At 36.2% G+C, this 72,089-nt stretch overlaps 3 protein-coding genes across 3 annotated transcripts in view; all 3 read left to right on the forward strand.

Annotated features, from left to right (window-relative positions):
• The first annotated feature begins 7,000 nt into the window (after positions 1 to 7,000).
• Positions 7,001 to 16,361, forward strand: LOC134841808 (uncharacterized). Its single transcript, XM_063857845.1, has 5 exons — positions 7,001 to 7,572; positions 10,444 to 10,617; positions 14,083 to 14,336; positions 14,923 to 15,117; positions 15,505 to 16,361. Exons 1-5 carry the CDS (start codon positions 7,014 to 7,016, stop codon positions 16,099 to 16,101), a joined length of 1,779 nt encoding a protein of 592 aa, XP_063713915.1. The 5' UTR covers positions 7,001 to 7,013; the 3' UTR covers positions 16,102 to 16,361.
• Positions 16,362 to 21,587: 5,226 nt separating this feature from the next.
• Positions 21,588 to 53,570, forward strand: LOC134841344 (uncharacterized). The gene is made up of 13 exons (XM_063857267.1): positions 21,588 to 23,179; positions 23,685 to 23,893; positions 29,183 to 29,343; positions 30,614 to 30,759; positions 35,485 to 35,651; positions 36,503 to 36,584; positions 41,460 to 41,630; positions 43,412 to 43,712; positions 44,742 to 45,018; positions 45,591 to 45,795; positions 50,106 to 50,218; positions 52,033 to 52,191; positions 52,791 to 53,570. The coding sequence occupies exons 1-13, from the start codon at positions 21,589 to 21,591 to the stop codon at positions 52,923 to 52,925; spliced, it is 3,717 nt and encodes a 1,238-aa protein (XP_063713337.1). The 5' UTR covers position 21,588; the 3' UTR covers positions 52,926 to 53,570.
• A 15,691-nt stretch (positions 53,571 to 69,261) lies between these two features.
• Positions 69,262 to 72,089, forward strand: part of LOC134841797 (uncharacterized) — a 105,494-nt gene continuing 102,666 nt past the window's right edge. Inside the window, exon 1 of the mRNA XM_063857834.1 lies at positions 69,262 to 69,566. The gene's annotated coding sequence lies outside the window, so the exon portion shown is untranslated. The remainder of the gene's footprint in view (positions 69,567 to 72,089) is intronic.

Genomic DNA, 72,089 nt, shown 5'->3' on the forward strand with positions numbered 1-72,089 from the left:
AGTTGTCTCGTTCATTATTTTGCACACAAGTATTACAAAGCAACATGACATTCGGCCCTAGTTCTTTTATTCCATTTATGGCCACTAGAGACAACCCAACACAAATTGGTTCCAAATGCATTTGAGCGTTGCATGCGACACAAGTGTATGTTTTCTCGTTGCCGGCAAAGCCTCTTTTACATGTTTTGCAGTTTTTGCCCCCTTTTTGCTTATACTATGGATAGAAAAACAGTTAAACCTGGTGGTTCCCGAAAAGGGGAGGCCTGTGGCTCACTCAGGGGAAAAAGAAGAAATAGACAAACCTGGTGGTTCCCGAAAAGGGGAGGCCTGCGGTTCACTATTTCTACTTACGCTAATAGGGGCACTGACAGTTCTTGAAACGACACTCGTAATATACCAGATGTCCTTCTGTATTGCAGATGTTCGAATGTTTATCGTATAAGATTTTATTCTTGAGAATACTTTTAATGCCCTTCAGACCTTCTTCACTGAGGTGCACTTCGTCAGTTTTCAAATGATATGAGCTGTGGATTTTTTCACTCACTCCTCTAAACTTCCAAGTTCCTTTTATCTTTCTTAGGAATTCGTTTATTTTTGCAGATCGAGCTCGGTTCTCACTACGATGAGGGATTCCGATGACGAAAACTTTTTTGGCTCGTTCACACAGCTCCTCGGCTAGCTTCGACAGTTCTTCAGCAATGTCGCCTGCAGGTATACTGGAGGGGTCTTTGCCGTTGAAGGCGTCGTTTCCGCCGATGAGCAGAGCGATGATGTTGAATTTGCCTTTCTCGGGTAAGAAGTTTTGGACCGCACCAATTCGGGCCCCAGGTAGGGACAAGATATTGAAATTTGGAAAATCAAGATGGCGTGCTTGAGAATCCGCAATCAGGAGATTTTTTGAAGATGATGTCTTGAGCAAGTGATATCTTCTGTCGGACATTTTATCGCGGGGCAACCATTGCTACCCCGGTAAACATTTCAAGTATCTGAAGCCAGTTGTGAAAATGTTAGAAAGCAGTGCAATGTAGTACGATGCCACTTATGACAGACACGCAGTGAGTTGAGGTGACAAGGATAAAGTTTCATTTTCTAATGCTATTTGTAAATTGATTATATAAAACTGGATCCCCACTTGAAGATAACACGAAGTTATGCATTCACTGGGGACATTGAAGGGGACTGTCTCGGGATTATGTCGATTCTGCCGGATTGTCACAGTCGGGCCCTCCGACGAGAATAAAACACACGTTAATGACGTTAGGGACAAATTTGTGAGGAAAAGGAGGGTATGAAAATTCTGGAAATTTAAAGTTTTAAAATCTCGAATTGCGACAGAAATTTTCCCGGTAATTTAGAAAAACGGCCATATTTGGTAAGAAAAGAGAAAAAACAGACAACCGGATTAGCGAGACGAGATTAAATCGATAAACCAAGAAAACCAGAAGTGCCTTATCGTTACAATCACGCACGATAAGACGCGTAACTGGAGCCGACAAAAAGAAAGGAGGCTTCAGTGGGATATCCGGAGCGGACAAGTACCGCCCGTGTCGCGAGATTGAGGAGATAAGAGTGCTATCTCAGAGGGAGAGTAGAATTGGAGACCGGTGTTCAAGGACTTAGCGGACTGTAAAACTTAACTTTTAGGTGCTGTGATGCCCTGAGTAGTTGAATTAACTCCAATTTCATTTTGTATTTCAGAGCATAAGTAGCTAAAAAGAGGACAATTCAAGCCAATCCCAATAGATTTAGTATATGATTGTCACTAAAAACATAGTAAATAATGGTTTCCAAGCCGTGTTTTCAAAAGTAATCGCCTAGTCTGGGGATCCGAGACCCAGTTACGAGATTATTTTTGCATGTAAACGAAAGCTGATCAAAAGTCGCTTGACTGTTGGCCTAAAAATGGTAACTTTTTACGTAGCCCTAAACAGACCAGAAAACTAACTGGCTAGGTCGAGACGGTGAAAACGAGTAAGATTAAGGTAATTGATGCCTGCCAGTTGTCAATAGGTGCTTTTTCTACGCTCCGTCACTGTCGTATTTGGGTCAAGAATTTTTCGAGCAGCCAGATGGACGTATGATGGTTAATTTAGGCATTTGAGGAGACAGGAAACGTAAAATTGCGCAGTTAGAAGAAAACCATTATTTGGTAAGCTGAACAAACGTGCAATTCACTGAAAATCAGGAACACGCAATTAAAAATGAGAAAAATAGCCAAGTAAGCTTGGATTGTTTGGGCGAGTTAAATAAGTATACGTTTGAGTGCAATTAAGGCAAACGAAAAAGATTGAAAACAGTTTCATCTGTACGGTTGGAAAAAATGAAATACACTGTAGTCTGTGGGATGGTGATAAAACTACGTAGATTTTAAGGAACCGACAAAATTTTGCAGTCGGGGAGTTTGGCTTTTTTTCAACCTTTTTATTTGAAATTAAAACTGTGGTACGACAAAACGTTAAGATATAAATGGTTTTAACACCAAAAACCACATTGTGGTTCCATTGGAACGCTTGAAATTATCAAGTTTTTTAAATCCGCCGCCACTATCTTTCGAAGAATTGCAAAAATCTTCAAGATCACATAAAGGATGCCGAAAGATACCTTGATATCACGAGACGCTCGGAGCAAGAAGCGTAAAACTCGGGGACACTCGAAAATGTCTGCAGATGACACCGGTCAACTGTTGAAAAAAGGAAGGAGGAGTGCTTGACTGTTTATAGTAGTGAAATAAAAAAACTCTTTTTATTGATGCGTTAAAACGATGTTTTGAATTTAGAAAAATGGAAATGGCTCCAGAAAACGAAATTTAAAAAATATATATACTGAGACATTTTTGTTAGCAATGTTGCAGACTTGATTTTAAAGCTCGAACTAATCGACATAAAGCTTCAACGCATTCTGATATAGATTTGGTTGAACATGCTATAATGTAAGGCTAAAACTATCAAAGCCAACTACTCGAAATTGCGATAGGAGTTCGATTAGACTTTGAAATTTGCGAACTTTGAAATTCGGAATAGACGTTACCGAAGTTGGTTTGAAAGCGAAATAGACGTTACCGAAGTTGGTTGGCATGCCTTTTCTGGCACCAAAACTGCCTCAAGATTTTCTAGGCAATCAAATCGCAAAGCCCTCCTCAGGCAGAGCTTTTCTTCTGCTCAGATTTCTTCTGTTTGAGAGCCACGACGACTCTACTGAACCAATCAGAAGCGACTAGGCGGTCTGACGCTCGTTCCATGGGCTGCCGGTAAGCAGCTTTGTAGGACGTAATGATAGCAGGCTCCCTAGCCTCTAGTAGGGTTATTACGTTGTCGGTTTGTACCTCTGGTTGGGGTAGAAAAGTACGAGAGATAGTATCTCTGCTGGCCCTTGAGCCAATGATTATAGAGTGGGTCATTCTTCACCTCAGGTGTGACGCAAGTGAATGAATGTTAGAAAGCAAGTAGAAATAGGTGAAGTTGTTGGAATCCATTTTCCCTTTCGTGGAGCGGCAAACCGATGCAAGCTTGAACATAACAGCAGAAAATCGTTTACAAAGGTTAGAAAACTTGTCCAAGAGATAAGATATACCGCTTGGTGGGAGTAATGATACATCAGTTAAGGTTCTCGATTACATTGAATTGCCGGGATGGGTATATCAAATGTTGATAATGGGTCCGAAGCACCCAATTAGAGACACGTTTTCATTTTTCACAGTAAAAGAATGCAGATCGCTCGCAAAGTTCAATTTATCGACACCTCTATAACCGCTATTGTAGAGGAAAGACAGCTAAGACAAATTAACATTAGGACGATGCATATATTGCTGTTATATGACTTCATTGATACAACGATACAGCTTGCTGAGAGATAAGCTTTTTTATAACACTGAGTTCACCTTTATAGAGGCAATAAAAGACGCACTACTAACGCAACATATCAAAGAGCCTACAAGGCTAACTGGTAGAGACAAGGCATCACTGTTTGATGTTGTGATGTCAGATATAGTCTTAAAAGATCTAGACATCACGTTAGAGGCGCCAATCGGAAAAAAGACCACGTCCTTGTCAAGATAGATGTGCCAGTAAACAGGATTAAATCGAAATGTAAAAACCGCAGAAACTATGAAAAGGGAGACTACCACGGGATGAGAAACCATCTAGCTGACCCAAACGTTCAGTTAAACACATGGGAAAAACTGAAAAACTGCATGAAAGAGTTAGTCGAAAAATTCGTGCCTTTAATTAAGATACGCAACAGTGGCAACCAAATGCGGCTAGCAAGGGCGGTGCGCATGAAGATAAAAGAAAAGAATAAAGACTGGAAAACTTTCAAAAATTATCAAACAGCCGACAATTTAACCAAATGTAAAACCAAACGAAATGAAGTTAGATCTGCCACGCGATCGGAGGCACTCACACGTGAAAAAGAAATATCATCAGAAGTTAAAACTAATCCGAAAAAGTTCTGGAGTTACGCGCGCCAAAAAACTACCACAAGAGAAGCAATCCCCGCTTTAATAAAACCAAATGGTATGCTAACTGACACAGACGACGAAAAGGCAGAACTGCTCTCAAATTTCTTTGCATCGGTTTTCACTGACGAACCCCCGGGTAACTGGGAGATTAGCCCTCCACCAACCGCCAGCATTGATGACAACCTGGAGCTAAATATGAATGACATCCGAGAAGAACTCAATCGGTTAGACACTTCAAAGTCGCCTGGACCAGATGGAGTTCATCCTAGGGTCACATTTGAAGTACGGGAAATCATCTTAAAACCACTTTTGATTATTTTCGAAACCTCTTGGGAGACAAACAAATTACCCGGAGACTGGAAGTTGGCTTACATTTCTGCAATATTTAAAAAAAGTAAAAAAATCGATGGCAGATAACTACAGACCAATCAGTTAAACAATGTTGCAAGTTATTCGAAAAATTTGTTCGAAAGCATTTAATGGATCATTTCATTGAAAAAGGGCTAATAACAAATGCACAATACGGTTTTCGATCTGGACGTTCACTGAACTAACAACTCCTGAAAGTAATTGATGACTCCACCAGGGCAATGGACAAACATGAAAATGTCGACGTGATATACTTGGACTTCAAAAAAGCCAAGACTAATCGGAGTTCTTAGGCAGTATGGAGTAACTAGAAGAACCTTGAACTGGATAACAGACTTTCTTTCGGGACGACAACAGAGAGTGGTAATCAACGATTCAAGATCCTCATGGCAGCCAGTAAAAAGTGGGATACCCCAGGGTTCAGTACTCGGCCCAGTACTGTTTTTGATATACATCAACACAATGCCGGACAAAATAGTGTCAAATCTATTTCTGTTTGCTGACGATGCGGAATTATACCATCAAATTGAAGACAAATCGGATGTAACACGCATACATGAAGATTTACAATCACTAGAAACTTGGTCCGGCCAAAGTCTTTTCTTCTTTAATATCGACAAATGTGTTCACATGACAATAGGAAACAAGAAATTGGATATGGAGAGGATTTATAAAATCAATGGCGAAAACGTTAAAGTGCAACTCGAAAAAGACCTGGGTATCTGGCTTGACAACAAACTGACATTCGAACCACCCATCACTAAAAAAGCCAATAAGGCAAACGGTATGATAGCAGTAGTTAAGAAAAGCTTCACTAAAGTCACGAAACAAGTATTTTTAAACATCTACAAATGCTTGATACGGCCACACCTTGAATTTGCGAACTTAATCTGGCACCCAAGACTGATCAAGCATCAAAATATCTTAGAAAACGTACAAAGAAGAGCGACGCGTCTAGTTAGTGGTATGAAAAATCTATCCTATTACGAACGCCTTAAAGAACTGAATCTATCATCGCTGGAATACAGAAGGAAAAGAGGGACAATGATAGAAATGTATAAAATCTGCTATGGTTTGTATGATAGGAATGCCACTGCGGGACTATTCGAGCGGAATGATAGGGATTCTAGAGGTAACGGATGTAAAGTAGTAGCAGGCATTTCGGGTTCGGGTTTTCGGGAATTGGGTCGGGTTTTCGGGTTTTGAGACAAATTTCGGGTTTCGGGTCGGGTTTCGGGTTCAACAAATTTTCGGGTTCGGGTATTCAATTATGTCGGATTTCTAAAACCCGACTTTTGTTTGCTTTTTTCGGTTTCACCGAGGAATGCGTTTAATACGTACTTGTACGTTCCCATTTCATAATAATACAGCTTTATATTTCCGTTGAACTTTTTTGTTTTCTATATACATTCCCATTTTAATACACATTTATTGCATAATTATTGTTTTTACAGCTATTTTTATTGTTCACTGTAAGAGAAAGTTACACTCTAAAAACGCATCAAATTTATTGCGTCAACGTTCATACCATTTAATCTACCTGAAAATCGGGCATGTCGGGTATCGGGTCGGGTAATCGGGTTTTGAGATCTTTTTCGGGTTTCGGGCCGGGTTTCGGGTTTGAAATGAATGTCGGGTTCGGGTTTGAAGAAACCGTCGGGTTCGGGTTCGGGTTTTAGCTTATCGGGTAATCGGGTTTCGGGTTTGAAAAATGTCGGGTCCCGAAATGCCTGAGTAGTAGTACGTAAAGCAAATCTAGAAATGCGAAAAAATTTCTTCACAATTAGAGCACCTCTCGACTGGAACAATCTGCCACAGGAAACAGTGCAAAGCAAGACCATCGACGAATTCAAGTGGAAACTGGACAAACATTGGAAAGCGATTGGAATTGACATGTACGAATTCGAACGGAGATAGGAAAAAAACATTTGAAATGACCACAAGAGGCACTGCCTAATGGTCATAAGAACTTGACTTGACTTGACTTGGTATGGCTCTATCCAGCTTGTGCACTGACCGTAACAAAACGAAAGGGCCCCTTTTGTAACCTCTAAAAAAATAGACAAGCTTACGTTGGCGAAACATTGAAATTTAGACGTAAAAAGGTTTTGATAGATAATTTTGTAAGTTGACTGCCTAAGTTTTTATCTTCATTGATCAATTTTAGTTAAGTTATTTTTCAGGACGCATGAAACATGTTGGGAATGAGAATTCGTTTTCAGTATTCAGATCTGTAATAATTACAACTCAAGAAGTGACAACGGACGAAAATGCTTTTAGTCAGACTTACAACGAATTTGTGACTGTAAATGTAGTAATCAAGACGTTCAAACCATCTGTTTGCCCAACCAGCAAACGGAGTTTTTGGGAGGACGTTCTTCAAACTTTCTGTCGTCTGTGCCACGATGATCTAGCCAAGTTGGTTCTCAAATATGTCATTTTAAACCAAACGGCTATTGACAATCTGTCTGAAATACCGATTTTGTTTGACCTCACAGTCCGCGATGAAGTCGAAATAGTCGGCATATTAAAAGAATTAAAACTTGTTTGCTCCACTAAATTACTAAAGTATTCTAGAAATTCCGCCTTGTTAGATACGAAAAAATTAGAAACAATCTTTTGGGATCCCACTGATCTTACCAAGTCAATCAATAATCTGCCGAATCCAGGCAAGTGGTGTCAGAGAACGTCAACTAGTGTTATTCATGTCGTAGGAGCTTGTGCATCCTGGATTAATGCTCCTGAGGGTTAGTAGATGTTATAGACTTTCTGATATTGAATATACTTTTAATTAGGGTGCACTTTAAACAAAAATTGTAGGTTACACGACATTGTGCTCCAGCATAATTTTTCCCTGACTTTTTATCGTACACTTTAGAAGCTATAAGTTTTAACAATTGATAACTTTCAAGAGGAACTATATCTCCATGAGTGTGCACTTGGTGAGTGGAAGATACTGTACTTGAACTGAAAAAAAAAGATCGAGCAGAAGGATTGGTATTTAGACTAGACTGGCTTCAGTCTTCAGAAAAGCGAATGCCAGAAACGGAAACACGGAGAACACGTTTTCCATTACCTGTTTTCATGAATAAAAACGAACATTTTCTATAATCGATTTATTTCTTGTTTCTAAATTAGTTTTTTATTACAGCATGTTGGCAACAAAGCATGTTTTAAATTATCAGATAATTTGTTCCACTGCAGACTCAATTTAAATCAATTTCAAACGCATGGTAATTTTTCCATAATTTATTCATTTCCTTCACCCGCAATTTATAGCAACTAAATCATCCTTAATTCAATTTTCATATGATACAGTGGCTTTGCAGCTATCGCAAAGTATTCGTTCTGGTCCGCCTCATAACCTAAGGAAGCTAAGTACACTTACTGAGCCGACTACAGAAATCAAACACCAGCAGCTATAGAGAAGCTTAAACGAGCTAACAGAAGTTGTCTGCGAGTTTTTTAATTCCAAGTTTCTCAAGTCAGCTACCTTTGTGCTAGCCTCAATCGCAACCAAGACGGGTTGAGCGATGAAACAGCCCAGCTTGAGCATTGCTTGGCTCAATCCTCAATTGCTGATCACGAGCAGCTTGACGCTATTACCGTTGATGCAAAATGCGACAAACTATTTGATCAATATCCGGAAACACAGAAAGCCGCTCGCCAAACTCTTTCAGCCGCAAAGAGAATGAAAGCTGCTTTCAGTCAGCCTATCAACCACCTTGCATCTACACATATCGAATCTAAAAAGATCACACCAAGATTGCTGCAGCTGATTCTGCCTAACTTCAATGGAAATTTCACTACCTGGCTAAGCATCATTGATCAATTTCAACCAACCGTCCATGACATTGAGAAGCTGTCAGAAATTGATGTATCTCACGAGACATGCTTTTAAACTCACCACGAAGTTGGAGACGACAGAAATCAATTACGAGGTAGCGCGTCAGTGCTAGAGCAGAGTTTAAAAATGATCGAGTCATCCATCGCAAGCTCCTGTCAAGGGCTCAGGGTTTTACTGCAGTATGAACGGATAACAAATCGCAGCTGCGTCAGCTACACTCAGTCCTCAATGAGGCTTTGCAATCAATTAAGGCACTTAAACGATCAGTCGAAAATGATTTGTGGCATTTTTTTTTTCAAAAGTTTTGATCATGAATCTGAAGGCATGGATAACTACTAATGATAGGACTGACGCTCTTGACTTCGATCGACTCAGGTCTTCAGAGGTTGTTGAAAGATCTCATTCTCGACCTCAGAAATTGGAGCTTAAGCTGCAGATGTTTTGAAAGAAACGAACCGATCTCATAAGAATGGATTCTCTTTACCACAGTGTAAAGTTCAAATCTGCCAAGACAGACATCAATTTGGCAGTGTGAGACATACAGATCGTTGACGCAATCAGAACGAAAGAACTTTGTAGTGACCAGCAATAGGATGTGCTCCAATTGTTTGTGTGCCCTTAAACATCACTGTGCGACATGTCAAATACAAATCTTCATGGCAGCTCTAGCCAACCTAATCCTCATCTCACGGTGACCATAGATGCTCTTCAAATCAACCGAACTGGAACCATTGCAGTTCTTCAAACTTCGATCTCAGAACGATCGATTTCATCACTTGGGAGGGCTCGCTGACAATTTCGCTCAGAAGAACGTCATCGCCCTTTAGGCCTTGGTATCGAACCAATAGAAGATCCAGATGGCATAATTGGAGTGAACCAGAATGCGCTATGTCTTCTCATGGTCTAATGAATCTCACAGTTCTGCAAAGTCTGATAACAATTTCGAAGCTTCTTGTGCGGTTTTGGGAAACATCACGGATCACGAGAAGTCAATTACACAAATCACAGCCACAGCGCTACAAACTATCAGCAAGTACAACTGAGCCAAACCAGCTTGCGACCAGCCTAATAAAATTGATCTCCTGCTTTGCCAATCCGTCTACACATTGTGAAGTCACGGAATGTCATGAAGGAACTATACTGTTAACTGACACGGTGCTTGGTTGGAGAGTCTCAGTTTTTGCTGATATCGACCACGAAGTCCTAACACGAAAACACTGGCCACTGTATGAAATCAACTTTCTTGATGGTCAGTCCTTTAAATTTGAGAGAATCTGGAAAATTGAAGATATTCCTTCATCTCCAGAATCTCAACACTCATGAAACAAGCTTGAGTGTATCCGACATTTGGATCGGACTACTACATATTGCTCAGATAGACGAGCTATGGTTAGATTGCCTATCAGGAAATCACAGGGGATCTACGAAATCACCCATGAATGGCTGCCCGATATTAGTCATTCAGCACCCAAAGCTTTCCTGCAATTCATTTCCAATGAAAAGAAGCTACGAGAGAATCGTGAAGCCAGTAATCAATATAACGATTTTTTCCAAGAGTCTATTTTGTTAAATTCATGTCTAAGTTTTCACATTTATTTTTCGCTTTTTTAATAATGATTTTGTCGGTTTTATTAGCTTGCTGACCTACCTATTTACTAAATTGTATGTTTGCTGCCATGTGTATGTAAGCAGGATTCCTAAATGAAACGATTGAAATGTTTCCTTGGGTTTTTAAAGTTGCTGCTTTATAAACTGGAATTAGCTGTTTCAGGCTACGAAATCCACCGGCCTGAGCGTGTGCCGCGAGAAGAGGGGCACAAGGGGACAACGACTGATGCCTCTGCAGATGGAGGGGGAGGGGGCTTCAAAGTGATCTACTATTCAGACTCTTTCTTCGAGAGTAATTTCTTTCCCAGCCACGGGGACATCATCCTTTTGTACCCAGGTAGCAACAATAACCACTGTGATATATTTCTTAAAATAAAAATAATTAAAATAGGAATACAAACAAGTGGTAATGGTTTCTGTGAACTGGGTGCTCTGCGCCCATAACCACTAGAAGCTTTCATAAATAAAGCTTACGTGTCAGTGAACCAAGAGAAGACACTTATTAGGGTCGTGTGAGGTGTTTTCAGGAAAGAATTCTAAAAGTAGTTCGAGCTCTTTTTTCATAATTGACTTCTGACCTCTTTCGCTTTGGATTAGCAAGTGCTATCAAATAGGAACACACTTGTTTCCATGTAATCAACTTGTCTTACCGAGTTATTGAATCATTTTCCGAAATCTGTTTTTGGTCAATCAACCGACAGTTTTTTACCATGTCTGCATTTTAAATACCCGTTCTCCTCGAATTTTGTTTTTATTTTTGTTTAATTTTACGAGCTTCGATTTGGTATAATTTCAGTTTTTTTGTTTTTCTTTATTTATTGTACTTGAAAGGCACTTTTGAATTGTTTTTGTGGTCTCATATTGCGTCGCTTCATCGGCAAGTTTTGTTTTGACGCTTGTATGTGTTTTGATGGGGTACATGAATTTTTTGGAAATTTTTTTATTTTGACTCAACGGTTGTCTGCTGTAGCATTGTCTCCATTGTTGCCGCTCCGTAAGTTTTGCGCCGAAACCAACTCAACCTTCAGTTTTTATATTTGAGTATGTTTTGAAATTATTTTTGTTATAAAGTTAAGTCGAGATAAACAAATATTTAATATATATATAGTTTTTTCCGACATTGAAAGTTTTTCCGCTATTGAGACTTCCTTCTTATTTGTTTTAGCCGATAGTGTACCATGCTGTTTGTGTTTGTAACTTTTCCGAAGCTCCGCATTGCCTCTGTTTAGAAAAGTCAAGCTAGAAGAAAAGTCAAGCTCTCCAATAACAAAAATATAAATGACCTTATTTTTTTAACAAGCTTTGAGGACTTTGTTACCGCTCGGTAATATTTGTTTGAATGATTATTAAATCCCTATATTTGTGTTTCTCGAATAGAACTTCATCGCATACAATTGTTCTGGACCGTTGGTAGTGTTTTTTTTTCTAATTAGATAATTTTTTTTATCGTTTTTGTTGCTTTTGTCTTATTTGCCGTTGGCTTGATTCCAATTATTTGTTTCCGTTATATCGCAAATAATGAGAAGCAGCTCCTCTTTGCCTCTGTATAGTTTCCAGGTTTTCCAATTGATTAAAGAACATTTTTTATTTAGTTTTCCTTATTAGTCTAAGATCTTAAAAATTCAAATCTCAAGGCCGCATATTTTTTGGAAAGGCTTCAAAAAAGTGAGTCTTTTTTACAACTCTGTTGTATATGTATAATGCAAAGCTACATTGAAGACATCCGATACATTTTCAGTTGTCTCGTTTTAAAGTTGTTGCCTGTCGCTAGCAAATCTACACTAAGGCCTTAGTTTTCCATTTTTTTCGACAGTAGAACGTGTGACTGAAATTGCTGCTTTATAGTTTTCGAAAAATAAATGAGCTTTTTTTGGTGCTGTTTGTTTGTTTCTCATTCTCTTCAAAGTTTGAAAGTTTCAAAAATGTAATTTTTCTTGACCAACTTCTGGTTTTTTATTCACGATGTATGATGCTCAATGCGTAGACAACTTCTTTCACTGCAAAAAATTTATGCATGTTCAATGAATATTTCCAAATTGAATCGAGGCGAGCTAATGTGTGCAGTGTCATATTGAAGCACTTCCATGTGTGATTTGGATTCAAAAAAATAGCTCAAAAGTATGCCGGTGTCGAGAAAAGTATGCCTGTGGTCTGAGATTTTCTGGTTTTCAGACTAATTGAATTTAAGAGTTTTAGTGACACTAACAATTCATTTTTTATGACGCTCAATTTTATTATACCGCAATTTCAACGTATTTTCGGCAGTATTTACTTCTCATCTTGCATTTTCTACCTAGTTTCATCGTCCATTACAGAAAAAATGCAACAACAAAACTATTTGATTTTTTTTTCTGTTATTTGTGGATTTCTTTACTAAATGGTAGGCAGAATTTTGCGCTACTTGCTCAGAATTTGGTTATCCCTTCCATATTGCTACGACCATTGAAAATGGTTAGGAACTTTGTATTAAGGTGTGTTTACACAAGCAAAGCTTGCGTGATCGTATGAACTCTTTTTTTCCAACTTAAGCCGCAAATATTAGTGTGATTTTGAAAGTGTTCATTTTGATCAATAACCAACTGTTAAATACAGCCACTAACGATATTAACACAGACTATTATGTTACAAATAGCACGTAAGCTTCAAGGTGTCTTGAATCGGTAGCGTAGTGGTAGGAAAGGAGACCTCAACAAAATTAGAGGGTTTGAACCTGTGCAGGGTTGGATGTCAAATATCATATTAAAGCCGTTTCAGTCGTGATTCGAGTCAGTTTAAACAGTTTGCAAAAAAATTCCCAGTGTCGAGAAAAACCGGTTTGAAGTTTTCAGATTTTGTCTAATTTTGAGCGAGTAAAGTGAGCGAGCAGGCTTCTTTATGCTTAATTTAAGCCGTTTACAATAACTTATTCAATTTTAGTATAAGCTCAATTTTATTTTCACTCGAGTAAATCTACCCTAGTTTTTCAAATCTTATCTAATCATTTTTCTTCAAAATTTGTTGTCCGGTTTGTCTATTTCACTATGACTGTCGAACGTGCCTTTTCGAGTTTTTTTGTTCAGATCCTTTTAGCACACCACCCAGAAATAACGACACTAATTTAACTCAAAAAAATAAATTGAGTTGCATATTTAATTGAGTTTTATTTGAAGGATTGAATATGTTTTTTTTTAGTTTTGTTTTCTTGTCGTATTTAGGGCTACCATTTGCCGTTTTTAGTATTGTCGTTTTATAGATTGAGACTAGAAAAATACAATTCTAATTTTTTTCTTAACAGAACAGTTTGTAAAAGCTTTTTGCTCTGTTTCCAAGCATGCATTGCCTCGTATCAAAGTCGTAGCAAAAAAGTGCCAAAAACGTTTGTGGCCCTATCACTTTGATCAAGAACAGCGCTAAAATTTTATGTTTTTCCGTTAAGTTTTAGAAATCGACCCATCCCTTAGTGGTGAAATTTTTAAGGAATTTTCAGCAGCCGCTCCATAGTCTTGGGTCAATTCGGTGCTAGCGTTTTTTTATATTTGTGCTAATCATTAGTTGTGCTAACCATTATTTGATACTTGTGCTAACCATTACCTGTGCGGATCTTAATAACTATCCCCCCCGCTATTGCAAAAGGGGGGGATAATTAACAAGGTACAAAATTCGTGCATGCTTAAATGTGCGATTCTTTCTTAAATGTGGATTCATTCGTTACGAAGTACCAGGGGGGGGGGGGGCGGGATAGCTAACAAGATCCTCTGTGCTAACCATTATTTAGTTCAGCATTGCAGAACTAAACTACAGCTTATAGGTAATATTTGTTTAGGGAACTATTACTGTGGCTGGCAAGTGCGCTCTATTTTCGTAGTCCCAAGTGTAGAGCTTTACGGAGTGAATAATGGCATCCACGAACTAGATGTTGTCGGCACCTCTCGCTACTCGGAGCTGTGTTCGACAGATGGAGGTCTCTTGGACGTGGGATCCTCTTTCTACCAACCATTTCCAATATATAATATTTTCGCAAACCTGACTGTCAGATCTCGCCAAGACGGCCGACCAATCTCTGTGCGAGGAGCGGAGGTACTTCTATAGTTAATACCGAATTGTTGGCATATTTTTTCGGTGAGGATGTGAACGAAGTTAGCTTACCTAAAACTGCTCATTTCGACGTCGGATTTCTTCTTATTAAAAGTAATGAACGTAGTGTAGTGAAGACTCTTATATAGGTCTTGCTAATTTTTCGTTTTTTTTCAGGCAAAAGTTAAAAAGTGTTCATGCTCAGTTTTGATTTTTTTTGTTCTGTTCATTTCGTTGGTTAAAAGGAAGGCAAACTCCACTATCGAACAGCAAAATTGTAAAGATGACGACAAACGTGATCGACTTCTTGTTTTGAAAATGGAGTTTAATTATCAGATTTCCCAGCGAAAAATAAAAAAAAATACCTATTGATTCAATTTTCTTTTAGTGGGTTAATTTCATCAAAAAAATTTTCTAAAAATTGAAAGAGCTTAAAAGCCATCTGTTTTTTTTTCATCGAATTTCGAATGTTGAGATTTAAGAAAAACAAGTTAGTTTTATTTGGTTTCCTTGAGGTCATTACACCTTTCCAACTGTCAGTTGGCTGTTTTTTTTTCTTCATTTTTTGTGATCGAATGGTTGTTGTCAGGTGCACCTGTTGCTGTTCAACTGTTGTCTGAAAACTGCCCACTTCCCTGCCATTCTATTCTCTCCATCATCTGTTGGGACCCTGCTAATGAGGAGGTGTTTCGTGTCTGGGGCCATGGACAGCTGCCTGGTGCTAGGCAAGGCCTCCGACATATCTGCCGTGCAACACATTGATATCTCTCTGAAAGACTGCAAGGTACAATCGCTCAGTCGACCTGAGAGACTTTTTGATTGAGTCGCTGTAAATACTTTGATCTCTGCGGCTCAGAAGATATTTATCAGTTTTTATGATGTTTTGAGAAGGCACGGAAAATCAGTTTGGCCGACCTTCTTTTTTTTTGAAAATCCGCCTTCTAGAGAAATGCTAGATCCACCCCTGCCTTAATGAAGATCCACCCCTGCCTTAATACTAGATCCACCCCCTGCCATAATGAAATGGGTAGCGAATGGTAACATGTTTCCGTGTTATCCCGTTCCTTAATTGTAAAGGTTTACAGATATTTGCTTTCACAGATTCCTTAATCTAAAAGACAGAAGCCTGCTTGGGAAATCATTTAATAGTATTCATTCTGATCATGTTCAGATCACGAAATCTGGGCGTGGCTACCTGACTAAACGAGGCCACTCCCCTGCAATATCTATTCTCACAGTTTCCTCACTGGAGATAGAAGGGTGTGTTGTGAGAGACAATGTCGGCCATGCCTTCCAGATGAGAGCCCCGAAGCACCGCAGACCCAACAAGCTCACACTAAAGGGCAATGTGCTGAAAAGGAACCAGGCATGCGACTCACTTTCATTAGCCTTGACCCGTACAACCAAGTCCACACATGGACATGACGATAGTGGATCGAAATATGATATGAAAAAACAGGCTAATGAGTGTTGTAAATATAGGCCGGCATCGCCAAACGCGACTGCGACGTCATTTAGTTCAACGAGTGTAGCCGGAGGTAGTAGTGGAGTTCCAGGACACCACCAGCAGCCGGAGAGTAAAGAGGACGGATCTCTGGTAGTGAGAGGCAGATATTGTTTCCAGTGCGGGCAGCCGGCACAGAAGATATGTGGTCACTGCCGCAATGCGTTCTATTGCAATGTACAGTGTCAGTTACAACACTGGGGATCCCAGTCTGGTGAAACAGGGGGGTGTGTTGGGGGACACAGGAGATATTGTGTCAAGTAGAGAGAGGGAGAGAGATTGTTTGTCATAGAAAATCAACCAGGGGAAGGAGGGATGAAGAGTATGGCAGACTGTGAAAATAAATGCATCAATAAGTTTGACATTTTTTTTGATTTAGAGGAATAGATCTTGCTTCTGAATTTAGTTTTCTTCTAATTCTTTTCATTCAAATAACATGACTGTATAACTGATGTAATTTTTAACTATGTGAAATATGTGGTTCGTTATCATTAATGACAAGAAAAAATGGCGCAATAAATCAATTTTATTTTCGGCTTCAAGCACTGATTTAGTTGACATCATTGGCGAAGTATAAATTTGTGACAGGCGGTCCATTTTTATACCAAATTTTTATACCAAAGTCTAAATGAACGAAGTGATATCGGTCGAGATTTTTTCGTTCTTTTCAGGGGACATTCGAAATGTTAAAAAGTTTAAGTCCAGCTTTTTCGGTTTCTTTTTTTTCACCTTTTTGCTGCCGCCTGTTGGCTATGTGTGTTTATACAAAAGGAGCGTAAGTGTATCATTGTGTTATATTAACACTTGGAAAAGCAAGATCTTGCAAATGGGTGCTAGACTTTTTTCCCGCGAACAACTTCGTTATTAGGAGCCATCTCTTTCGGCCTGGCTCTGGTTAACTTACGACAGATTATTGACTGCCATCAGACCTGTTGATTTGAAGCATGATTGCATTTAAGTAACCGTTCAATTCAAAATTTGTTTATTAAGTTTGGTTGTACAATTGCTAACTCGATTTTGTATACTCGATTTTTTTTTCCGACCATGAAAACTAAAAACAGTTTTCAAAAAGTTTCTCAGTTATCAGAAAAAAAAAACAAATAAATTCGATCGAAGGAAGCGAGCAAGAAGGCTTACAATAGCTTATTTATGCTTAATTTAAGCCGTTAAATCTTAGTTTTACTTGAGTCAAATTCGTTTTTGGAGGTTTTAGGGCCATTTTGGGAATCAAAAATTTCAGAAGTTCAAAAAATTCTGCACAATGTTTTGTTTTATAGTCATTTTCTGTAAAAACTGATGTCCATTTTGCCTATTTTACCAGACTGAAGAATATGCCTGAAATCGAGTTTTTTGTTGAAATCCTTTTATTACACCTCAAATAAAAACGACACAAATTTGAAAGCACTTTTGTACTTTTAAAGAGTATGGTCGGAAAATACTTTGCTACTTGCTCAGTAATCGTCATCCGTGTGCCAATTAAAAATTATCTCTTTTATTTAAAAAGTTAATTCGACCTAAAGGTTTTCGGTGAATGTTATATCGAGTTGATAACCTGATAACCTCATGTATAAATAATTGGGCGTCTAATATGTTATGCGTATATTTTTTGGCAAAAAGTTGTACGCTGCGGGTGATTTCAAGTTAGATTTTCAAATTTTCACTTAGTTTTTCGTCGCAAAGGTTGCCTACACAAGTGTTTTTGGTTTAATTATCGCTTTCTTAGTTAATGAGTTTGGCATAATAGTAATTGGCATGCGTCACTTAAAAAACTTTGTAGACTCAAAGTTTTACTCATCCGGTTTTTCCCAGTAGCGTTATCTGTAATATTTTTGTTTGTGTATGCGAAGTGCAACTTCGCCTCTGTGTAAATTTTTTGTACCTTCCAGCTCATTTTTTGTCAGCTAGCTTGCTATGCTATGTTTGTATTGTATCAGAAGTAGCGCCAACCTTCGCTTCGCATCTGCTAGAAATCTCTTGTACTGTTAAATTTGTAGTATGCTACGAGTTCCTTTTTTTCAACCTAAGTCACACATTTTTGCGTTCAATTTTAGTCTTTTTTAATTGCTGTCTATCCATGAATGAGCCCTTAATCGAATTTAATGCTGAGGAGGAAGTAAAAACACGTTGTGGTAATTTTCCGGTTTTGAAGAACGTTACGAATTATTTGTGCTGGGGCTGACTGATTGTCTACTGGGCTATTTAACGTGACGTCGCTTTAGATTTTTTCTGCCCCTTGAAAGATACTAATGCTTTGAGCTGAAACTTTGATAAACATTTTGAATGAGATCGTTTGAAAAAGCTAATAGCTCTTCGGAAATAGCCTTTTTGGCCTATTAGAGATAATTTACTTTCGATATGTGTCGCTCTAATGCGTACTTTGTATAAAGCTTGTGAGAGTCTGAAAAAACGAAGGATTTTTCGGCTTTCGACTAATCTCTCATTTTAGTTTGTTAATTGTGTATAAAACTTTGATTTCATTACATATATGGCTTTCATGGATACTATTTAGGCACTAACTACATGTATTTTTTCCAATAAGATTTTGCCGAACAATTTGTTGATTTTCAGTTAATTGGCTGTCGGCTTTAGTTCTGTCGGCTCAATTACCTAATATTTTGTTTCCTACAGGTTTCCGATATTGTCCATAAAACTTCAAAGTTTTTGCCCCAAAATTAAATTTTTGAATGCTCAACTTCAATGCCATTTGAACTCTTTAAAAAGTTTTTAATGCATTTAAACTTCAGAAAATTTGATGTTCATTTTTTTTTCTAGTTGTTTCTTCAATGATAGCAATGTTCGAAGTCTTCTTTAATAGTTCTTAAATGTTTTGCTGCTTTAATCATATACTTTGTGTATCGCAAGTGGTGCGAAGCGCAGCTTCGTCTCTGTGTCTGTTGTAGACTTATATCTTGACTCAACTTCTGTTGTAAAAATGAAAGGAATATTGAAAAGTTAATATTTACAAGTGTACAAAATAAAACGCAATAAACTACCTAAAATTCTGTTTTCAAGGACAGGTCAAAACTTACTCCGAATTTAAACTAAATTTTTTCATACAAAAAGAGAGTTACCAGAGCTACCCTCAACAAAATTGGAAAAAGGTGGTTTCAATTTCGTACCAGTTTTTTCCGTGTGAAAATGCCAGTTTTTACCACCTGAACAAAGGTTTGCAAGCCGAATGAAATCGTAAAAAACAGCTGAATATAGTTATTTTTTTCACATTGAACAACATATTTTTGCATCGCATTAATCTATTATAATTTTAAATGCGGGCTTCAATATGTCGCCATGTTTAAGCTTGTTCAACGTATTATTTTTGCATGTTTAAGAAAAGAATTTTTTCACGTTTAAAATATATCGTATATGGCAATGGTAAGATTTTTTTTTCCAGTTTGAATTCAGTGTTTATTTCAACAAGTTTGAAATTAGCAACCCAATATTGGGATGCTGTCAGGGCTTTCCCAGGTGTTGCGATGTTGGCCTCCATATATGAATAACCAAATCCTTTTAGTACGAGATACGGCAATTTTCGAGATTTTTTAAAAATCTCTAGAAACCTTCAGTTTTGAAAATTTTACAAAATTTAAAATTCTCATCACTGTAATTGGGTGTTGTCAGGGTACTCTGCGAATCTTGCCTCCAAATCTCTGTTCTCAAATCTCTGTAGTTTTCGAGATATGACGTTTTTAATGATTTTTTAAAAAAAGTTTCGAAAAACTTAGATTTAAAAAAGTTCAACAATTTTTTGAAAATCTCGATCTTGTAGTTGAGGGTAATCACATCGGTTGCTAATTTTGCCTCTGAATATGACTACTCACATCCTTGTAGTTATCGAGATATGACGTTTTTTAGAATTTTTTCAAAATTTTCCAAAAACTTAGGTTTAGAAAACTAAAAAAGTTTGAAGATCTCAATCCTATAGTGTGAAACTGTGAGGGCACCCTGAGGGATTGCGAAAATTGCCTCCAAATATGACTGCTCAAGTTTATGTAGTTTTCGAGATATGACGTTTTTTGTGACTTTTTCAAAAAAACTTCCACAAAAATTAAATATAATTTTTTAACTAAATTTGAAATTCTCATCTTTGTAGTGGGGGCTGTTAGAGTACTCTCTGAGAGTATTCTCATATATTGAGAATCTTGCCTCCTAATATGACTGCTCAAATCCTAGTTTTCGAGTTGACGTGTTTTATTTTTTCAGAAAACTTAGATTTTAAAAACTTTAAAAATTTAATATAAATATAAATAATTTTTGAAAAGTATTGAAGTTCTCAACCTTGTAGTTGGGTACTGTTAGGGTATTCTCAGGAGCTTCATGTTGCAAGTTTAGTATCCGATTGCGACTGCTGAAATGCTTTTAGTTTCCGAGATGTGACGTTTGTAATGTCTTTTTTTTAATGTTCAAAGAACTTAGATATAAAAATTTTAAGTTCCTATCTCTATATTGAGGCTTTGTCAGGGCACTCCTTTCGAATTTGTCCTGCAACTATGAGTGCTTGAATCTTGTTAGTTTTTGAGATATGACGTTTTTTGTGTTTCAAAAAAGTTTTCAGAAAGCTCAAATTTAGTTTTTTTTCTTCAAAGTTTGGAATTCCTAATCTGATGTTAGGGGCTGTCAGAGTACTCTCATTGGTGGCAATTTTTGCCTCCAAATATGAGTGCTCAAGTTTTTAATTCTGGAGATATTTCACTTTAAAAAAAAAGAGAATTTCAATTTGAAGTTCTTCAAAATATGAAGTTCCCAACCCTGTAGTTGGGTGCTGTCAGTACTCTCAGAAGCTGCAAATCTTGGGTCCAAATGCGACTGCTCCATTGCTTTTAGTTTCCGAGAAATGGCGTTTTTTTGTCATTTTAGAAATTTTCTACGAACTTAGATATAAAAAAAACAAATTCACAAAATTGTATGGTTTTTCAAAATTTGAATTAAAAAAACTTGAATAACTTAACAAAATTTGAATTCAGCCCTGTACTTGGGTGCTGTCAGGGTACATTCAAAGAATGCAAATATTTTTTCTAATATCTGCGGTTTTGTGAGTTGTCATAAATTCGAAGCACCGAAGGTGCGTTACACGCTAGTTACACACTTATTGCTGATCGTAAAAACTGGCATCCTGGCATTTTCAGACCTAGAAAAAAACTGGTACGATTTTGACGCCTAATTTTGACCATTTTATACAGGGTTGTTTTGGTCATTCTAGTGTGGTCTATGTAACAGTTTCGTTTAAATTCGAAGTAAATGTCAAATTATTCATCCTTGAAAACAGGAATTTTAGGCAAGAATTAGCTTGAAAACCTTGATTTTGCTTTAATTGTGTCCACGAATGTACTTCGGTATGACATTTTTTGGCGTTTTTTAAAAGATTTTGGGTTGGGAAACTGGAAATTTGAGATAAGCAATGAGCGCTATAGTTCATGTTATGCGGTGCCGCGAACTATTCCTGCTCAGAAATCGTTTTTTATTAAATTGGTACAATTATTGCGCTAGCTGACGCGAAATATTTCACTTTGTACTTGGCATTGCACGTGGTTTGAAAAATTGCACAAAAATGGAAAAAAAACTGACTTTTTTCACGACCCAAAATCTTTTCAGTCAGATTAAAGCGCAGTCAGAAAACTCATAGCTTTGCTCTGATTCGAGCAGTCTTGTTTACAGTTTTCATCAAGTTAGCGCTTTTAATGAGCAGAAGTCTTTATTTGTTCTTTTAAAAGTTTTTCTGAAGTGTATGCAGGTTTTGTTTTGCTTTAAGTGCGAATGGAACGGAAAAAGTTTTTTGAGTGTGTTGTGTGCAAGTTGGAGTTTAAGTTCTCTTGTGAGCTGGCCAAGCATTTCTACTCCCATATTCATGTGCTGAAAGAGTTTGTGACACATCTTCAAAGCAACCCCTTGGATTCCTTACACATGGACGCCCTTCAGATGTTAATTCTGAATGAACATTTTTTCCTATGGGATGAAAAACGTGAGCACATGAAATGTATAGTTTGTGAAAATACAAAATGGATGCCAATGTCCAATTACTCCAAACACGTTCGCTTAAAGGATCATCTTCTGAACCTTCGACACAGGTTGGATTCGCTGTACAGGAGGCAATTACCTAGTGATAATGCCAGGAAAGACATTGATTGCCCAGTTTGTCAGGAAAAGTTTGACGAGGTTAGTTTAATAGATCACGTGACGAGCCAGGCACACATTATAGAGGATTTAAACTGCAGTCGTTTTGTGGATAGAATCGTTGACGTTTCCCAAAGCAACGTTGGCAAGTCCCTTCTGAGTGAAATAGATGAGAGAGGCGAACCAGTCCTTATTGGAGAAAATGATGATCCAGAAGACAGGCTTCAGGTTCCGACTGACGATGGCCAATCGGAGAATTCTGATACTGTGACCGAAACAGCGAGTCAGTCCTGCTCAGCATATACTGAATTAAGATCGGAGACTAACGCAAGTAAGTCATGCTCAGCAAATACTGAATTTGACAGCCCTAGAAGTGGAACTAGACCAATGAACTCGGCACCTTCTTTGCGAACTTCAAGTGGTTATGTGTCAGACCATCGCCAAAAACCACCCTCGTTCGTGTATCAGATCTCGGATCCTAACTTGAGAAAAATGACGGAAGAGTGCCTGGAGACAGTACCTATTACAGGACCTGCTCAGAGCGAGCAGTACATCTGCAATATATGCAAATCGAAGTTGAATGGAATCGAGCCAGTAAAGCAACACATGGCTAGTATGCAACATAGAAGAAGGTATACGACAGCTAGAAGAAGCAACGCTGCCAACTTCTCTGGATTGGCATCTCCGTCTTATCACCCTGGATCGGTTCATTCAGCGCCAGCCTTGTCTCAAGTACAGCATGAACAAATGCTGTTTCCTAAGGGACCAGCTTCGGTTGCTGCAGATTCCGGTTATTGCTTGTCGGAGTTTTCCAGGATATCCTCCCGATCAAATCCTGAAAGTGTAATCTCATCTGTATCAACTCACCCGCAGCAAAATAGGATGGGACAACAAAGGGTTTTTCCCGTGCGGCGTGAGTCAACTGGGGTGAAATCTGCGAAGTGTGTGCATTGTGGAACCGAAAACATTTCTGAATTCGACATCTTGCAGCCCCAATCTCTAAATGCTCCTTTGGCCTCGGAGCGAGGTGTGGGAACTGGTTCTGTCGGCGGAGTGAAGTGTGTCGGTTGTGCAGGACAGACATATCCAAATAGAGAGCCATATCAGCAGCCTTTGTACTCTGATTCCCAGAATAATCATCCCACGATAGCTGAAGTTGGAAAAAATCATCCTGGAACAACATACTCGGAACTTCAAACGGCACCTGTGAGAACACCACAACAGATAAATGCGGGCAAGTTGTAAATGTAGTTTTTGCGCTTAAAATTTTGGGAAGTGGCTATGGTTTACACCTCTCTGTCTAAAGCTCAGTGGTTCGAGGCTCAATTGTGCTCGTTCCCAGATCAAAAATGAATCAGAAATAATTGTAAATTTTAACTACGTGAAAGATAGAGACTCTTCGTAAAGAGCTGCAAAGCTCTAATGTTGATCTCTACCGTTGTGGAGAAATTTCTAACGGAATTTAATGGGTATTTGTGTAGTTTCGGGTGTTTGATGGTCTACGGCACAAGTATTATCTTGACCTGGAGCTCCGAGTGGGAATCCCGTACTATCTTTTCAAAAGTATTTTTGATCTCGGCATATTTATGCTTTTCGCATGTTTTTGTATTTTCCCTTTTTGCTGGTTTTTAGAGCTACTGTTTGTCGTTTTTTGCTTGTTTGCGAAGATTATATTCGCCTCTTAGTGTAAATGTGTTGAACTATTTTCTTTTGTTCATTCCTTTTGCTTTTGATTTCAGGAAACGCGAGGTCATCTGGAGGTCAAAGAGCGAGTGCTGGAGGGGGTGGGGGCGGGGCAGTTGGTGGGGGGCTCTCTAGTGGTGTAAGCACAGGCCGTAGCTCCTCAGCGGTTTCCTCTTCGGCAGTTCCCTCAAGTGTGACTAGCAGTGTCCACAGGAACTACAAGCGATGTGATTTGTGTGGAGTGGATTTCACAGATATCAAACATGTTCGTATAATTATAACTATTACTAAAAATTTGACTTTTTTTGATTAATGAAAACGAGATATTTTTTTTTCGAAAGGAAGTTTGAGACTATTTATGAACTTTTTTTTACCCTTGCGATAAGCAAGGGTATTGCAATCGGGTATTCGACTCTTTTTTCCCGTTCATTGTTCACTGGACTCATCTCCTGCATCCTGAACTCATCCATCCACTAGGCCTTGTAATGCAACAGAGATATTTTGAGCTTGTTAGCATTTTAAATATACGGTCTTTTCGAAATCTGTTGTTTATGCTTGCTGTAATAACTCGGTCTGTGCTAACTGGGTTTGTCAAAAAGTTTCATTGTTTTGTTTCTTTTCTTTTTTTCTTGATTTAATAGGTTTTTGCCTCCTTTATATCGGTTTAGTGTCTCTATATTGCGTCGTTTGATGATTGAAAAAATCTTTGTGTGTGTGTATGCATTTTGGGGGGGAGGGGGCGGGTTTTATTAGCTATGGGTTTATTAATTTTTCTCGGTTTAAAGGGTTTCTGCTCTGATATTTTTGGTTTTGTTACCGCTTGTTTTCAATGCTAATTTTCATTGTAATTTTTGTTTATCGCTTTTGCATTGGTTTTTTTTTGTTGCTAGAGTAGATCTAGTTTTTTTCTACTTTCAGTTTTTCGATTATTTCTATTTTTTCGACCATTTTTTAAACTTTCTTTTGTATCGCAAGTGGTGTAAATTATTCGCAATAAGTGTTAATGGTAATAATTTTAAGGAAATTATTTTTCACTAGTTTTTCAAAACTCAAAGGTCTTGCTTTATTGAACAAATTCTTTATGCAAGCAAATGCTTGTTTTATACGAATCCACGTTCTCCCGAACTAAATCGCGTAAATTAGTGCCACTTTCACATAATTGACAAATTGCAGTTTCTGAGAAGCTGGGCTTCAGTAAATACCATTCTCTACATTAGTGGCTGGTATTTGGCGGAAAGCAAATGTACATAGCGCAACTTGTTAATGCAGCTGACTCTAAATCTACAGGTTGTCGATGCAGAGCTCAAAAAGCTTGAAAACTGAAATAATAAGGATAGATTAACCACAATACTACAAATAAAGTAATGAAGATGGTTGCAGCTCAATTAATACGGGTTTTTAAATATAAAAAGACTTTAAGTCAATTAATGGCGATACCAAAATTTAAATACGAAATGATGGATATTTTTAATTGAGCTTCAATTCAACCCCATTTAAACAGATGCACTATCTATGGCTTAATCTCATTGTTGTTGTTTGTTTTGTTTGTGTATGGTTCGTCTACGTGTATTTTAGTATGGTAGAAGCATAATTGATCCAAATTACGAGGAAAGTTACGGAGTAGATGCATGGGGTGGTTGTTTTTATTCAGTCAATCTTCGACTTTTTAGCCGAACGTTTTAGACGCACTTTTTAAAATATCATCTGAAAGATTTTATAGTGAAAATGTGTATATGAAAGTGGCTAATTTGGAATAGTTAACGCGCGAAATGTTGCGTTCTAATGATGCGAATCACTCATTTCACTTGTGAGAGCAAGTGAGCTGTAATCGGAAGTAGACTTTTTTCTCCTATACAACATTTCTCAACTTCTGCTGACATGCTCAGTTCTGCTGTCATGCTCTAAAGCTGACATGCTCTTTTTTGTGAAATGTCAAAAAAAACTTGCTGGTGCATTTGAGGTAGTAATAAATTTTTTCAAATACTTTTATTGAAAAAAATGTTGATTTTTTCCGGATTTGTGATTTTCTTCCTAATTTGTATCGGCTGATGTTTTGTTTTTCGTAAATGCAGGTTATTTTATCTGGTTTATTTTTCAAGCAGTTTCTTTCCAGAGCCTGGATATTTTAAATTTTTTGAAAGTTGAATTGAAAGTGTTTGGTTTTTTTTATTAAACGAATTTGGCTGATGTTATATTGGCTTTGTCTGCTTATTTCTGTAGTTTATTTAAACGGCGAATTTTTTAAGTGTATCAATAGGGATGGGTCGTGAATTTTGTTTTAAGACGATACGAGAGTAAATATATCCCTGTGTAGTTCACATTGCGCGTGGGAGATAAAAGAAAGTCAAAAGTTGGGAGCCAAATGTTTTTCTTTTTCACGTTTGCGATAAGCAAGGGTTTTGCAATTGGGTACTAGAGTTTTTTTTAAGTTCCCGTAAATAAGTTTAGGCACAGAATGGTCAAATGTGTAGGAATGGAACATTTCAGATATGCTCAATTTCAGGCATGCTCAATTGCTTGAAAGTTCAGATGAAACTACCTTCATTTAGGTAATAAGTTTCCGGTGTTAGCTTGTTTTCAAATAAATTTCGTGAAAAAAAAAATATTTTATTTTTGTTCAGATTCGTAGATTGCGGCCTAGTTTCCGTCGGTTCATTTCCCGCTTTTTAAAAAAAGAAATTTGTTTTACTTGGTACTGTTTTTTAGCTTTTTTGTTAAGCATTGATTTTTTATGGATTTTGATTTTGAATTCTTTTATTCTTGTTGAAAGTCTGTAAAATGTCATTTTACCAACTCTGACTTTAAATAATTTTTTTAATATAGTTTTTTCGATTAAACACGTTTGACAAAATCAGGTCTTATTACACTTGCGAGAGCAAGTGTCTTGAAATCGGAAACAAGACTTTTCCACTAGACAACTTTTCTCATTTAACTTTTCTTCAATTTGATTTTTATTGAACTTTCACAATCTTCAGGTTCCTTACCACTTGGCCTAGAGTTAACACCATCGCCTTTGTACCATAAGGTCTGGAGTTCGACTGTCGGTCGGACCTTGTTTGTTTTCAGTATATAAGCAATTGAAAAAATAGTTTTCTGTAAAAGTTGAAATGTTGGAGTTATTCTGCTAAGTTTTTGTTGGCTTATTTGCCAAATCAGAAATCTTATTTGTCCTTTAAGCAACTTTCGATGCAAGTGCAAGTGTTGTTCTTTGTAGGTTCAGGGAGGTGGAATTGAAACTTTTTAAAAAAATCTATTTGGTTTTCGGCTCAACAGTTGTCTGCTCAAAGATTGTCGGCTTAGTTGCCACATCACTATTTCTCTTTTCTTGTGCTGTAGGCAACTTATTTTGTAATTCAAAGTGCAAATGTTAATCAATCTACTCTCAGGTGGAACTTGCAATTGTAAAGATTTTTTCTGAAATCAGATTTTTTTCTGCTCAATTTGTGTCCTGTGGAAAGATTGCCCACTTTATTTTCTCTTCGTAAGTTTTGTTGCGATGCTAATTTTTTTTTTTCAAATTTCTGGCATGTTAGCCTAGAATAACTTCTATCGAGACGTACGAACAACAAGTTTTATGTAGAACTAGTTTTTTTGTTCAACGTTTTTCCATTTTTTGACTTCTTGATTTTTTTATCTTGTGTTTAATCACAAGTGGTGCGAAGCTTCGCTTCGCCTCTGTGTAATTTTTTTTTAATTCAATGGATTTTGGAGCATAAGTTTTTCTTACGATTAAAGGGGAAGAGGGAACATTCAGCGTTTTGATCTGATAGATTAAAGGGGAAGAGGGAACATTCAGGGTTTTGATCTGAAAGTATTCCTAATTTTACATCTCATTTATTCAAACACTTCAATATCCCGGAAAAGACAAGTTTATCTGTTTATTCGAGTTTGTTCCTTCTTTAACTACCGGATAACCTTGTTGTTCCGACTTTCGAAGAAAGTGAGGAATATATAGGCTCGAGTTCTTTATGCCGACCAATGTCCAAACTAACATTACCTCTTTCGTGAGATTAATCCCTGGCTCAACGGGAACCCACGCCGAATGCGCCCACCACCATTAACCTCACACGGCGATTCAAACTGCTCGTTTTAAAATTTGGTGCTGAAAGTGTAACCCGAATTGTTTACGCGCGAAATATAATGTACTTGAAAGTTGTTCCAAATTGAATTGAGGTAAGCTACTTGTTCCGACTTCTTCGAAGAAAGTGACTGATTATTTGTGCTCGGGTTGGTTTTCTTACAAACAAATTTCGACTTAAGAACTAGCAATTGACAATGTTTTTTTTTATCAGCCAAAAGTTGTAAAGGTTTTGTTATCCTGAGATCGAATTTTAAAAGATATTTCCCCTTTGATCTTTTTCGGTAAAGATATTGGGGTTTAAAGGTTGCCCATCTGGCCAATTTGGGACAAAAGGGCATATATTTCGTGCTATTACGCTTACGTGGCGATTTAGTCCGTCTTAAAAATCGTTCCAAATACAAGTGTGGCATGCTATTTGGTCTATTTAATATATGACTGATGGGAAACATAACTTTGTAAATTACGACCATTCAAAAAATTAATGAAAATTTTTCATTTTTTTGTGAAAATTTCGTTATTTCCTTTTAAAATGAACCTTAATCAATAGACATTAAAGTGCAGTCTGAAACTTCAGTGCGTCGCTCTGATACGAGCAGTCTTGTTTCATATGTGCTCAAATTGTCACACAGAGTAGGTGAGTGAGTGAGTGACATACTGACCACTTTGGTCACTCATGAGTGACCAGTCACTTATGGTTACATTTTGGTCACTCTTTGTCTCAAAGTCACCTTTCTAAGAGGTCAACCTACGGAATTGCCCCGTGGGCCATGAACCAACTCAGAAATCAGCTTATTATGAAACGCTCTGCCCTGCATCTAGACGAGACAACTTATAATGGGAAAATTCGCAATGAATTTTGGGTATCCTATGTTGTTTTCAGCCAGAAAACTTCTCGTTACCTTTGTCATCGAACAACTTTTTTAGTTTAATTACAGCTAAATTAATTTTTTGACCGCCTTGAATGTTTTTTTTTGAATGTTGGAGAGCGAAGGTCACTTTTGGTCACTTTTTTATGTTGTTTTGGTCACTTTTTACAAAATTGTGATGGTCACTTTTTACTCTTTCCCCATGTGGTCAGCCTGGTGAGTGAGTGAGTGAGTGAATGAATGAATGAAGAAAATTAACTCTCGGTTAAAAACATTAAATAGCAATTGCTTGCTTCCTAGATGTTATTTTCAAACTAATGAAAAAGGCTGGGTGACTTGAACTGTTTGTGATTTTTGATGCCATAAGTTAAAGATGAAAATTAATTTTAAAATTATTCATCTCTAGACAACCCTGAGTGCAATGATGTTATTAATCATGTTGTCATTTCCCTGCTTTGTTGCTTAGGCTAGACGCCTGAAAACAGACAATTTATTTCTAATGGCGAAGTAGCCAAATGATCTGCATTTTTTAGAAGAGTAATACATAAAGAGTGAGAAATGTTATAAATGTTTTGGAAACAATTTATTGTTTTAATTTGATTATTAGGCGAACGACCACTACAACGGGAAGAAACACCAGAAGAAGATGCTAAGTGTGGATGCCTCTGCTCTGGACGCAATGTCCGGAGGTTCGGGAGACCGAGGCAATGGAGAGCAGGGAGAAGAGACGGCGATTGTTAAGAGCAGCAGTGTGCAGAACTTTAACGAGTATGTAAAGACAGAGTAGTAGATCGGCAATCAGGGCAGGGTTGGATTTGGGGGGAGGGGGCATCGGCAATCAGGGCAATTATTGCTGTCTGTCAGGAATTTAACCCCCTCACAACCAGGGACTCATTAAAAAAATTTTAAAAAAACTAGCGGCCATTAATGGCAAATTTAAAAGATTTTTGAGTACGAGAAAGTTTGGTGTTTCGCGGCTTGACTTAAGCTCACTACAAATTCATTGGCCGAAAAGGTAATTTGTTCTTTCAATAGTCTGGCGCAAAAAATGTGAATGACTACAAGTTTCGAAAATTTGTTTATAATTTATTGGTAGATACCTCAGGAACCCAGTTTTGAACTCCAGGAGAGTAAGTTTTATTAAGAAAGTGTCGGCAATTCTACCATTCTCCTCCCAACATGCCGTTTCAAGTGTCAATGAACGTAGTGAAGACATTTATGTAGGTCGTGATGAGTTTTTCGAGGAATATTTTGCAGGAAATTTGCTCTTCTAAAAATTCCTAAATATCGATTTTTCGCGGTTTATTTTTTTAAATTTCAGTTCATTTCATTTGTTTAACGAAGCCAGACTCATTTTTTTATCAGCAAAATTGTAAATGTATCAAAAAAATTGAACAGATTCTCGTTTCGAAAGTGGATTTTTTGCTTTTTTTTTTTGAAAAAAAATTTCCGACGTAGGCAGTTTGCTCGAGTTGCCGTCGGACCTTCTCTGATACTTCCTATAGATATTTTTTGAGTTTTTTGTCGGTTTAGTTTTTTTTGGTTCCAAAATAATTGGCGGTAGTTTTTTCTTCATGTGCTCAGTCTAGGAAAAAGTTTTAAAAGATGTTCACGCTCAAATTTGATTCGTGATTTGGCGTTTGTTCTTTTTTTTTGCTCAAAGAAGGACAAATAACGCTCTTCAATTACATAATTGGAAATAGCGCAAAAAAACGTCTTTAACTTAAGTTTCGAATGTGGATAATAAATTGAAGATTTTTCAGCGGAATAAAAAAAATTGTCGATGGATTCAATTTCCTAAAATTCGGTTATTTTTATGACAAAAGTACTAATCAAAGAATATAAGAACTTTAACGATATATTTGCCTTCGAAATTTGAAAGTCACTTTATCATTGGCTTGAGTTCATTGACTTTTTTATTGGTAATTTTATTTTTTTTGCAATGACTCTCGGGGCGGAACATTCTTTTGCAACTTGGTTTCATGTTTTTTTTTCACTGATACCGATATCTAAATTTGATGAGTTTTGCTTGATTCAGTTACGACGAGACAGCGAGAACTGTTGAGTTGGAGAAGTACTACAAGGAGAGGGGAGTAGTGGCGACTACTCCGAGACACTACCAGCACGATCTGTTCCGCCGAGTGATGCTGGACGACTACTCTTACTACTGCTTCCTACCAACTGGTATGACATCTTAGTTTGTCTGTTTTTGCGCAATCTCTAGTACCCTGATCAAGATCCGACTCAGATTTTGATCTTCACAGTATCTAAACGAAGCTTAAAAGATGCGATATTTTAGTCAAAATCTTTGAAAAAAAAAACAACTTGACAAAATTGTGTTGTCCCTCCCTACTTTTCTTTCGGAGATCTCGGAAGGGCAGATGGGTCGACAAAATTTTCGAAAATTGTTTTTTTGAAGTCCGCAACCCCACTCGCGAAAATCTCTGATTTATCCTTGGTTATTGTTCATTAATCAAGTAAGGAATTTTTATGGATTTTGATTGTGAAAATTGGTATCTTTGATTTTCTAAGTTCACCTACCATATCAAAAATATCCCTTGGCCAAATCTATTATCTATTATACATTTAAATGCGTGCTTCACCATCTCGCCATGTTTAAGCTTTTTCAACGTATTATTTTTGCATGTTTAACGAAAGAATTTTTGCACGTTCAAGCTATATCGTATATTGCAATGCTTAAGAATTTTTTTTCGATTTTCCAATTTGATTTTAGTGGTTATTTCACCGAGTTTAAAATAAGCAGCCCATTAACGAGATAAGACGATTTTGGTGATTCTTTCAAAAAATTTCAGAAAACTCAAATTACAAAATAATTTAAAAAACTTGAAGTTCCCAACTCTGTAATTGAATACTGTCAGGGTTTTATTTAGGATTGCGAATCTTGCCTCCATTTATGACTGCTGAAATCTTTGTAGTTTTCGAGATATGACGTTTTTTTTGTGATTTTTTGAAAAATTTCCAGAAAATTTGAGTTAATTATTTTTCAAAATTCGAAATTCCCAACCCTGTAGTTGGGTGATTTCAGGGTACTCCAAGAAATTGCAAATCTTGCCTCCAAATGTGACTGTTCAAATCCTTGTAGTTTTCAAGATATGACGTTTTTTGTGATTTTTCAAAAAATTTTCAGAAAACATATTAATTTTTTTTGCAAAATCTTAAATTTCCAACCCTGTAGTTGGGTTCTCTTTGAGTACTCTAAGGTGTTGCAATTCTTGCCTCCAAATATGACTGCTCAATTTTTTGTAATTTTCGAAATATGACGTTTTATGTGATTTTTTCAAAATTTTTTATAGAAAACTTAAAATTATAATTTAATTTTCAAAATCTGAAATTCCCAACACTGTAGTTGGGTCCTGTCAGAGTACTCACAAGGATCGCGAATCTTGCCTCCAATTATGTTTGCTCAAATCCTTGGTGTTTTTGAGATGTAATGTTTTTTGTGATTTTTCTAAATTTTCAGAAAACCTAAATTTAATTTTATTTCAAAATTTGAAATTCCCAACCCTGTAGTTGGGTACTGTCAGGGTACTCTAAGGTGTTGCAATTGTTGCTTCCGAATTGGACTCTTCAGATCCTTGTAGTTTAGAGATATGTCGTTTTTTGTGATTTTTCTTTTAAAAATTTCAGAAAATTTAATTATTTTTTTTTTCATAATTTGAAATTAGTAACTTTGTAGTTGACTGCTGTCAGGGCACTCTCAGGAGTTACTAATCTTGCCATATGCGACTGCTCAAATGCCTTTAGCTTTCGAGACGTGACGTTTTTTTAATTTTTTCAAACTTTCTCCAAGAAATTATCTACAAAGAAATTCACAAAATTTGAAACTACTAACTTGATGAAAACACAACCTTACTGTCAGCGTATACCCAGGCGTCTCAAATCTTGTCTCTAAATTTGAATGCTCAAATCTTTTTAGTTTCCGAGATAAGACGTTTTGTTATGATTTTTTCATTTTTTGTCGGGAATCTTAAGCTTAAACGAAATTTCAAATTCCCAACCGTATAGTAGGGTGCTCTCAGGGGCTTTCAGTGGTTGAAAATCTGGTCTCCAAATTTCTCCAGAGGCCCATTAAGTTTCCGAGATGACACTTTTATGGTTTTTTTAAAATGGGAATTAAAAAAATTAAAAAGTTTGAAATTACCAACACTGTAATTGGGTGCAGTCAGAATACACTAAAAGTTTGCTGATCTTGTTTCCAATATATGCGGTTTTTCATTAGTTGTCGAAAAAATTCGAAGCACCGGAGGTGCGGTAAACGCTAATTTTTCCTGAAGCGCTTGAAAAATTTGATTTGTCATTTGAAATTTCTAAGTCGTTTTTAGGTTTGTTCGAATAGGATCTAGTTGGATTAGAATAGATTGTGGGTTCAGTGCAACAGGGCTTGATTTTAGGTCCTTTGATATTTATAATATACTAAATAACCTGCCCAAAGCATGCAAGTTTGTGGAAGTTTTGTTATTTGCAGATGATGCAAACCTATCGTTGATAGGTTGCCTAATTGATGTTGCCCAATTAGTAACAAATCAAATGATTAATAAGTTATAGACTCAATGAATTTGAAGCTGATTCGAATCTTACATTTGGTTACCCTTGCGATAAACAAGGTTACTGTAATAAGTGTTCCAGTTGCTTCATGATAAATTCAAGGAGCGTTCTGCGCAATTAACGCGCAAAGACCAGGAGTTCGTTTCCAGTCGGTGCCTGTTTCTTGCAAACTGAAAAATTTCACACCATTTTAGACCGTCGGTGGCCTGCTTATCTTTTTCGGATTGGTTCGCGCATAAATGACTTGTGTGAAGTTTCAGCTGTTTTCTGGCATGTCGGAAGCTCCATTTAAAATTCCTAATTGTGAAGGTCATTTTGCTCCATGTTTTTGTAGCAATTTTTATTAATTGCCGATATTTCTTTTCCTTCGCTTTTAATTAGAGTAATTCATTTTAGTATTCACAATGGTGCGAAGCTCAGCTTCACCGCTGTATCTAATTTTAAGTTCACAACAACCAAACCTGACTCAAAATTTCCGTTCAATTTTGATACTGATTTTGTGCAATGAAACCTTGGTAACAAACGTTCAAGTAATACCGTAGCAAAGTTGTAAACATTCTGTAGTACGTTATTTTAGTTTGACTACACGCAGCTGGATCTACTTTATCTGAGATGATTGTTTTTTGTGAGAAAGTAGCTAGATCAGTTATGATGATATTAAGAGTCAATGAACGTAAAGCCGACTCTCATATAGGTTGTGATGATTTTTTAGGTCAAATATTCAAAATTGATCATGCTCAGATTTGATATTTTTGCTATTTGACTTTTGATTTCCTCTTAAGTTCATTTCATTTTTTGTTAAAAGGAAAGCGCACTTCACTATCGAACTGCAAAAATGCTAAGGTCTCCAAAAACGTGTAAGACTTCTAGTTATGAAAGTGGAATGTAATTTTGTAAATTTTTTGCAGCTAAATAAAAAATTTTCTTATCGATCCAGTTTGTTCATTTTATATTCTTTTTTAAATAAACAAAGTGTTAATCATGAATTGTTAAAGAAATTCATTGAGCTTTAAGGCCATCTATTTTCTTTGAATTTTATTGCGATTTTTTTCAAGCCAGTGTTTTTTATTCTGTTTAGTCGTAACGAATGCTTTTTCCGCGCACCCTTGTATGGGGAGTGTTAGGTAGTGCCATTTGAGGCTGTTTAGACAGCGCGTGGGGTCCACCACTTGAAGGCGGCACTTCTCAACCCTAACGAATAATTTTTTTTAGCTGTAACTTAATTAAAAAGCTGGCAGTAGTTTTGAATACATATAATTTATTCAATTGTTTTGTGCGTCTTTTGTTCGTTTAATGTGATCAGGCCTATTTGTGCCGATAATTTTAAAAATGTGGAGGAACTTTGTATATGGGTGTGTTCTAATTTTTTTCTTTTTTTTCACGCAAAATCAGGAACCACAAATAATCATTAAAATGGGTCGAGTGATATATCATATCAAAGCACATTCAGTCCTGATTCGAACGACAGTAAAATTTTAGAAAAATCTTTTTCAGTGTCGAGAAAAACCTGTATAAAATTTTTTATTTTTGGTCTAATTTCGAGCTAATAAGGTGAGTGTGCAGGCTTATTTAAGCTTAAATTAAGAAGTGAAAGTTAAGTTTCACTCAAGTAATATTTGTTTTTGGAGTTTTTTAGCGTCTTTTGAGGAGTTAACAACTTCAAAAAATGAAAAAAAAATCTGTTTTTTTTTAATGTTTATACGTTTTTTTTTCGGTTTTTTAACCACTTCCTTACAAAAACTGTTTTTCCAATTGGTATTTTTTTTACTATGACTGTTGCATTTGCCTATTTTTTTTTGTTCAGATTTATTATACCACACAGAAAAAATGACACTAATTTTAAAAACAAATTGTATTTGTTAAGACTATGGTCGGAACATTCTGTGCTACTTGCTCAGTAACCGGCTATCCTAATTCAATTCTACCTTTTATTCTCTAAAAAACTACGTCTACAAGAAAAATGATTCCAAAATTTTGTCAGCCAATTCTCAAGGTCTACAAATTTGATTATCCAAGCTCTTCTTCATTGTCAAAAGACACTGCTTCTTAACTGGGAAATATGGTGTTTTGATTCACTAAAAAATAGCTCACACCTCAAAATTATTAAGAGTCGGCGCGGAATCTGCCTTTAAAGCAATTTCAGAGCCAGCTATTCAAAAAGGTTGTGGGTAGTGAATTTCATCAGCGGGCAATATCTTTTTGAAACCGAATAAAAAACCTCTTCATAGGTGGTTTTCTATTTTTCCGAGAGTTTTATCTGTCTTAGAGTTTGCGAGTAGAGAACTTCATAGGCGGAGCAGAGTTAACTTGCACAGTTATGATGACTATTTTTGAATGTGATAGGTCTGGGGAAGACGTTGGTGGCCTGTCTGATCATGCGAGAGATGCTGGAGTTGAATTGGGGTCAAAGAGGCAAAGTGTTCTTCGTAACCGACAAAGTTCTGCTCACTTTACAGCAGATGCAGTACATTCGAGACCAATTCAAAGCCCAGAAATCTCACTACATTAAGGTAAAAGTTGTCCCTGCCTCCACCAAGGAACCAGCCTCCACCGGTCCATTATCCTTGATTACAGGGGCGGATTTAGGGGGGGGGGGACGCCTCCCTCAGGGATTCGACCCCACTGCCCACCCAAAGGGTCCCCCTTTGTACTATTTTGAGATATCCATTTTTGGCTGACTGACCCTAAACTTTTTCCAAAGGCGCCTTCGGTGCCAAAATATACTAATTTTGACGGGGAGCGCGCGCCGAAAAAACGCAATTTTTTTGTTAAACTTTTCCATAAAGTGCCTCAAAACTTTGCGGAGCAGAAAATTTGGCCATAACAGGGTCTTTTTGTGCTTTGACTGAGCTCGGAAAATCAATTTAAACTACCTAAAAAAAGGTCGACAAGATTTTCGAATGTTTTTTGAAAATCCGCCCCCCTCGAGAAAATCCTAGATCCGCCCCTTTTCTTTAAAATTCAAAGTTTTTTCAAAAGACAAGATTTTTTCAAAAAGTAAGTCTTTGAAAAAATCTCAAGTATTTTTTTTGTGTACTTGCGTTCATTGACTTTTTTCAAAGTGTCTGTTGGCTATGTTTCGTTATCGTCACTATCGAAAAATCATCTCGTTGGATGGCTGAATGATGTAGGGGCTCGGGCCCGCAAAAGACGAATTTGAGTTCTGGGTCTCTAAATTTTGTGTAGTACTGAAAATGCTTTTTTAAATTGAAAAATGCTGCTGACACGTTTGTATAAACTTACCTTGTTGCTGGGTTCTACATAAATATTATCAAACTTTACTCCATACGACACTTATTGTCTGGTTTTGATTTTCTTATTCGGTGAAGTAGACGTTCAATTTTTTCGTGTTATGTTGTAGGTGGCAGCTTCGTGTGGTGAACGTATTGAGACAGAGAAGAACGTCAATATACGCGATCATCATATCTTTCTCTTCACTGCTGGTACAAAAACATATGCACATACATAGAAGTATATTGAATTGAAAAGGACGTCTTCAACTATAAAAAAAAAATGGTACTCACACCGCTCTAATGTTAACCTTGAGTCTGTTTAACGACGTCCGTATCTGACCGATGAATCACGTGTAGATACTGATTACGAGTGAGAATCACGCGCCAATTAAGCATTTTTTGGTATAGAACCTCAGAAAATAATCGCATAAAAACCGAATCTGTGGCGAATTATCTTGAATAACGAACACAATTTTTTTTACGGAAATCTGTAAGTTGGCCGCATTAGGCTTCCCAGTAGAATGATTGAGATCTATGAACTGGAAATTTCCCACCGTCGAATACTTGATGATGGTGTTTATTTAGCGAGGATGATGGTTTGCTTTTTTTCCTCGTGACAAAGATAAAAAGTTGGCCTCCGTTTTTGTCTTTAGTTTCATAATTTTGTTTCATGATTTGAAATTAACCCAAATCCATAGGTTAATCGAGGTTAATGCGTTCAGAGGTTTGCCGTAAACGCTATCTTGTAAAATATTATACGGTATTATTCAATCAAAATCACTGATAAAAAAATTTCGTAGCTCGCTGGAAAGCTTCTTTTGTCAGCGATTGAGGATCTTGGACTGCTTTTTGCTATGTGTAATTTACCCGTAAAAGTTTAAAGGAAGAGTCCTTGACCTCACACAAGCAACCTTATGGTGCTTCAGCGCCGAGAAATCGCGGCCCTCATCACCTGGTTCAAAATTTTTGTGTACTATTTGAGGTGGACAAAAAATGCACGAAAGTTTTGACAAAAAGGGTCTTATTGTTTTAAGAGAGCTTGGCTACCTATCCTCTTCAGGTTATTGAATGAAACAACTTTATAACTTCAGCTCTAAAGACAAACTTTGACTGACGTTAGCCGGTGAATACCAACTTTACAAAAACAGGCACCTGCGACATTCACCCAAAATAATTCATCGATTTTTTTTCCACCTTAATGGCAAAAACACAACCGAGGAACCTCTAGACTATCTTGTACAGCAATTTAAGAAAACTGAAGAAAATGGAATCACTGCACGCAACAAAAACTACAGAAACGACAACAATCTTGCTCTCCAAATCTTGGATAAAACAGCAAGCAAGACGTGTAAACGATACGAAATAGTTCATCCCTGGAAACCAAGCTCAACTCTCAGCAATAACTACTATGTAGCTCTGAAACAAATGCAATCCCAGCAGAAAAGACTCGCAAATGACCCCGATCTACAGAAATCATACGAAAAGACATTTATTACGGACCTGGAAAAATCTTACGTGCAGCTGCATTTTTATACCCAGCAAGTACCTTCTAGGTTGTAGTACCTCTCTCACCACGAGGTTGCAAATCCTAACAAGCCAAGAAGGGTAGGGCGTATTGCCATTATACGACACTACCAGTTTTCAAGACTGATCTTTGGAGCATCTTGCTCTTCTTTTTGTGCTATCTACATTATACAAAAATATGTTAAAGACAACGTTGCCAAGTTTCCGCTGGCATGGAATCTTTCAAGACAAACTTATGCATAGACGACTACATTCACTCAACATCCTAACCCAACGACGCGCTGGAATCTGCTTTCTTAACTAAAGCAGCCCTAGAACTACTAGAACTACTTGAACAAGGCGGATTCAGACTATCGAACTACACTAAGGTATTTCACGGTATACTAGACTCGGAAAGGGAGATACCCAAGCAAGCAACTAGAGTTCTAGGACAAAAATGGAATATGACAACCTCTACATAGAGCTTCCAAACGCAATTAGTTGGGATGCCCAGGAATACATACAATGAACAGCTTGCCTGTTGTTCTCAATTTACTAGCACCAGTGACCGTACTGTTCGACGCAACTTTGCAAGCAACTTGGACGTTAGACAATTCTTGGGACTCATGACTACCCGCTAACAGTCACAAAAAACTACAAGAGCTACAAAACCTGTTTTTGACTATGAAGACTATCACTCTCTCTCTCCCTCGAAAACCTTTAAACCGGGAATTACCAACACGAGGTAGTGTTCAACTGCATACGTTTACAGATGCTTCCTTGATAGGAATGTCAACGCTCGTATACATAAGAGTTGTTTCTAATTTAGAGCTTAATGAAAAACTATTGGACTTCGAATAGTCGCATATGCTAAATTACACCTTCAGCGTAACGTTGATCCTGACGTACACATGTGGACAGACGTTCAAGTAGTAATTGAGTTTATTAACCGAATAATTTTGTTGCAAATGGTCTAGCCGAGGTAAACGCTACGGAAAAACAGTACTTGGCACCATGTATTGTTTGATTTGAAACCTTTTTATCATGGCACTCGGGGACTATAACTAAAAGACGTGGAATCAAAATGGTTAGCAGCCCTATCGTTTTTGAAGTTGTAATCAACTCAATGCCAGTGAAGTCTCCCGTCCGTCCGTAACAGATACCAACATAATTACTTTGATCGCCTCAGTCTTTGAAATCATTCGTTTTTCATCGTTGAACAAGGTATTCTTTACCATTGCCCCAATTTTCAGTTCTTTCACAAAATTTAAATCATCGTCGGAGAACGACTTAGACTACAACGACAAACATCGACTTGAACAATAACATTCAACTAGCAAACAAATAGAACATGCGCGGAATTTCATCATCGTATCAACACAGCGAGAATCTTTCAGTGGAATGATCAAAAATCTGCAACAGAAGCGACGCCTCAAGGTAAAGAACAAACTGATTCAACTCAACCCATACCTAGACCAGAAAAAAGTGCTTCGTTCTCGCAGTAGGCATGAGTTTTCTCCAACCAGGGACGGTGAATCACGTCACCGGCTAATTCTTACAGCAGCTCATCCAACAGCTCATCATTCATTTTATCTACAGCACCCGCACCAGGTTTGCTTGCATCGAGGACTCGAATATGTCAAATCATTTGTGCATCTGCGCTACCACATCATTGGGATACGACAAGCTCTTCGTTCAATCGCTCATCACTGTTTTCTGTGTCGACGATACAAAGGAGGCAGCATCCAGATCATCCTGGCACCGGTACCACCAAAACGATACCCCGATGAAAATAATATTTCCCATTCACCAACACAGGAGTAGATTATTTTGGCCTTTAGAAATTGAGAAACATCACGGAATTATTTTTACCTGTCTGGCAACTCGAGCAGTTAACTTTAAGAAATGTCCAGATCTGACCACTGATTCAATGATCAATGCAATGAGTCGGTTTACAGCTAGAAGGGATTTTTTTTTAAATCTTTGTTCATCAAAAGTCGCTTTAATCGAGCCATTTGAAGCAGCAGCCAAAAAAAAAGCGACAACGAATAAATAATTTTTTTGGAGCCTCCAACCAACTAAAAGACGCCCTGAAAATAGCTGACACTGGAGCCTGGTCTTTCAAACTACAACGGTAAATCAGAGAACAATCTTCATCATTCTTGGATCGCGAAAGCTCACACTTGATGTCTTAAGACAATTCTAATCCAAATTATACCGAATTCGAGACCTCTGACAATTGTAGCGGACTACCCAGAAATTGACTGACAACAAATCACTTTCTCATTCAACGACACTTAAGCAGCCCTTCACCGAGAGTATTTGACGACAGCGTACCACTGACATACAATAAATGGACCCAAGTTCAACAGGTGATGAAGCAACGGGTATTGGACAGGTAGATTGGACGTGTAGAGGAGGAAAACCCACTAAAAGATGGCTGAGCCCGAGTGGTGAACGTCAGAACGGCTTACGGCACATTCGACCGCCCCGCTACCGCTCTTTTTAAGGTTTTTTGATTTTTTTTGATACGTCTTTTTGCGCCGTTTCTAGAAAGTTTGCGTCCACGGGAGTATGTTGCCGAAGCAATTACCTTTTTTCCAATTTTTGTAATTCAAAAGTCGCTGTAATCAAGCCTCTATACTCTCTCTGATATAATCACTCTTGAAACAAATCAAAATATAAAAGTTGACGCTTGGAGCCGTCTTTTGATGTAAATTGAAAAGTCCATTGTGTTTCAAGCAGCAGTAGAAAATTTTTTTGAATGTTTTATTATTGAGCGTTTCAACTTTGGGACTCTTTTGCTTACTTAGAATAAATGCTTTGATCCAATAAAGAAGGAGCAAAAGTTAATTGCGAAGTAAACTCAATGGTCTACAGACATATAGCCCCCTTTAGTTTTCATGGCACTTTCGTCCCACTCGCATATTCGCCTTTTATATTTTTGCCGCTGAATTTCGAAGTGCAAAATGCGTGAGAGGCAAAACTTGCCGCATTCAAACTTAATATAGGTTGAATTAACTGTAGTTTACCCTAGAAATAATTTTAGAAGACAAATAAGACGGTTTTTGTTCCGATCATTAAAAATAATAGTTTTTTTCTCTTTTTTTTTGTTTTCCACGCTAAATCAGGTACCACAAATAATCGAATTGAATCGAGTGATACATCATATCAAAGCCCTTTCAGTCGTGATTCGAACGACTTTTGAAAATCTTGAAAAAGTTTATTTAAAGCAAACGGGCAGCCTGTAATAGGCTTATAATTCAAGTTATCTCATGAAAAATTATGTTTTTTTTTGTAGTAAATTATATTTCGAAATTTCTTTTAACTCATTCTTTGGAACAAAATTGAAAAAAAAATCTTCTTTTTAGCGAGAAAACTGTTGTCAAATGCATCTAAGCTATTATTAGTATCAAAATTCTAGGCTTTCCTTTAGATTCTCATCACACCACGAATTAAAAAAAACGACGCAATTTGAAGAAAAGAATGAGCTGTTTTATTTTTTTTGTGGTCGGAGCTTTCTGTGCTACTTGTACAGCAACCGACTATCCTTATTGCTATGTGAATGTTTTGCCTGCTTAGAGTTCCTGCGCGTGCGGCTCCAGAGACGGGAGGCATTCAATTGGGGAGATGTGTGTTGTGTTGTGTTCGACGAAGTCCATCATTGCGACGCCAAACACCCCTACAATGCTTTGGTGCAGGAGTTCCATCTGCCCCTTGTGCATGCGGAGAAACCACACCCGAAACTCATAGGTAACGCCAGTTGAAATAGTCTTTCAATATAATGGCTTTAACTTGAACATATACTTTTGTGCCTCAATTGCAGCGAAGCGCAGGTTCGCCTTTGTCTTAGAGTTTTTGTATTCAAAATAGTGAAAAGTTGTCACGTTTCATTTTCTGTTTTGGTGCCTTAATTTTGACTTTTGTTCAATTCATTTTCCAAATGGACAGCAACTTTTGTCATTCAGTGAGTCGGTCATGTACAAGAGTCTTTTAAGTACGAACAAAATGCTGAAAAAATTTCATCAAATTTAACACTTGGGACTATTTAGTGATGATTTTTTTTACAGATGATCAATACTTTTGTAATGACCTTTTGGGTACCTTTTTCGGTTTTGTTGTGTATTGATTTTATCCGATAGCCGCAAGGATTGAGAAACCACTTTCGCGTAGGTTGGTTTTTGTCATGCGGTTTCTGGTTTTTCTTTAGAAAGCTAATAGGGAATCAGTGTATTGTCGCATGTCACAAAAAACTGGATTTCTTAACAAAAGAAATCGTGCATATATCGGAACAAGGCTGCTCGTATCAGGGCAAAGCCCTGAATGTTCCGACTACCTATAAACTGGTCTCGAATAATTTTTGATAAATTAAATATTGACCAACTATCACTTTTAGACTGATAAAATCAAATTTAAAAATTTGAGTTGTGTATGGAATTAATAAAACCATTGACCTTGCGTCAGTTCATTTTGGAGCGATTTGAAGTGCGAGATAATTCGCAAGCGTAAATCATAGTAGGAATTCGGCGGGCCCTATGAAGCTCCAGGGTTCGATCCCACGGGGGAAAAATTCTTTTGAATTTAAAAAAAAATCACCCCGACCTTATATTCCTCATTTTCATCAAAAGTCGGAACAACTAGTCTGCTCGTATCAGGGTAAGGCCTACCATTTTGACTGCCTTTTAACCTTTATGGAATAGAGTTCGCTTCAAAAATTTGATGAAAAGTTTGAAAAAAAAAGATTTTTTTTTTTCGAAAACCATCCCCCACAAGCCATTTCGAAAACCATTTAGCATCTATCATTATTAATTAGACCAAAAAGCATGCCTTAATTCAATTGGAAACGATTTCTAAGACGGATTAAATATCCGGTTACCTCTTAATGGCACGAAGTATATCGCGCGTTAATTATCACAATTTGGCTGAATTGGTTATCTTTAAACTCCCATAACTTTACGAAAAAAATTACAGGCGAAATATCTGTTTAAATTTTAACCTGGGGCAAATATACTTTTGGGATGATAAAAAAATTTTGTTCAAAAATTGAACAAAGACGAAGTTTGTCTGGAGAAAAAAAAACAGTTTGCACTTTTTGAGTTCAATTCAAATTCATCTGCTGAAAGTTAAGTAAATTGCGCTCTTCAATTATAAAAGCGAAAATGGCGCAAAATTTATGTGACCAATTTCTAGTTTTAAAAGTGGGTTTTAAATTTAAGAGTTCCCATCGGAGTAAAAAGTTTACCCATTGATCCAGTCATCTTGAGTTGGGCTAGTTTTCAGAAAAAAGTGCCAATCATGGACATATCTTGAAATTCAAATTCTTGAACCTGATTTATTCATAATCCAATCTTCTGTTGGCTGTTTATAATTTTAAGGATATAATATAAAAGGAAAATCATTTCGATCGGCTCGTGTGAACAAAGCCTCAGCCTGTAAATTCTGCAGGTTTTTCTAGTTTGTCAAAAGTCAATTCGAAATTGGTATAAAATAGCTAAATTCTGCTTTATGATAATTCGTGTGTGTACGTCTGGTAGGTCTGACTGCGAGTCCGGCCATAGACAAGACAGGAGCTGAGAAGACGATGGAGGTGCTAAAACAGAGACTGAACATCTTCGGAAGAGCTCGACTAGTTACGGGGGATAAAGAGGAATTGACAGAGTATGTGGTGATGCCTAACATTAGTTACAAAATGCAGAACACTTCTCAGAACTACCTGGAGTTCGCAGAAGCAGCGGCAGTTGTGATAGACGTGTTTATAGCAGACAATCTGTCTACGGGTCCAATGTCAGTCAGACTCACGAAGAAGATCACAGACCTCTGTCAAGTGGGCAAAAGGTTAGACGCCTCCAAATATAGTGAACCAAAGAAAACGAAAAATAACCAAAAAAACACATGAAGTTCATAAACTGGGGCACAAACGCGTTTCTCCGTGATGAGCTAAACAGCTCGTATATTGGTCATTTCCCGGAGTTGTCTTGGCCTCGCCATTTTGCCCAAATAGTTTTTAGTACCCATCTGGGCGGAATGTAGCTTTTTGACGGGATGATAGCAAAAGTATATGGATTTTTTGCGGTAACCAATATACTCCTAAATGTTGGCGGGAATACAAAGTTTTTTAAGAGCTCAATTTTACAAACCTAAAAACATGCGATTATTGTTTTGTAAACTTCGCTTTAGATGAACTTGTTGAATTATGAGTGTGCTGGAAATTCGTAGAATTGTGGCTAATCTCGAAAAACCTACATGTTTTGGAAAAATATGAAGCTTATCTCAGTCTTTTTGCATGGCCGTTTTTAAATGCCGGAACACTAGCAAATGTTTTTTCATCGCAAGTAGGGCGAAATTCCGCTTCGCATTTGTGTAAATTTAAGGTCGATATATTTTTCAACCTCTTACGATGTCCTGATTTCATTTGAAAAAAGTACTCGAAGTTTTACTTCCTTCTCACTTTGAGGTCGGAATAATAAAAAAAAATTCACTTATTGTTCAAGTAGCACAGATTGTTTCAACCATATGCATCTTCGGTGTTTGATTTCTTTGTAAGTTTCAGTTCAATTTCTTCTGCAAAAGAAGGTTAAGTTACGCTTTTCAGTAGCAAAATGGCCCGAAGAAACGTGAATGACTTTTGTTTTCTAAAGTGAGTTTAAACTTCCTAAATTCCTTGTGGATTATTAAAGATTTAGGATAGAAGAGGCTGCAAAATTTAGCTTCCCAAATTAATTACTAATCTGTTACAGGTTTACAAAAACATCTTTTTAAGTGTAAATACTTTTTATATTTTTCCGAGTTAAAATTGAAAATGTGAAAGCGTTTTCAGTTCGCATGTGTTAGTATCAAAAAGTGTAGTTGTCGATGCTTGCCTAGAAAGCCATTCGACGAGTCGTGGCTGTTTACAATGGACCAGGAGTGCGAGAGACTCATAGAGAGCATGGTGCAGTCTTCGAGTAATGCAGGCGAAGATGATCCCCTGATGGGACCTCTCGGTTTTCTCTTAGATCTTTTCGAAACAATCTTCCTCGCCCGCTTTGTCAGCCTGTACGAGGCGTTTTTTCTCCTCGAAGGTCTGGCCTCTCCAACCCCCTCGTCCGCATGTCCGGTTGCCCTAGAAGAAACTGAGCGGCAGAGAGATTCTGTTCTGAATGTCAGTGCTTAATCTCTTTAAATTAAGTAGCTGCTCGTATGTCTTCTTGGTATATTTAGTTTACTGTTGTGCTGTCAAAAAGCTTCATTGACTACACTTTATAGATTACAAAAGTGAATTTTTAAGAAACGGAGCCAGGTTATTTCAATTTTTTTTGTGTTTTTTTTTCAGGAGAAAGTTTTAAATATTTTTTGAGCTTTACTTTGATATTTCGCGGTTTGAATTTTGCTTTCTGTTTAAATTCAATTCAAGTTTATTTGGTAAAAAGAAGGCAAAAAACTCTCTCGAATTGCGAAAGTGCAAATGTGGAAAAGTTTCAAAACATGATTTACATTTTTATTTTTCGTAGCTTAAGCGAAAATTTATATAGATCAGTTTTCCTAAATTTGGTTACTTCTATCAATTAAATATGAATCATAAAAGGCTTAAGAGTTTCGAAAAATTTTATAATTTATCTTCGGACATTTATAATTTATCTTCGGAAAATGCTTTTAAAAAATCATTTATTGTTTTTGAGCTTCTCGAATTGATGAACACTTCAATTTTTTGTTGACCACGTTCCTATGTTCTAGGAATTTAGAGAAAGAGCTGAAAATGATCTCAATTCGCTGGACGCTCCTTACCACAGCATTATAGATGAAATCAGAGACACTTTCGGAGAGCCATCGCGAAATATACCGGTAGTAATGGATCAGAAGTTCCTGTTGATTCTCGTGACCACTCGTTGTTTTGCCCTCTCCTTGACTAGGGTTCTCTCCAAAGATTTGTTGCTTGAAAGTAAGAAGTTTATTTTTAAAATCAAGAGGAAAATTTTTATGTTCGCATGGTGGGTTAAAGTTGAGCTGAAAATCATGCTAAGTAATCGAGCTGCTCAAATATTGTAAAGCAATTGTCTCTGAATCTGCATATTGTGTTTGGCAAGCATTATCACATCTGAACATTGAATTTTCCGTAATCGAATTTTATCTGACAAAATTATGTCATTTTTCGAACGGCTAACAAGTTTCCTGCCTTTACTATGTCTATTTGCAACCTGTCGGCTAATATTTCTGAACAGGTAAATATCTGTCATTTTTTCTCTGCTTGTTTTCTCTGCTTGTTCTCACTTTAAGTTTTTCGACGATGTTACCTCATAGTACTTTGCTTACGAAACTTCTTTTTTTTCTATGCTAACTCGCAAATAAAAGTGTTAACTTATTTGGAAATTTCACGGTAGCATTGGAAATTGCATAACATCTGTTCTCTGCTTTTTGTGACTGAGTAGTTAATGGTACCTGTTAAGCTTCAGTGGCTTATTAGTTAGTGTGTGAGACTGGTTCTGGTTGGACCAGTCCGTGGCTCTCCTGGTCACTGGTTGGAATATCAGAGGTAGGCCACTTTTTGCTAATTCGAGGATTTTTTCTAATTTTTATTATTGCACTGTATAGAGCTGCTTATTGTCGTTTTCTCGCAAGTGTTTGCGAAGGGAAGCTTCGCCTCTGTGTTTAAAGCACAAGGTGGATTTTGTCGGGGTAGTTTTAGCTGGCTTGGCTCTGATCTGAACGTTGCGTTGGATGGTTTTACCAGAATATGATAGAATACGATAATTTTACCAGGAATTTTTTTTGAAGTCTTGATACTGATAAGCGAGTTGAAATTGAACACACTGATTTTTAAGATTAATGAACGTAGTGTAGTGAAGACTCTTATATATGTCTTGCTGATTTTGTTTGTATTTTTTTCAGGCAAAATTCTTAAAATGTTGATACACTTAGGTATATATGCACTTTTTGAGTTCAATTGAAATTCATCTGCTAAAAGTGATGTAAATAGCACTCTACAAATACGAACGTGCAAATGGCGCGAAAATTCGTAAACGATTTCTAGTTTTAAAAGTGGAATTTAATTTTAAGATTTCCAGCGGAAAAAAAACTCTACCTGTTGATACAGTTTTCTCAAGTTGGGTTAAGGTTATCAAAAAAGCGCCAGTCATAAATCGTTCTAGAAATTTAAAGAGCTTGAAGGGCATCTATTTTTTTCTTTGAAATTCGACAACTGATATTTTTTTCAACAAAGTTAGTGTATTTTTAAGAGTAATGAACGTAGTGAGGACTTTTATATAGGTCTTGCTGATTTTTTTTTCGGGAAAAAGTCTTTAAATTTGTTCAAGCTTAGTTTTCAGTTTTCTCGGTTTTGACTTGTGATTTCTTTTTAAGTTCAGTGCATTTCCATTGTTGAAAGAAAGGCATAATCCACTATCGAACAGCAAAAAGTAAAGGTCACGAAGAACGTGATCGACTTCTAATTTCGAAAATGGAAGTTAATTATCAGATATCCAAGTGAAATATCTTGCCTGTTGATCCAGTTTTTTCAATTTGGGTTAGTAAACGAAAAATTGTCCATCATAAATAAAAGATTTTTGAAAAAAAATTTAAGTCAGTTTTTGTTTCAATTTCATTTCACTCTTTTCCAACTTTCGGTTGGCTATGTTTTTTTTCCGTTCATTATTTTTTTCCAATCTTCGATTGGCTATGTTCATGTTTTGGCAGTTTGAGTTTTTGTTCCTATTTAAGCCCTTTTCAAGTTTGTTTGCTAGATAGACGTTGAATTACGATCTCAAACTTAAAGTTGCAATTGGTTATACGTCTAATATCAAAACAAAACTAGGATAGCTGATTGCTGTGCAAGTAGCACAGAATAATCTGACCATACTCATAAAAAAACAAAAAAAAATGTTTTTTTTTGTTCCTTTTCTTGATATTAATGTCGTTTTTAATGCGTGGTGTGATTCTAGAACTATACAAAAGCGTAGAAAACTACTGATTCAGATATAATCGGCAAAATTTGTTGCAAGAAATTGAATGACAAACAAAAAAGGAAAAATTTTATACCAATTTTCGAATTTTTTGTGCCACGTTTTTAATTTTTTTTTTTTGAGAAAACCTTTATCGCCGAAAAAGCACTGAATGAAAAATCTAAAACTAGTTTTTTTTTCTGTTATAAAATTGAGTTTTTTTTTGGCCTCAAAATCTAAATTAAACTGAGCTTCCATGTAACGATCGTTACTCAATCGCTTTACTTGCTCGAAATTGTACTAAAAATCGAAAATTGTAAACTAGTTTTTCTCAAATCTTGGGAAATTTTTTTAAAATTTGTCGTTCGAATCACGACTAAAAAGACTTTAATTAATAATTCATTCGGCCCATTCAGATGATTATTTGTGGTACCTAATTTTGTGTGGAAAATAAAACAAAGTAAAACACCCGAATCCAAAGTTCCTTCCCATTTTCAATGGCCGGAACGAAAATTTCAATACGTTTCTAATTTTTTGCGGTTGATTTTTGTTTCCGTTACAAGTTCAATTGAAATTCGTTTGATAAAAATAAAATTCAGCTCTCGAATAACAAGATCAAACGGCGCGAAAAAATCTGAATGACCTCTAGTTTCAAAAATGGACTTGTTTTCAGACATCTCTGTCTGTTGGCTGTGTTTCGGTTTTGCGTTTTTATTTCCAGCTGGAATTTTGCCTCGCTAGTTGCCGACGCTAATGATTACCAATTTAGAAAAATCTTTGGTAGTTCAAATTTTGGATGAAAAAATTTCGGCGTAATTTTTCCGCTTTATTTTTTTTGCTGCAAAATCATCCGCATTATTTGCCGATCGCTTTCTTAGTATATTACAGAGGACAACTTTTTTGGAAGATGCCGGCTATTTGTAATGCTTTTAAAAATTAGTTCACTAAATTAGTCGCATTTTTTTAAGCCGATATTATTTTGCTTAGCTGCAGCGTTTGGGAGAGTGTCGACTTATTTACTAAGCTCGTTTTACTTGCTTTTTTGCTATCTGCCAAACTCAATGCATGCTTCAAAGTTACATTCGATCCCGTAATTTGATTTGCATATAGCTAGCCATTTTTATAGACCAAACTCATGAATTCTACACAGGTTCTCTTTTTCGTACTGTTTTACGATATCTATTATTTTGTCTAGTAATCCAAAAAAAACTTCGATATCGAGTTTAAAATGTGCGAGGTAGAATTGCGCTTTGGCTGCCATGCATACCCGCCTTTGCTGCTAGTATCACATACGCCTTTACCGCCATTTTAAAACAGTTTTACTCTCGAATTTGTGTCTTAATCAAAGTAGTTCTATAATTTTTAAGACGCTAAAGGCCTGTTTGTTAGAAGAAAAAATGGCTCTTGAATTTCATTTTCAGAAGATCTGTTTTCTGTGTCTATCATGTGTGGAAGTATTCGTACTGCATCCTCTTTAGTCTAGTGGTTATGTTTAAGAGTCGATGAACATAGCTCTCACTCTTACATAGGTGCTGATGATTTTTTAAGTTTTTTTTCAAGAAAAGTCTTAAAATTTGTTTTCAGGCTCAAATTTACTTTTTCGCAGTTGACTTAAGTTGATTTTTGGCTTGTTTACGATTTCTTTGTAAGTTCAGTTCATTTTTTGTTAAAAGTAAGGCAAACTCTACTATCGAACAGCAAAAATGTGAAGATCACGAAAAAGTGATCGACTTCTGGTTTCGGAAGTGGAATTTAATTTTCAGATTTCCTGTGGAATTCAAACCTAATTATTGATCAGTTATCCCAAATTGGGTCATTTTTTTTCAAAAAAGCAGCAATCATAAATTGTTCTTGAAACTCAAAGTGCTTTAAGGGCATCTATTTTTTTTAATTCGAAAGTTGGTTTTTCTTCAAAAAACATGTCAGTTTTTTATATGTTTCCATGCCTTAATTACTCTTTTCCAACTTTCAATTGGCTAGGTTTTTTTTTCAGAAAGTTGAGAATTTTTTAGTTTCAAGTTCAGCGGTTTCAATTTTTTGGCAATTTCGAGAGTAATTTGAAAGAGGTGGTGAGTTAGGCTCGTGGGTTCGCATCCCCCTTCTGTCCCGATCAGCGGGTTCCCAATGTTTTCTCTATCCACAAGGTGAGAACGAGTACAGCAAAATATATGACATCTCCTTCCCCAGGAAGGCACTGCAGTGGGTAGGGCCAGGGACAAATTTAAAAAATGTTTTTTTTTTGTTGTTTTCTAGCCAGTTTTTGCGAGCAGCTTCAGATTCTGTGGGCTCTATTGTTTATTCTTTCTGTTTTCAGAGCTGGGTCTTAAAGTGGGCTGTGTTGTTGGCCATGGGGGCACGAACAGTGCAGTCAAGGGCATGTCTGTCAGGAAACAACACCAGGCACTCATCGACATGAAGAACAAACAGGTTAGACAGTTGCACTAGTTTCAAAAGGTGTTTACTCGATGAAAATGGGCAAAATGGATGACATCCCCCTCCCCCACGGATGGTCCTGCATGGAGCAGGACCGGGGGCTAAAAAAATAAGAACACGATGAAAGTTGATAATTATCAGGGGCCAGAGTTTTCCTTTTTCGGTGAATTTTTCTTTCGAGTTCTTTTGGAACATACTTATAGATTAAAATACCCTAATGCGCTTTAGCTGTGTGATGTATTATGGAAGCCTTAAAAACGCTACTTGTACATACTTTTGTTCCTGGTCTTGAATTCAACGAGTTTTCAAATATTTTTCAAGCGTGCATGAACCGAGTGACGACATTTTTTCAGTTCGATTTTTGGGGGTTTGTTCTTTTATGAAGTTCGATTCCAATTCATTCACTGAAAGGAAGGCAAAATACGCTCGAATAAAAACTGCAAATGGAGCGAAAAAATTTGACGATGTTTTAGTCTCGGTTGTGGATTTTAAGCTGAAGATTGCTATGCGGAACAAAAAATTACCCATTGACCCTTTCTTTAATTGATAGTTTTAAAAAAAAATCAGAGAGCTTTAAGTTGATGTTATTTTTTCATTAAAAGTCAATTATTTTTTCGGTTTTCTCTAGTTCATTGGCACTCTTTTTCTATTTTGTTCTATGAAGTATAAAAGACGAAATGAGTTTAAATTATATAGGCTTTCATGGTTTTTATTTTGTTTAAGGAAAAGTTCTTAAGTGCTGTTATAACGACAGAAGTACATTCATACATCTATGTGAATGCTTTTACCTGTATATGCACTTTTTGAGTTCAATTGAAATTCATCTGCTGAAAGTTAGGTAAATTGCGCTCTGCAATTACGAAAGCTGGAATGGCGCGAATAATTTTAAACTTCTTCTAGTTTTGAAAGTGGATTTTAATTTTTAGATTTTAGATTTTCCAGCGGTATGAGAAACTTATCTATTGATCCATTTTTCTTAAATCGGATAAATTGAATCAAAAAAGCCAATCATAAATTTTTCTGGAACGTCAAAGAGCTTTCAAGTCATATATACTTTCTTTGAAATCCGCAAGTTGACGTTTTTCAAAAATTAGGTCAGTTTTTTTTGTTACCTTGAAAAGTTTTTTTTTGATATTTTTAGCTAAAATTTTTTAGCGTAGTTTATTTCTTAAAATATTAAGTTAAGTGTTTTTTTTTTAATTTTCGTAGTACTCTAGCTGTAATAATGTATATACACTATTTAGATACACTCGTCTGTTTAATTTAGATGCACTAAAACAAAATTCGACGACTTGGTGGTTTTTGATGTTATTTTTTTCAAAATTGAAAATAAATTTTTTGTGATCTTTTGTTATTTTTCCCATTCAGCCAATTTTTCTATGCGTCTTTAGCTTTGTTTTTTTTACTGTAAACTTCTTGTGCATGTTTGTATCGATTTGCGTTGAATTTTTTTCAGAAAAAAAGCGTTCACGCTTAAATGTGAACTTCCACGGTTTGACTTTTTACAGTTCATTTCAAAATAGTTTGCTAAAGGGAAGGTGATATATTAATTTCTTCAAGAAATAGTCAATCATTTTTTTAGGTTTCCTTGTTCGTTTTTACTTGTTTAATTTTTCTGTGGTTAAATTTCTTTGGTAATTTTATGCCAAAGTTGAGCGTACAATTTCCGTGAACATGAAAAATTGAATAAAACTTTACTAATCCAATACCGAATGATAATTCAATGCCGAATAATTTTTGATCAAGAGAAGTCAAATTGTAAAGGTTGCTAGGTTGGAGTTCTTTCGACTGTTTTGCAAACTGTTTAGATCTTCGTGGCCACTTCTGTGGCGGAGGAGGGCATAGATGTGCCCAGCTGTGAGAAGGTGATTCTCCTGAGTGCTCCCAAGGACACCACTGCCTTTGTGCAGATCAGAGGAAGGGCCAGGAAACAACACAGCTCAGTCGTGTTCATCGGCAACCAACAGGTATACATTCACGCGCATCCTCAAAATTGAATTGCGAAATGCTAATGCATAATCAGTATTTGGAAAAATATATATATTTCAATTTTTTGGTGGTAGGCCAACAAGCCGAAAATTTGATTACCATTCCAACAAGCCTAAAATTAATATTGTTATGCAACATAACAACACATTGTCACTGTTGTTAGGCAATTGTTTGTAATTTACGTTATTCTGATGAAATTTCGGCGTCAAAATATGGCGGTTTGTTGATATAGTGGTTTGTTAAACATCCTGCCAAATTTTATTGGAAAAAAAAGATGATAACCGCTGTTCTAATTTAGGATGCACTTTCTCATTCCCTTTGTTTAGACTTGTTGACTGATTTTTAATCGACAATATTTGAATCTTCAAGGGTTGGCCAACTAGGATATTGCTGAGCATATTTATGATCCTACTTTTAAAATCAATTTCCTTGGTACCACTAATGAAGTAAAAACAGAATTAGTTATAATTCATAGCTTTTTTAATTAAATTTTAGAGTACAGTCATTGCAATGGTTATTTTTTTTTACAATGTACTACTTTATAATTTCATTTTGACGATGCGTTGCGTATTAACAGGAGAGGGAGAAGATGGAGAGCTTAATCAGCAACGAGCAGTACATGCTGCAGGCAGTGCAGCAGTACGACAACAGGATATTCTGCGCACCGCCTCCACCCATTAACAGAAACAAAAACAGTAGCAGATTCAGGTGAAAAACAAAGGCGACAACAGAAGAGAAAACGAAGATAACTCGAATGTGCGCTTATAAACTAAATAGGGAATCCATTATGCGCGAAAGATCGAATGCGCGAAAATTTTGTCAGCCAATCAGAGCTCTTTTTTTCAAAATTCTGTAGAAATAAGCAATAATATCATTCAGTTTTGGAAAATTTTCCCAACCAATCAGAGCTCATCTAAGATTTCGGCGAAGTCCAAATGATTGATCTTGCTTAAAATTTTAACATTTTCAAAAAATGCCCCTTCCCAGCTAAATGTTTCCAAGCTATTATATGTGTTGCAACATAAAACATCTATCTTTTTTCCGGCCGCTCTTGTTGTAGTCGGATGCAAATTTAATTTGGGTACAAACAAAAATTCGCAGTTTGAAAAAGGCGAAAAAAAACATGCACTTGACTGAACTTATTCGACTCCAAATGCTAAATTATTCATCACCTGTGCTTCGACAGCGAGTAAAAGATAATATGTACGGCGACCTCGAATTTTACTGATGATCTGAATCATAGTTCAGCTGCTGTGCTTTGACTATTATGAGATAATATTGAATGTTGCTATCTGATATTTTATTATTTGAATGACAGTTTTAGGATCTTGTTAACTACCCCCCCCCCTCCCTATTGCAAAAGGGATAATTCGTTACGAGGAACAAAATTCACTCTTATGCTTAACAGTTTAACTAGTTCTTTATTGGGGTGGCAATTCTCTATAAATTATCCTAGGGGGGAGGGGGGTAGTTAACAAGATCCCTGTTTAAGCTATTAAACAGCAGCAACTATTGCTCCAGAAGGCCCAAAAGGTACACGTGAACTTCAGAAATTTTTATGTCAGTTTAGTGACTTTTCAGTTCTGAATTTTACTTGTGTGTTGGCTATAAAATTGGATTATTTGAACGCTTGCGATTAGCGTAATTCGAATAATTCTGTGGAAACTCAACTTATCCTAAAAATATGTACAGGCTTTCGCATCTTCAAATTTTAATGAAAAATATGAGATACGAAATCAATCAAAATTACATGGAGTATTTTTTAGACTTTTAGCTGCTAAAACAACTGGAAACTTGGGTATTTTTTTACCCAAATTTTACCTTAAAACTTTGGAACAATAGAGCTAAAAAATGAGTATCTGGTAGGTTTTTTGGTTCACAAGTACCTTTTGCGAACTTCTCGAACAATAGCTGTCTCAATGTCGGTACAAGTATGATAGATGTGTCTGTGAAATTCGTCTAAATGGTGATCGGTTCCGCAATTATTTTTTATAAAAGTTATAAATATTTTTATAAACAGCAAAAACATACATGTGCTGATTTCAAAAATTTACTTGTCCATCAATTTCATCAAAAGAAATTATTGTGACCTAACCAGGGGCGGATTTAGGGGATGGGGGGATACTGATACTTGGGATATCTGCACAACATACACAAAACTTCCTACAAAGCCAATTTTTTTTCGAACTTCACCGTTCTTGCAAGGCTATCCAGTAACTGTCCAAGTAGCCACCAGCGGATTTAGGGAGGGGGGCGAACGCTTCCCTTCCCCTCACGGATTCGACCCCCTGCCGACCCAAAGGGTCCCACCAATGGTACTTTTTAAGAAATCCATTTTTGGCCGACCGACCCAAAAATTCTTCTACAGGCGCCTGTGGTGCCAATATACACTAACTTTGAGGGAGGGGGAGTGCGCGCAAAAAAAGCGATTATTTTGTGGCTTTTTTGACTTGTTTTTTCAAAAATTTGCCTGCGGTGCTGAAAATTCGCCCAAAACACCGTCTTTTTACTGCTTTAGAAGAGCTCGGAAAATCAATTTTGTCGACCTACCAAAAAGGTCAAATTTTTCGAACATTTTTTAAAAATCCGCTTACCCCTCGAGAAAATCCTAGATCCGCCCCCTGGACTTAACTATGATACGTGTGCCTACTATGTTAGTTACTCAATATTAAATGTTTTAACAACCTGGAAGTTGTAAAATATTTTTGTTACAAGTTGAAACTTATGTGCAGAAGTCGTGTGAAAATTTATTTTTAATCGTTCTTTGTTGGAAGGAAAAACTGCTGCAAGCATACAATGTAGGTTGCTTGATCTATGCTGTCGTGAAACCCTGATAACAAAATTCGTTTTTTTTTACACGAGAGCTTGCATGTTTCGCTCCAATTTGAATCGGTACCGCGACAACTCGCAAAATTTAAGGAAAGCGACAACTCGCAAGTTTTTGAAGCTATTAGAAATTTTATTTTCTCGGTTTAGCTTCGCGGCGATAACCGACTCTAAATTTCGTATAAAGTCCTACCCTCTGTTGGCAAGCTCGCAACACGTTGGCGCGACTGCGGCGGTGAGAATCTTGCGAGTTGTCTTTTAATGCGAGTTGCCGTTTATTGTGAGTTGTCTCTTCTTGCGAGTTGTCGCATTATGGTTTGAGTCATATTGCAGGAAGATTAAATGGCTGCAAATCTGAAAATATAGCAATCATTTGTTCCCAAAAGTTCCGTATTTGCTTAGAATAAAAGTTTTTATCACTTAGTTAACAGTGCAATTTTTTGATGTCTTCGTAAAATAATTTTCCGTGGTAATTCTGTCTAAACGGTGTTATTGAATTTTTTCTCAGCACAGTTTTCTTAAGTTTTTTCTTATTCCGTTAAACGTGTTGATTAAGGAGACTAAATTCTAGTTCTTAAGGTTGTTTACATTTTCGTTTTTATTAAATGTTAATAAACGAAGTGAAGACACTTATTTTGTTAATGCTCGAAAAATTTACTTATTTTTTTTAGAACTCACTGAAAAAAACCACATGACTTAAAACGTGATCAATCACTCGTTCAAATTAATTTTTTTTTGTGGATTGACGTCTGATTTCTTTTCACGTCCAATTCAAACTCATGGGCTAAGTAGACAGCAAGTTGAACTCTACGCTAATAAACTGGTATGTGCCGTGAACGAAAAAGAATGTTTTAAATTTTACAGCGGTTTTTAATATCTAGATTTCCCGGGATAAAAAATACCTATTGCTGAACTTAGGTTAGTTTCCTAATACTGTCGATCAGCGAAGTGTATTGTGACGAACCTCTTTTCTGTCCTAAATCGTAAATATAAGTGCTCGGTAAAAATGTTCTCTTATTTGGAAATTTCACTGTAGCATTGGATATTGCGTAGCATCTGTTCTCGCTTTATTTGTGGCAAGTGTTTGGTACCTATTAAGCATCCGTGGCTGAGGTTTTAATGGGTGGGACTCTTAATCTCTAGGTCGCAGGTTCAAATCTCAAACGTAGCCGAATTTGTACTATTTTTGAGGCTTAATTCTATTTTTCTTAGGGCTATTTATAGAGTTGTTTTTGTCGTGTTCTGTTTTGCCTCTGTGTTAAAAAATGCCTTCTATAGAGATTCTTGAACTTCAAACATCTTAAACATGATAAATTTTTTCTGAATTTAAAAAATGATTAAACAACTCAATAGCTCATCGAAATTGTTCGACTGTCTGTTAGCAACATTTGCAGCCAAGTTGTGTGTTCAAGAGCTGTGGTTGAACAGCTGCTCTAAATCTACTTAAAAGGAATTTTTCGAACGCATGGCTTTTGATTTTTTTCTGAAAGTGAGTGGAATTAGTTCAAGTTTTCATCTGTTGATGTTTTTTGGGCTGAGAAAATTAAGTTAAACTTGCTTCAAGTTAATGAAAACGTACGGTTGTATGCTTTTAACATTTCAAATGCTTTTTGAAAATATCTTAAAATTTTTTTTTTTTGCAATTTGACTAAGCAGTGATGTGGCGAGTGAAGTTCTTTCTGGAATAAATTTTTGAAAAGTGTTTTCAAAAATTTCGTGTTTTTACTTCTCTATGGGCGTCTTTTTTCATGTTATCTTTTTATTGCTGTTGTAATGTAGCTCTGTTAACGTTCAGTATCAAAATCATTTTTGATACGTTTGATGTAATAGGGTTATTTTTATGAATTTTAGACTTTGTCGATTATTTTGTGAAATTGTTTGAATCTTGGCATTCATGTTTTTATAATTTTTTATTTATTTTTGATCTCAGTTAAAAGAAAATGTTCCTGTTGATGTTTATAGCCTATTTTTCTTGTTTGAGATGCAGTTTTTTTGGTTCCAAGATTGTAAACCAAACGTTTAAGTACCTTTAAGAGTTTTTGGGTCGCGGTTTTTCGACGAAAAAGTTTTCTGAGCGTTTCCATTTTTTGTTTTTGAAAAAAAAATGATTCTACACACAATTGCAATAAAATGTTCCTAATTTTTGAAGCCTACGGTTTTTTTTCAACAGAATTCGTTGTAGTTTTTTTTTGTTTGCTTTGAAACATCATTTTTTGATTTTAGGCTTTTTTGTATCGGAAGTGTTGCGATGGTCACTTTCGCCTCTGTGCCAAAAACATACTTTTATAACTTATCTTTGTAGTTTATAAAAAACACGAATTTGATATATTTTACTTGGAAACTCGATTTTTGAGTTTTTTCAAAAAAAAATCTTTTTTTTTGCCTCGTTGAGTTTTGCGACATTTTTTGTTAGATATATTGTATTTTTAAAGTTTTCCTATAGATCTTTCAATATTTGGAAGTTGAATAATGATAATTAACACAGTTCAACTGGTGCAAAAAATGATTGGTTTTTAGTGCCACATTTGGGTTTTTTCAAGCAAGTCTATTGATTCAGAACAATCATTCAGGACAAACATTTTCTGTTGATGCAGTTTTCTCCAAGTGGGCCCGTTTCTTCGAAACATCAGCCATGAAAAATTCTTGAAATTTGCAGAGCGTCAATTTATAACAGTCCAATTTTTTTAATGTACAATCAAATTGCAGTACAATGTTTTGTGCAAAGTTTATGCGTTTAATGAACAGCATATATAGCGATATCTGCTTCATTAACTCAATTTTCACTTCTTGATATCTAAAAACATCTTTGCGCAGGGGTATTTGAAATCAACACAGCCTAGCTAAGCATTTAGGCCAATCGATTCTAAGACAGTAGGTTGGAGTTCGAATAATTTTGCCTCCCTAATTTTGTTATATCTTGAAGGCAATTTTCAGCTTTTCTTGCTTAGCCCTTTTTCTACTCATGCAAACACTTCATTCTTTTCAGGAATTCACTTAAATTTTTCCAACCGAAGTCGCATCAAGAATTGCTTTTTTGACACCTTCGATGCATAGCATTCTAATTTTAACAAATTAAAAGCAAATGTTTTATCCGCTTTATTGATGATTATTGGTCTGTACATATTCAGAAAATATAGAGACGTTGTGAGGGCGTTAGATTCTAAATGACAGGTTGAAGGCCCATTGGGCGAGGGTGTTTGTTTTCTAGAGATTTAGATTTTTGTATTTTCTTGCAGTCGGAGGTTCCAGGTGCATTCTAAGCTAGGTACACTCTAAATTTGAAATTCGAGGAGTCCGTTGAGGGAAAAAGGTTTTATGTTTTGATTATTTTTTTCTTTCTCTTGTTTGTTGCATTTGATAGCTGCTTTTTTATTTGTTTGTGAAGTTCAGCTTTGCCTCTGTTATTTTTTTTGAAAACTTTGTGCAATTTGACTTACCCGAACAAATGAATCGGTTCTGTAGTGAGTATCAACGAAATGGTTTTTCTTTTATTCAGATCGGGTTGTTCTTAAAATTGTCTTCAGTTTCCGGAAAAAGTTTGAACGCTCAAACTCATGTACTGATAGCTTGACTGTTGATTTCTTTCTATTAATTTTCTCAACTTATTTGCTAATTTGAGAGCTTGTGTGCTCTCCAAAAACAAAGTCTAAATGACGCAACAAAAAATCATGAATGTTTTTGTAGATAATCGATTTCTATCCATTTTTGCTAAAGCGGGTACTCCCGAATTCACTCGGCTCAAATAGTTGAAAAAAATACTTGTGAAATAGAATTTTTTTTCACAAGCTATATTTCTTCTATTGAGCATGGCACTTTGGGTTCTTGCTAATGAAAAAATAAAATGACGCATTTTATGTTGTAGTTGTAGCTTGCTGGCATTTCAAATCGTTTTACACAGTTTCAAGTCACCTATTAAAAACATTTCACAATCAACTGCATAGGCTCGATCGCAGACAATTGCAAACCTTTTTTCATTTGTTTCGAAATTTCAATTAGCTGAATTTTGTTCCACCTTTTGATGCTTTTTTGCTAACATACTTCAGCATTTTTTTTTCGTAAAAGTAGTATGTCAGCATTTCTTTTAGACAAATTGTGAACAGCCTTAAAAAGAAAATCCTGTATATCAAAATCAAATGGCGACTTCAAATATTTCTCAGAGTGCAGCCTGTATTTAGACAACCGCGTATTCATACTCGTCAGTATTTAGACAAAAACTGTATGAACCAATCAGAATCGAGAAAAGACATAAATAATCCAAAATAAATAATAATTATTTATTAATTTCTTCTTTGTCTCGATTCTGATTGGTTGAAACAGTATTTGTCTAAATACTGATGAGTCTGAAAATGCGGTTGTTTAAATACTGCTATGTAACCTTCTCAGATACATTTCGTTCACTTGCAATTATTAATCACATCATATGTACAAAAACTGAAAAACAAGTAATTTTTACATAAGCAAAGCTTGTTTGACTTTCCATGACGGAACGTTTCACTTTCTGTGATGCTGATACCCGCATTTAAGAAAAGTGAAAACAAATCGATTATAATGGATTTTCGTGGTCTTTAATGTTGTAAATATAATCGATTCCCATGTTACGTTCAGACAACAAAATTGGACTAAAAATGGATGTAAATCCATTTTTTCTCGCTAAAACAAAGTGCCTTATAATTCATTTTGAATCCATTATAATGGATTTTATAATAAGTAAGAAATCACTTTAAAATTGATTTTTTCTTTCAACTTTAAATTTGTTTCGCGCGTCGTGCAAAATTTTGCAAGAATTTCAGCATTTATCAAGTGAGTGATGTGGAAACTTTGCAAAGCGAGTGTGCGGCCTGGCCCAATCCATTTCAAAACCTAAACTCAAATTGCAAAAAGATTCCGTTGAGCTCCCCGGAATCTTTTTGCAATTTGAGTTTAGGTTTTGAAAAGGATTAGGCCAGGCCGCACACTGGCTTTGCAAAGTTTCCGCATCGCTCACTTGAGAAATGCTGAAATTCTTGCAAAATTTTGCACGACGCGCGAAACAAATCTAAAGTTGAAAAAAAAATCCATTTTAAAGTGATTTCCTACTTTTTATAAAATCCATTATAATGGATTCAAAATGTGTTGTGCCTGCTTTTAAAGTAGTTCTCCAATTTGAATTTTTTTTTTGTATTGGTTGTTATTGACTCAAACTTTATAAGAAAATGTTTACAAGTTCTTTTTCCCTCAAGGATTTTTTCGGTTTTTTTCAGCCTGGCTTCGTTGCCTAGTTGTCGTGCCCTGTTATTTTTTCTGTGTGCGTGCTATTGGACGTTTTAGAAACCGAAATTTCAGTTTTGTGGCTTAAAAGTTTAAAGGCGAAAAATTTTTGCGACCCAATGTGTCTCTACCGAAATATTTTTTGGCTTAGTTAACGCACGGTATGTTTCCTTTAGCGCTTATTAGACGCTGGAACTTGTGTTTTTTGGCATCTGTGGACATTGGGCTTTTAATCTGAAGATCTGATGTTCGCAGCTCGTTGAGCTACGTATTTCAATCTTTCCAGGCTTATTTACCTAATTTATCATTTTTTCCATCTTTGGCAGAATTTTTATTTTCCATTTATAACCAATTTTCCATCTTTGGTAGAATTTTTGTTTTCGAATTACAGCGTCAATTTTGTGTCGAAAAATTAGAAAATCTATTTTTGTTCGAAATTTCCTATTCAATTCTTTTTTTGACTTGTTAGATTTGTTTAATCTACTGTACTGTCGGATAGGTTGCCATGCTGTTTGTGATGTATCGCTAGCGATGGAAACCCCGCTTTGCTTCTGTTTTTTCAAAGTTTAAAGAAATTCTTTTTTTATCAATTCGGTTTTGTTTTTACCGAAAACATTATTAAGCTTAAAGCGCCTGAAAGCAGAGTAGGTAGTTTTCTAAAAACTTAACACTGAATGATCAGCTAAATGAAGAACGAAAAAAGAAAAATGAATTAAGAAAAGTAAAAACAATTATTTAGGGATTGTGTGTTTTGATTCATTTTTTGTTCAGGATATTAATTTTTCGCGGTTTCTCTTTTGCTTTTGTGTTCAATTCAATTCAAATTGAATTACTGAATTGAAGGCAACGTACTCTCTCTGAAAAGAAAAAATCAAAGGGCACCAAAAAATATTAGTTTTTAGGTTTGACCGCAAATTTTAATGCTTTATAGAAACGATTTATTGAACAAGTTTTCTCAGTGTGTCAAGTGCCAGTATTTTCAGTTTCAATTTTCGACAACTTCATTTTTTCAAAACGATATTAGGCTATATTCATTTATTGGTTGAAATGGCGTCATAATTGATTATTTATTTTAGTGCTTTTGTTGCATAATAAATTTTTCTGCCTTCTTGATACTGGAAATCCGAACTCAAAATGAAATTATCTCACATTTGATATTTGTAAAAACACTATTTTTTCTGATCCATTTGTTGATAGATACGCATATGGTACCATCATGTGTTGTGTTTCTAACTTTTTTGTTCCTAGTTTCGATACGAAAGTAACGGAATATTTGTGTTCGGGGTGGATTTTTTTTCTTCAGACAAATTTTAACTTTTTAACTAGCCTTTTTTGACGGAATTTTTTTATATCATTCGTAAGGTATTGTTGTCATGAGCTAAAATTTGAAAAGATATTTTACCTGTGATCATTTTTCGTAAAGTTATCGGGGTTTAAAGATCGCCATTTTGGCCAATTTGGGACAATCCTTTTGTACTTTTTATGTCGTGTGGGGGGATGATTTTCATAAAAAATTTCAAATTTTAGAAAAAAAATTCATTTTTTTATTACATTTAATTTTTTCATGTTAATACTGCTCCATAAACCTTAGAAGGCAGTTGGAACATTCAGGGCTTCGCCCTGATACGAGCAGTCTTGTTTTGTTTGGCTTACTTAATTCTTTGTTCAGACTTTCGTTTGTGCTCGGTGTGGGGTTTTTCCTCAGATAAAGTTCGACGGAATTTTTTTATTTCATTCAAAAAGTATTGCCCTGAGCTTGAATTTGAAAAGATTTTTCACCTGTGATTAATTTTCGTAAAGCTATGGGGGTTGAAAGATTGCCATTTTGGTCCATTTGGGACAATTAACGCGCGATATATTTCGCGCTATTAACGCGTAAGCGGAGGTTTAATCCGTCTTAGAAATCGTTCCAAATCGATTGAAGGATGCTTATTTGCCATAATTCATTTTCTACTAGGAGAGAAATTTATCACTTTGTGCTTTATATGGCGTGTGTTGGGATGATTTTAAAATTTTGAAAAACTTCTTAATTTTACTTCATTTTATTTTGTTTTATTAAGTTTTTCAGGATCTACCTAACAAACTCCCCCTCCCCCTTTACGAAATAGGATATTGTTAAGTAGATCAAAATGGTCGATTCTTTGACCAATCAGAATGCAGCAAAGTTCGAATTCTCAATAGAAAGTTCAGTGCTAGTTTACAGTAGAGTTCTTTACAGGGGTGGAGATTCTTTAGTTGGTACCCTATGGGGGGAGTTAAAGTGTGAAGTAGATCCGTTTTTCTCCATAGATGTTAAAAGGCAGTCGGAACAAGTTTTGTTTAGTTTTGTTATTGTACTCTCTGTAGATATATCGTTTCGAACGCCTTGGTTGGCTTCTAACTTTTTTCGTTGCAGCATATTAATTTCAAAACTAGAATTGAGTTCGACTAAACCCCTGTTGGAATGAAATGAACTCTACTAATGAAAATGTTTAAGTTCTTTTAACCTTTCAGTTTTAATTTTTGTGCTTTCGCTATTGCAAAAGTCCCAGTTGCAAATACCTAGCATTGCTTCTTCAATCAGTCAATGGCTCATTAATTTGTTTTGAAGGTTTGTTTTCTTATTTTCTTATAACTTTTCGAGAAATTGCAGAAATGTCAATTACGATATTACACAATTTTTGAAGAACTTTTACGAATGAAAAATGATCATTAAAAGTGTCAATGAAGGAAATGAAGGCTCTTTTTTTAGGTTACACACCTAATTAATTTTTTTTGTTTCCAGAAGTGGGTTTTGATTTGTAGATTCTCAGGCGAAAAAATTAGCTATTTTTCAATTTCATCAAAATGGGTTGTGTTAATGAAAAAAATCGTCGAAATACTCCCGAAGTTCAAGGAGCTTTCATGCCTTCTGTTTTTCTTTGAAAATGTTTATAAAGTAAGCGTAGTCAGTCGTTCTTTGGCAAGCTTTTTGACCATTGAAACTTTTTTGCCCAGTGTTTGTTGTATAAATCTAGATTTTCGGAATGATTTTCCCTGTGTGTGATGCTTACTGGTTGCTTTGTATCGCAAAAAATGAAAAACTCCGCTAGGTTTTTTCTTTGCCTTATTTTAAATTCAAAATTTCAGTACTCAAAAAAATGTTTATGTTATAATACTGTTCACTTTCTTAAGCTACCTCGCGCCCAATTTTTTAGCATGTGATTTATCCGCTTTGATGGAGAGCCTCTCATTAGATGATGTTGATAGCCCGGTTTGAGCAGTGCTACAAATCGAGTAGTTTACCGTCACTTTCAATGACCGATTTGCATGCCTGATATACAATGACTTTGCCATTGCATGAAGACAACAACTTGAAGGCAACTGAAGTCAAGTAACTGAAAAAGGACAAAGTTTTTTTTACAAAGAAAAGTTCGAAAACTGAAACACTATTTTAAAAACGCAACTAAATAAAAGAAAAATGATGTTTGAAATGTTACCGTAATCCACACTTCTTAGTTTACAGATGTATTATTTCTACAGGACAGCTAGGAGTGTTAGCTCAGTCAGGAAGAAGCGGGGTTCTTAATATGATGGTCCAACTCCCGTAGAAGATTAATTAATTTTAAAAAAAAATGTCTTCAAAATTATAATTTTTCTCAATTGTTTGTTTTGTATTTTCTCGCTTTTCAAAGCTTCTTTTTGACTTGCTTTGCTCATTTTGCAGAGTTCAGCTTCGCCTTTGTAATGTTTTTCTCAATGAAATTTTGTTACTATCTTTTGGCTGTTAAAAAATCATTTGAATAAGCTGCAGATTTTGAAAATACTTCTTTAAATATAATGAATTATACAGGGGAAGTGAAAAATTTTACGGTCAGAAACTAATCTTTTTTTGTTCCGACTTTCGTAACGAAAGTAACAGAATATTTGTGCTCCGGGTGACGTACTAACAGAATGACCCCAGTACGAGCGACCCTCTTTGCTCTACGGTTCCATTTATTTTCCCCTGCCAGGAAGTATTATTTGCAATCGCAAATAACAAACAAAAATTTCCGTTTCTCTTGGTACTTGATTTAAATTTATAATTTTGTCCCCTCTACAAACTTTTGTGCTACTCTAACGTGATGCGCGTAACTTACGTTCTTTGCACGTTAAGTTATTTTATTCTTCATTTATTCGAGATATCGGAGAAACTTATACACATTTTTCCTACTACCATTTATGATATTTGTTTCTAATATCTCTTGAAATAAAAAAAGTACTAGTTTCGCCTTCTCTTCTCGTTCTCTGGGATTGAGATTTAGGGTATAGCATCAGAAAGAGCTAATGAGCCAGCGTACCAACCGAAATGCCAGGAAAAGCAAGCCTTGCTAAACGAGACTCCATTCTGAAACGCCTGCAAAATGCCACTCAACGAATTGAAAACGCAACAAACGACAAAGAAACGGACGTCAACGTCAATGAAATAAAAGCACAGCTTTACTGCTGCAGTTATGGTAATGACAATTTATCTTTTTGACTTTTCCACTGAAGATGCAACAACCAGCAACTTCATCGACCCTTCATATATTTTGAAGATCAACTGAACAACTATGTTGACAGCCACCGGAAAAATGCCTAGTCGTCCCGATGATCACGTCAGCAACTAGTTCGCCCGTATCTGCAGAAACATCTTCCGCCCCAACTACAGCTTTGACGACATCAACAGTTTTCACTCCAGCAACATTTATTGCACCAGCAGCAACCTCTGCATCAACAACAGCCCGCAGCTTTGCACATAAACATCAACCAGCAGATAGGACTTCTTTTCAGAAGAAAGCGAACAATCCACAGAATAGTTATAAAATCCCAACCACCATCACGACGCCATACTTAGCTCAACCGACATATGCTACACCAACAGATCATCATCAGTATCATCAGCAGCGACGTTCAGCCACAATTCCCGATTACCAAAGATCAGAAAAGAAAAATTTGACGGTGACTCAGTGAGATAGAATTTTTGGTTTGGACTTTTCAGGCCACAGTGCACAATGAAATGATTTCTGATATCGAAAAACTGACCCACCTCCAGACTTTGACGACAAGAAAAGCAAATCAATCAATCGCTGGGTTTGCCTGCAACAGCGTGGTGTATACAACAGCCCTACAGGAACTTCAGAGAAGATTTGGATGACCTGACATCATTGTGAATAATTCATCAGACAACTTCGAAGTTTTCGATCGCCATCAGCACAACAAAAGGACTCACGCATGGAGTCTTCTTCTATCGCTAGCAACCTTGTTGAAACCTTCCAGACTCTTGGATTTGCAAATGACCTCAACTCGGCGATTTATGTACAGTTTGCAGTCAACAAGCTGCATCACAATGAACAATTAAGATGGACTCAGTATCTTGTAAGCAACGACATACAGTAGCCAAATCATGCCCTGTTTAACTACTGGTAACGAAATCTTGCCTTGGCCTGCGACTGCCTTCCTCAAGAAGAAGTCTCTAACGTCAAGAACACCTCACGCAATCATCGTACCTCGATTCAACTGATGACAAATTTTCAAATCGGATTGATAAACGACCTTCAGCCAACAACAAAGGATTCCAACAGAAAAGCCGCAATTTTTGCCCATTCTGCAACCAGGATCACCACTCTTCTCTTTGCGAAAAGTACAAGCACCAGTCAATTGAAGCAAAACGAAAACTCATCATCTCGAAAAAAATTTTGCCTCACTTGCGATCATGTGCAAAATGCAACCGACAACATCACAGCAGCCTTCAGGACGAAAAATCTACTACCAGCAGCTCATCTCAGAAGACATCTTTCCTGTCATCACATCATTAATCACAGACTCATAACTCGGTGAATCGTCAGCATCAGATATTTACGAACTCTCTGTTACTCTACTTACCAGTTACGTTGAGATTTGTAAACAATTACATTAGCACTTTTGCTTTTGTAGAAAACGGTAGCAAGGACAGCTACATACTAAAATAAATAGCCGATTACTACAACTAGAAGAAGGCTAATCTACAGAAAAACAAAGCGTCTCATTAGATGATGTTGATAGCCTGGTTTGAGCAATGCTACAAATCGACTAATTTCAAGTGAATTTTAAGGCCCGAATTGCAAGCCTGAATTGCAATGACTTTGCCCGTTGCATGAACACAACAATTTGAAGACAACTGAAGTCAAGTTACTGAAATATGACATATAGAAAGAAAAAATCGAAAACTGAAACACTATTTTAGAAACGCAACTGATTATTAGAAAATTGATGTTTGAAATGCTACCGTAAACCACAGTTCTTAGTTTTCTTAGTAAATATGTATTCAAATTTATAATTTTTAATAATTATTTTCTGGTGTTTTTTCTCGCTTTTAAAGCTCCTTTTTGCCTTTGTTTGCTCAATTTGCAAAGTTCAGCTTCGCCTTTGAGTAATGTTTTTCTAAACGAACCTTTTATAACTGTCTTTTGGCTGTTGAAAAAGGTCGCTCGAATCAAGCTGCCGATTTTGAACAATCTGCTTTAAATTTCAATGAACCATACTTTGATTTTTTATTTTTGACTTTTTAACTAGCTTTTTTGACGGCATTTTTAAAATCATTCAAATGGTATTATTATCCTGGGCTTGTATTCGAAAAAATTTTTCACCTGTGATCAAGTTTTTGGAAGTTATGGGGGTTTAAAGATTGCCATTTTGGCCAATTTGGGACAATTAACACGCGATATATTTCGCGCTATTAATGCGTAAGCCGAGGTTTAATCGTCTTGGAAATCGTTCCAGATTGGTTGAAAGAATCTTATATGCCCTAATTGATTTGTTACAAGGAGCAAAGTTTATCCTCTTTCCACTTTATATGGCGTGTGGGGGGTTGGTTTTCACAAAAAATCGTAAATTTTAGAAAAAAAAAATTTCTTTTTTATACGTTTAATTTTTTTTATGTTATTACTGCTCCAAAAACCTTAAAAGGCAGTCGAAACATTCAAAGCTTCAAAGTTAATATATGATGGCAGAATGTTCCCCCCTTTAAGAAAAATGAAATTAGATCGATAAAAATGGATTTTCGGTGTCTAAAAAATTGTAAATATAATCGATTCCTATGTTACGTTCAGACAACAAAATTGGACTAAAAATGGATTTAAATCTATTTTTTTGCGAAAACAAAATGCATTATAACTTATTTCGAATCCATCATAATCGATTTTATAATAAGTAGGAAATCACATTAAATTGGACTTTTTTGCAGGTTAATTTTGTTTCGCGCGTCGTGCAAAATTTTGCAAGAGTTTCTGCATTTATCAAATGAGTTATGCGGAAACTTTGCAAAGCGAGTGGACGGCCTATTCCATTTCTAAACCTAAACACAAATTGCAAAAAGATTCCGTTAAGCTCTCCCCCCTAACGTTTGCCCTTTGCTCCCTCCCCACCCCCCCCCCCCCCCCCACTGAACTCCCCACCACCTGAACACCCTCCACCTCGACGTCCCCCAAAGTTTCTAATAATTTAACAAAAATGTTGAAAGGAACAAAAAATTCAGTTTTTGAGTAACATAAAAAAGTAACAAAAATATCAAAGTTAGGCAGAAAAAAATTAAATTGATCAACGTAATCAACGTAAAGTAATCAACGTAATCAACTTTAGTTTAAAACGTAGAAAAGATTTTATGTGCGTTGAAATTCGCATCTTAGTAGTGAAAAAAATCGATTTTAATTTAATTTCCTTGTCAGTGTCTACAAAAGTGGAAAAAAAATCGATTATAATGGATGAAAAAAGGATTTTGTTGCCTCGAAAAATAATCATAATATAATCCATTTTTATTTGATTATAATCGATTTGTTTTCATTTTTGCGGACACTGACTAGGAAAGTCAATTATAATCGATTTTCATTCATGGAACTCCTATGCGGGTTATTCGGTTTTCTATTTTTTCAACTTAATTTGAAATGGGAGCTGGGTCAACATCATAGGTTTTAAGTATCATTTACCAGAGCAAACATGATTTTGAAAAGGATAAAATATAATAAAAGGTGGTTAAGCAGAAATTATATAGATGGTAACTACAATGATGGAGTAGCTTTTAATAAATAGTGTCAATTGATTATGTATTTCGACATTACATATGTTCAATACACTACTAAAAATCATCTTCTCGTTTTATCTCAGACAGAGAAGCTGACAGGAAGATATCGTATTACTTAGAAGAGTTCGCTGTTCAAAATTCTAATGGGAACATAATCAAATACACCTAATTGTTAAATACCATTCAAGACAGTAAGACATTTAGGTATTGTTCATGCATGTTTAATATGCACTCAATTGGTCTCTTTTTAGTTGTTATTTTCCTTGTTTCTACTTTCCCATCTTGCAATTTTCACCCCTTTTTTCGTTCTTCCCATTGCTCGGCAGACATAGACGTATGAACAAAATATCATGGAACAAGGTGGGTAGTTTAATGGATGAATCAATGTAATATAACACTGAAATGGTACAGTGAAAAATTATATGTCGGTTGTATAGTTAGTGTGTATGTTCGTGTGGTACAAATGCAATACAGCGTTTTCTGCGTTTTGTGCAATAGTATTGAGCAGTTATTGCAGGGAGCTGTATAAAATCTACCTTAAACGAATTCCATCTTTTTCCCCCTTAAACCTAAAGTTACTTAATACGCGAACAGGATAAACAGGCGATTACAAAAGAGAGAAATATCTAATGGTGTTTCTGATAGAAATCTTCCATCGGCTAAATGAATGGAAAACTATTTTTGGATGGGAGAAATGATTCCTTTTTTACCATCGACCGAGAAAACACCATCTACATTGGTGCCGTTGTTGTATAATAGTATCTTTACATGCGTATATCGACGTTTAAACAGTGCTATAAACATAGGCGAGGAGGATGGGACATAGAAAAAACGCAATCAGCTACTATCGCCACGACATACCAACTAGAGTGCACCATATCTACTGCTACGTTCCAAAAAAAATAAACAACAACAACAACTCGCAAAATAATATTATGCAGAGAAAATTGCAAACTAAGAAAAAAAATACGGGAGCAGGGCCCGGTGCAAAGTATAGTGTATAAATATATCAACAAAAACAACAACTACAGAACAAACAAATTTAAAAACTGTTAGTCGAAAGGAGTAGTGCTATAATGCTTCCAAACTGTATTTTGAATTGATGCTGTAATATTGCGTGTTTTTGATATGCTGATGATGGTCGAGGATGCGCTGTGTGCTTGGTATACTTCAGTAGTGGGAAAATAAACAGACAACGAGAGGGAAAAGAAAAAAGAAAAATGAGGACTGGGAAAAAGAGGAAAGGTAAGGAAGAGAAAAGAACATAGCACGCGATACTAGTGAAACTACACAAGAAAAGAACACTAATACATGCAGAGGCAAAAAGACATACTCGCACCACGCAAAAAAAGTGCAAAGGGAGAAAAAAGATGAATTGTGTTCAGTTTACTTTTTCTCTCTTGCGCAATTGCAGGTAACTCGCATTTCAAATCAACTCCTTTGTTTTTTTTATAAACAAAATCTCTACTTAATTCAACTCCGCCAACTTGTATTGTTGTGTCACGTTTTGTCATGCTGATATTTTGTGGCCATACATAAGACTAAAAAGCGACGATTCTTCTTTGATAGTTGATACCTCCCTTTTATACCCGACGCAACTTGGTTGAACAATAGCAGCAGTGTATTGTAGAAATCGGAGATAGTGAACTTGGGTTCAAACTCAATTCCAGACAAAAAAGACTGGCTGTTGTTATCTGGAAAAGAGACGGTCATATCAACTTTGAAGTTAAACAACAAAAACAACCATCCAGACTACAATCGAATTACATGACTACCATCCAAGACTATGCGGAAGTCCCAGAGGAGTAATAGACAATATTTTTTTAATCCAATGATTATCTTTATCCGCCGCTTATTTCATCCATAATTTATGATGTTACCATTATACCACGAGATCCATCTGAATATTATCACCATTTGAGTGGCGATTTTAGAGTGCAATTCAGCAGACACCTGCAAGTAAAAACCAAAGCAGCCACAAAAAGAAAAGATTTGGCAAGTGGTAAGTTTTTCTTATAAAATTTTTGTAAAAAACTTTTGAGTTGTAAAGCGAGGGGATGAATTGGTGGGCGATGATGTCAGTAGGGTACAGCGACAGCTCGCGGCAAACTCGCAATACTACGAGGTCAAACTGTGTGCGTTTGTAGGTCTCTGGAATCCAGAGACAAGTCTTCAACATGATCAAATTTTGTCAGAACAATCAAAGAAAATGAAAGAACAAAAAAGAACAAAGAGAGTGTCCTTGTTGCGGAATCCGCTTACAATTCCAAAATACACAGTTTGGCCTCGAAATGAAATAAGATATTTTTGGCTACGTTTTCTCATTCCGAAGGAGAAGAAGAAAAAATATTTTTCGGAGAACATTAAAGTAGCGTCTGAATTATTTTTCGGAAATATCTTCTCGGAAACCGAAGACCATTAAAAGGGTTGAGAAATCATGACACACCTCATATATAACTTAAAACTGACTGTTAAAACCCAGAATTTCTTTTCCACTTCATGAAGCGCTGGAAGAATGGTATATACTCGCCATCTCTTTTCCCGAATCGGGATATTAATAAAAAATCAGCGATCTCAAAATATTTTTTTTCCTATTTTTTTTTGCCTATTTCTGACATTTCCCGCCTTTTTATCATGTAATTTCAAGGGAAAAGATTTTTTCGAAAAATACACGGAAGTTTAACAGCATGTGAGCATTCTGCTGCTACACATAAACCATAAACACTACTTACTCCCATTTTAAACCCCCTCCCCCCCCCCCCCCCATGTTACCTTGTAACGAATTTCCTCCCCTTTTGCAAAAGGGGAGGAAATAGGTTACAAGATATCTGTTCAAGCAGTGTTATAAACAAAAAACCGGTATGATAAATGACTTTTTGTCTCGTGAATGCGCAGGTATTCGCAAAAGTTTTGATTTGATTTGTCGAGTTTTTTTATAAAACTGCACGAATTTTTCTGACAAGAGTTGTTGATGTCCTGATAGTTTTTCTCAATTTTCCTCCAATTAACTGTCTGACACAAATCAGGTTGATTGCGATCATTAGGCTGAACAGTCAGCCCATTTTTTTCAATGTTAGTCGCACATTTTAGGCCAACGTTTGTGCAAAATTCAAGCGTTAAACCTGTGGAAAAAGATCTTTTTGCTATAATTTTTTATGAAGAATATGATTTTTGTATATCATTGCATTTTTTCTATTCGTTTTGCTATATCTTGTTGGTTTGCAATGTGAACTTTAGCCTCTGTGTCAACTTGCTCGTCTATTTCTTAAAATAGAAATAGCCCCCTAAAAAGTTTTTCCGAAATAATAATAAAAAAACTGAAAACTAAGACTGGGTCCTTTTGAGCACTTTCACGTACTAAAATTACATGAAGCGTTTTCGAAATAGCCATCTGAACACTATAAACTATTATTTAGGCTGTGTTCTTTCGAGCAATTTTATTTACTGGAAAAAATGATTGAATAGATTTGTCTATTTTTCCTACAAAAAAAAAAAACATTTTTGTTGTGATTTAGGTTTGAAAAATCTCAAAAAGCTACGTATTGTCGAGATAATCAGATCTGTCATTCTGACTAAATTCATTGTTCAATGCTTGTGGGTTGAAAGTGGTGAAACTACTCACAGTGTAAATTTACCATTTTTAATATTGCATCAGCGATAGTGCCTGTTTGATTTGATCTCCTCTGACAAAAATGATTCCTCTTCCATTTGAGAGGTTTTTATGGCCAGAATTTTTGCGCCAAAAGCCTAGCATTTTTCTGAGAGTAA

Source organism: Symsagittifera roscoffensis, chromosome 3, assembly GCF_963678635.1.
Source record: "Symsagittifera roscoffensis chromosome 3, txSymRosc1.1, whole genome shotgun sequence".
NCBI classification, from domain to species: domain Eukaryota; kingdom Metazoa; phylum Xenacoelomorpha; order Acoela; family Convolutidae; genus Symsagittifera; species Symsagittifera roscoffensis.

Coding starts and splice junctions, on each gene's coding strand:
- LOC134841808 (XM_063857845.1), top strand. CDS start 7,014: ATGAAACATGTTGGGAATGAGAATTCGTTTTCAGTATTCAGATCTGTA. Junction 14,337..14,922: donor TCTCTGTGCGAGGAGCGGAG/GTACTTCTATAG, acceptor GGTTGTTGTCAG/GTGCACCTGTTGCTGTTCAA. Junction 15,118..15,504: donor TCTCTCTGAAAGACTGCAAG/GTACAATCGCTC, acceptor GATCATGTTCAG/ATCACGAAATCTGGGCGTGG.
- LOC134841344 (XM_063857267.1), top strand. CDS start 21,589: ATGGAACGGAAAAAGTTTTTTGAGTGTGTTGTGTGCAAGTTGGAGTTT. Junction 23,180..23,684: donor ACCACAACAGATAAATGCGG/GCAAGTTGTAAA, acceptor TTTTGATTTCAG/GAAACGCGAGGTCATCTGGA. Junction 30,760..35,484: donor CTACTGCTTCCTACCAACTG/GTATGACATCTT, acceptor TGAATGTGATAG/GTCTGGGGAAGACGTTGGTG.